The 72,089-nt window shown below is 42.8% G+C and overlaps 2 protein-coding genes and 1 pseudogene across 2 annotated transcripts; 1 reads left to right on the top strand and 2 right to left on the bottom strand.

The window, feature by feature from the left end:
* Positions 1–24,994: 24,994 nt before the first annotated feature.
* On the bottom strand, positions 24,995–31,960 carry LOC128063957 (zinc finger protein 546-like). Its single transcript, XM_052656785.1, has 7 exons — positions 31,952–31,960; positions 30,081–30,207; positions 28,380–28,475; positions 26,903–27,111; positions 26,555–26,665; positions 25,396–26,476; positions 24,995–25,221 (listed from the first exon to the last, which is right to left on the bottom strand). Exons 1-7 carry the CDS (start codon positions 31,958–31,960, stop codon positions 24,995–24,997), a joined length of 1,860 nt encoding a protein of 619 aa, XP_052512745.1.
* Positions 31,961–42,601: 10,641 nt separating this feature from the next.
* PSMC4 (proteasome 26S subunit, ATPase 4) lies at positions 42,602–53,068 on the bottom strand. Its single transcript, XM_052655609.1, has 11 exons — positions 52,935–53,068; positions 51,935–52,033; positions 51,107–51,293; positions 47,829–47,975; positions 47,638–47,747; positions 47,441–47,534; positions 43,759–43,926; positions 43,597–43,673; positions 43,286–43,454; positions 43,024–43,079; positions 42,602–42,836 (listed from the first exon to the last, which is right to left on the bottom strand). Exons 1-11 carry the CDS (start codon positions 52,968–52,970, stop codon positions 42,723–42,725), a joined length of 1,257 nt encoding a protein of 418 aa, XP_052511569.1. The 5' UTR covers positions 52,971–53,068; the 3' UTR covers positions 42,602–42,722.
* Positions 53,069–67,584: 14,516 nt separating this feature from the next.
* LOC128064135 (alpha- and gamma-adaptin-binding protein p34-like) lies at positions 67,585–68,545 on the top strand (annotated as a pseudogene).
* The last annotated feature ends 3,544 nt before the right edge of the window (positions 68,546–72,089 follow it).

The following is a 72,089-nucleotide window of genomic DNA, read 5'->3' as shown; positions in this document are numbered from 1 at the left end:
CACAGGTGTACATGTATGGCAAAACCAACACAGTATTGTAAAGCAAAATAAAGTAAAAATAAAAATAAAAAAAAGATTTTTTTAAAAATGTGGACCATTTCTAAAGTTTCTTTTGAATTTTGTTACAATATTGCCTCTGTTCCATGTTTTGCCTTCTGGCTGCGAAGCTTGTGGGATCCCAGCTCCCCAACCAAGGATTGAACCTGCACCCCTACATTGGAAGGTGTAGTGCTAACCACTGGACCACTAGGGAAGTCCCACTTGGATTTTGTTTTGAACTGTGGCAGCAGACTTTTGTTCTGGGGCAAAAATCTGAGTTTGCAGTCCATTTCTGAGTCAGATTGGCATATAACCCAAGGGAGAAAGTCACTGTGGTTCATCAGTGGCAATTTACCACGCTTGCAAGAACTTCCAGATCTTACCTGTTGTTCTCAAGGCCTTTCCCCCAGTAGGACTTTGTCTCCTATGTATTAAATATCTGGATACCATGGGAGTTGTAACTCTGGTTTTCTGAGATTTTGGTTTAGCTATTTAGTCTCCTACCCAGCCAAGTTTTGCCATTTAGCAAATGTCTTAAGTAAGAGGTCCGTTTCTTTTCTATTTTTGTATTTATTTATTTATTTGGCTGCAATGGGTCTTAGCTGCATCCTGCAGGATCTTTTGTTGCAGTGTGGGTATAGTTGCTCCACAGCATGAGGAATTTTAGTTCCCTGACCAGGGATGGAACCTGCATCCTCTGCATTGCAAGGTGGATTCTTAACCACTGGACCACCTGAGAAGTCCTCAGAAGTCAGTTTCTTGAAGCCCCTCAAATCTCTGGTTGATCCCTCCACCCTCAACACAACTTCTGAAAGTTCTGCTGGCTTCACTATGTCTCAGAAGTGGCCCCATGCCTGGAACAAGCCCAGATTCTTTGGACCATACCCAGGATTTGCAGAGGACTCTGGAGAGACACGAGGATCCTCAGCATTTGTTTGAAAATTCTTCCCTCTCTGGAATTTTATTTCCTTCAACCTTTTTGCTTTCACAGCTCTCTGATATCTTTAAGATAAGATTGTAGTAATTGATCTGGCTTTTCTACTTGTTCTGAGCAGAAGCACTGGGTTGCTTCATACTCAGTTCAGTTCAGTTCAGTCACTCAGTCATGTCTGACTCTTTGCAATCCCATGGACTGCAGTGCGCCAGACCTCCCTGTCCATCAGCAACTCCCAGAGTTTACTCAAACTCATGTCCATTGAGTCAGTGATGCCATCCAACCATCTCATCCTCTGTCGTCCCCTTCTCCTCCTGCCTTTAATCTTTCCCAGCATCAGGGTCTTTTCAAATGAGTCCTTCACATCAGGTGGCCAAAGTTTTGGAGTTTCAGCTTCAGCATCAGTCCTTCCAATGAATATTCAGGACTGATTTCCTTTAGGATGGACTGGTTGGATCTCCTTGCTGTCCAAGGGACTCTGAAGAGTCTTCTCCAACACCACAGATCAAAATCATCAATTCTTTGGCACTCAGCTTTCCTGATAGCTTCATACTACCCCATCCTATCCAAACATCAATGTCTTCTGTTTTTTCCCGTTTAAATCAAGTTTCTTGTGTGACTTCTCTGGTGGTCCAGTGGTTAAGACTCCCAACACAGGGGGCCCAGGTTCAGTCCCTGGTCAGGGAACTAGATTCCACATGCTGCAAAGAAGATTGAAGATCCCACGTGCCACAACCAAGACCCAGTGCAGCCAAATAAATAAATATTTTAAAAGCATCAACTTCACTGTGGTGTAATTTACATACACTAAAATGTACCACTAGAAGTGTACAGGTCAATGTGTTTTGACCAGTGTATGTCTGACCTATGCAACCATCATTACAATCAAGATATACATCTCCACCACCCCCAATATATTCTGTCAGGCTTTCCCAGTGGCTCAGAGACAAAGAATCCACCTGCACTGCAGGAGATGCAAGAGACTGGGGTTTGATCCTCAGGTCGGGGAGATCCTCGGGAGGAGAAAATGGCAAGCCACTCCAGTATTATTGGAAAATCCTATGGACAGAGGAGCCTGCCAGGCTACAGTCCACAGAGTCACAAAGGGTCGGACAGGACTGAGCTAATGAGCATAATATGTTTTGTAATGTTCCTTTGTAGTCAATTCCACCTCCTTCCCCAGTCACAGGCAATTAGGCAACCATCGACCTGTTTTGTGTCCCTACAGAGTGACTTTTCTAGAATTTCACATAAATGGAATCATACAGTATGTACCCTCTTGTGCCTGGCTTATTTACTCAGCAAAATGTTTTTTGAGATATATCTTTGGTATTGTATCAGTTGTCCATTCTTGAGCAGAATTCTGTTAAACTATGTCACTGTTCATTGCTGAGCAGTGTTCCATTCTGTGAATATACCATAATTGGCTTATCTATTCACTGGGTTGTTTCTGACTTTTATTATTAATAAATCTGCTATGAACATCATGTATAAGTCTTTGTGGGGATGTACATTTTCACTTCACTTGGATAAATACTTAGACGTGAAACTGTTGAGTTGTATGGTAAGTATAGGTTTAACATTATAAAAAATTGTTGAATTGTCTTCCAAAGGAGTTTTAACATTTGACATTCCTGCGAGCAATATATGAGAGGTTCAGTTGCTCTTCATCATCAGTCTCTTAAATTTTAACAATTTGAGTGATTATGTAGTGATATCTCACTGTGGTTTTGTGTTTCCCTAGTGACTAATCTTGTTGAACATTTTTTCAAGTGTTCACAGACCATTATTTTCTTTAAATTATTTATTCATTTATTTTTGGCTGTGTTAGGCCTTTGTTGCCGCATAGACTTTTTCTCTAGTTGTGGTGAATGGGGGCTAATCTCTAATTGTGGTGGGTGGGCTTCTCATTGCAGTGGCTTCTCTTATTATGGAGCTTCTGCTCTAGGCATGCAGGCTTCAGTATTTGTGGCACGTAGCTCAGTAGTTGTGGTGCTCAATAGGTGTGGGCTTAGTTGCTCCACGGTACGTGGGATCTTCCTGGACCAGAGATGGAACCCATGTCCCCTGCATTGGCAGGTGGATTCTTTACCTTTGGACCAGCCCCATCTAATTTATCGCACCTTTTGTAATAAGTTCTCTGTCAATATATGCTACCTCAGTTAGATGTCCCCACACTTTCTCCTTGAGAAAGGCTTCTTTCTTTCTTACCAAATCTTGAATAGGTGGAATTCATCAAGGTCTTAGCAATCTAAGACTTCTCTCCTAGGAAATATATTTTTCAGAGATTTTCAGAATATAGACAGCATCACAGTTTATTCTCTAAGGTCTCACTTTTTAGGACTCACAATTATCTGACCTCATCCCTGTAGGGAATGCAGAAAAAAATGTTTACATCCAGTCACTTCTGACAGCATCTTGGGATAGACTATTTAAACACTCATAATTAATTTGGATAATTAGTATGCCAAGAAAAAGATGTTTAGAGTGTTTCTTGGAGGCACTGTCATTGCTGCTAGAAATAACATAATAATTACAGCTCCAGAGAGATGAGGTCAGGAGAACCAAACCTATAATAAAGGGGTTCAGATTTTCCCTCCCATGACAAGTCTAGTGATCTTTGGATTCAGCATCCCAGAACAGAAGTTACTTAAGTGAGTGGAGTTTTTATTTTGGACTTAGAAACTGCCTGGAAAAAAAAAAAGTGAGTATTTGGAGATGAGAATCTACCCAAGATCTGGATTATAATACCTTTTCATGAGAACATGCAAGAGTCCCTGAGTCTGTGTGAAGAGCTGCTTTCTGATTATTGCAGAGAATATTCCTCTTATTCACTGCCTGCAAAGTCATCTCTCTTCTTTCCCTGCGTTCTGTCCAAATTTTTACCTCTGTCTGCATTAGTTCTGTCCTTTGATTAAAGTGTCTTAGTCTGAGGAAAGTTCCTGAGCATAGGAACAAGATGAATTAAATGTATAAAACATGAAAGTATTAAATTATTATAGTGCACAAACTATTTTATTTTGGTTTTGATATTTATTTATTTGGTTGCAGCATGTGAACTCTTAGCTGTGGCCTGCCGGCTTTATTTCCCTAACTACGGATTGAACCTAGGCCCCCTACACTGGGATCAGGTGGAGTCTTAGCCACTGGACCCCAGGGAAGTCCCCACACTATCTTAAATCAATGTTTAGGCCTTGTTTCCACTGGACCTTGTCTGGATGAGACTGAATTGGGGAAACTCATTTATACTGAAAAGTTCTTTGAGTGCCCTGTATGAAGATTTTAAGACCTTGTCTAAATCTTTACTACAACTGGTGCACTAGGAAATTACATTGTTGTAGATTTTGATCTTCAAATTGAAATAATACAGCTTGGAATTAATGCTGGATCCAATTACAGAAGGCATCTACCAGTGAATATCCTCAGAGTTGGGTCTTCATTCCTAAAAGCAAACTTGGATCCAAGACTTGATTTCTGAGATGTGATATTAGTCCTACCTGATGTGAACCCTGCCTTCAGCTCTGTGTTCCAGGAGAACATAAGAATATTGAAAGTGAATATGACAGATCAGGGCAGCGGCTAGCGCAGGGTTAGTGTTCACAAGAGCTTAATGATTTAATGAAGTCCCTCTGAACCACAGGGTAAATAAAACTGTAGGGAGGCATCTTCACGCTTTTTGCTCAAATACAGAGCCCATTCAGGAGTTATAAATAGGAAACTACAATACTCTACAGCTACAACACTAACCAGCTACAATACTCTCTTGGTCAGTGACACCTCTGGTGTGTGTGTGTGTCTGTTTCCTGGTCTTTCTGATTTTTTTTTTTGCCCTGAAATTTGTTTGCCTGTAAGATTGGGCTTCCCTGGTGGCTCAGTGGTAAAGAATCCACTTGCCAATGCAGGAGACAGGAGTTCAATCTATGCGTTGGAGAGATCCCCTGGAGAAGGCAATGACAACCCACTCCAGTATTCTTGCCTGGAGAACCCATGGACAGAGGAGCCTGGCAGGCTAAAGTCCATGGGGTGGAAAAAGAGTAGGACATGGTTAGTGAGCACACGCTGAACTTACCTTGCTTGTTGAATTTCCTATTTATAATTTTTTTCCTGAAACTTCTTTCTGAAGCATTGATATGTTTAACTATTCTTTATTTGTACCACACAATTTTTTAAAAAGCGCGGTATGAGATTTTAAATTTTTTATTTTTTTAAATTTCTCTCTTTTCTTTATTGTTTTATTTTATTTTTTTAAATATAAATTTATTTGTTTTAATTGGAGGTTAATTACTTTACAATATTGTATTGGTTTTGCCATACATCAACATGAATCCGCCACAGGTATACACGTGTTCCCCATCCTGAACCCCCCTCCCTCCTCCCTCCCGTTACCATCCCTCAGGGTCATCCCAGTGCACCAGCCCCAAGCATCCAGTATCATGCGTTGAACCTGGGCTGGCGACTCGTTTCATATATGATATTATACATGTTTCAATGCCATTCTCCCAAATCATCCCACCGTCTCCCTCTCCCACAGAGTCCAAAAGACTGTTCTATACATCTGTGTCTCTTTTGCTGTTTCGCATACAGGGTTATCATTACCATCTTTCTAAATTCCATATATATGCGTTAGTATACTGTATTGGTGTTTTTCTTTCTGACAAGCAACTCCTACAGCTCAATTCCAGAAAAATTTTTTTTATTTTTAAAGTATTTATTTATTTGACTACTCTGGGTCTTAGTTGAGGTGCATGGGATCTTTGGTCTTTTAGTTGTGGCAGGCAGGACCTAGTTCCCTGATCCGTGACCACTGATCGAACCTGGGCTCCCTGCATTAGGAGCATGGCATTTTAATCACTAGACTACCAGAAGTTCTCATACCGCACACTTTAATTCCTGTGTTAGATTTTAAGAAATTGGGTAGGTCAATCCACTTCATCATCGTTATTTTTCTTTTGTTATTTTTAAAGAATGACTTAGTTTTGTATGTTTGTTTGTTTGTATGTTTAGTTGATTGATGTTGAATTAAGTCTACACCTTTGAGGAAGTTTCAAATCTTGATGACATGTTATATCATCCCATCTAAGAACATGGAATTTAGTTCTGCTAATTCAAGATTTCTCTTATGCTATTTAATTTTCTTTACTTTTATATTTCCAGTACATTATCCTAAATTTTTAAAGTGCTTATTCAAAGTATATTTTAAAAATTTTGCACATTTGTATAATATTTGGATAAATTACTAGTGTATTTCTTCTAAAATATTTCAGTTTTATAGCAGCAGTTTCCTCTCTGTGATCTATTTAAAGTCAGCCTTTGACACAGGGGTTTGTAAAGAAAAGAGAAAGAGAGAGAAAAGATAAAATTTAAAAAAAGAAGAAAGAAATTAAGAAATTTCAGTTGAATGTAACACAGAAAGTAATCTGTCTTTTGAAGAGGAATAATTTTTTCCTGCAATTTTATTGAAAAAATTAGAAAAATATTGAATAGCTGTGTGCCTGGGGCTTCCTAGGTGGTGCAGTGGTAAAGAACCCATCTGCCAATGCAAAAGACACAGGTTCAGTCCCTGGGTCAAGAAGATCCTCTTGAGTAGGAAATGGTAACCCACTCCAATATTCTTGTCTGGAAAATTCCATGGACAGAGGAGCCTGATGGGCTAGTCTATGGGGTCACAAAGAGTCAGACACGACTGAGCACACACACGCTGTGTACCTGTGCTCATGTTATTCTTGTTTCCTAATGAAATGAGATTGCTTCCAGTGTTCATTATCATATGAATCAAATGTACTCTTGGAATACACCTTTGTTATGTTGCCTTAATATTATTAAGATATACTGCTTGGGAATTCCCTGGTGGTCAAGAGGTTAGGGGTCCATGCTTCCATTGAAAGGGGTATGAGTTTAACCCCTAGTTGGCAAACTAAGATCCCACAAGTCACAGGTGGGGCCCAAAAAAGAAAAAGATATATTGCTCAATTCAGCTTAGGTCCTTGATTCAAAAGTTTTCAAAAATTGAATTGTTATATAGAAAGATAATATTGGACAGAGAGTATTTGATCCAGTCGAGTGCAACATAAGACACCCAAACACCTGTTTCTTGAAAATGCTATACTTTTGCATAAACAAAACAAACAAAACCCCCCAAAATCAAGCAAGGATATGCAGTTTTGAATAATACAACTAGTGAGTTTAATGTACTTTTTTAAACTCTTAAGTAGAGAATGTGCATTTCACATTAAGAAATCTATTAAAGGCCATGTTAAAATAACTTTTGAGATGAAAATAATGACACTATTCATTTGTTTATTCATTTATTCATGTAATAGTTATTATGGACTGCCTACTAGTGACAGATTGTTCTAGACCCTAGATATGAGTGGAAAACAAGGGAGACAAATCGCTACTTTCATAGCTCTCATGTTTCTATTGGAGGAAATTGTCTTCCTTCGATAGAAATTAGATAATCCAATGAAATAATTTCAGGTGTTATAAGTATTATTAGGGTCATACTGGGTGATTAAGAGAAACAAAGTTTAGGGATGGATTTTTTTTTTCTTTTTTGGCCTCACGTGCTGCGAAGTTTGGGAGAACTTAGTCCCCTGACCGGTTTGAACCTGACCAGGGATTGAACCTGATCCCAAGCACTGGACTGCCAGGGAATTCCTCATGGATGGATTTTTATGCATGACATTAGAATAGGATTTCCAGAAAGGACATTTTAAAGAAATTCTGGTGGGAAATGTACTTCACTTGACTTGAAGAAATTCATACGTGTCTTCTGTTTCTCCCCAGGTTCCATGTATCTGAGCATAACCATCATACCCCAGCCAAGGAAGGAATGATTTCTGTTGATGGGGCAATAGGGACAGTGATCCTCGCTCAGGCTGGAATAGGGACTGCGGGGAATGTCTCACTCCTTTGTCATTATATCTGCTCTCTTTTTAAGAGGCATGGATTGAGACCAATTGAGCAAATAATCAACCATCTTGCTTTAGCCAATACTTTGACCTTAATCTGTGGAGCAATCCCTCCAACATTGGCAGCCTTTGAGATGAAGTATTTCCTAAGTGACATCGGATGTAAACTTGTCTTTTATTTTCACAGAGTGGCCTGGGGAACCTCTCTCAGCGTCACCTGCCTTTTGGGTGGCTTTCAGGCCTTAACTATTAACCCCCCAAACTCCAAGTGGGCAGAACTCAAGTTCAAATCCCAGAAGTATATTACTACTCCATGTATCCTGAGCTGGATGTTTCACTTGCTGGTCAATGTCATAGTTCCCATGAGAATAACTGGACAGAAGAATGGCAGAAATGTCAGTGTGAAATCAAATCTTGGCCATTGCTCTTGTCTGTCCATTAACGCAATTACAGAATCAATCTGTTCAGTGATTTTCTCCTCTGTCGATGTTGTTTGTTTGGGATTCATGATATGGGTCAGTGGATCCATGATACTTTTCCTTCACAGGCACAAACAGCAAGTCCAACACATTCACAGCACTAGGCAACCCTCCCCAACATCCCCTGAGACCAGAGCCACAAAATCTATCATGTTACTTGTGAGCGCTTTTGTCATATTTTATTTTCTCTCTTCTGCCTTTGAGATGTATGCTTATCTTTTTGACAATCCACAGTTGTGGCTTGTGAACACCAGTGTGGTCCTAGCATCTAGTTTTCCAACCCTCAGTCCCTTTTTGCTCTTAAAGAGTAACACCCATGTCTCTAGCCTCTGCTCTTCCTGCTGAGGAAGTTGTAGAACTTAACTCAGTTGCTGACAGCATTATACTGTTTTCATTCATCCATTCGTTGCCTCGTTCTATGAAGTACCTTCTCTGTATCATTCATGTTTTAGACACAGTAGTGGGCTGCTGCTGCTGCTGCTGGTGCTGCTGGTGCTGCTGCTGCTGCTGCTGCTGCTGCTGCTGCGTTGCTTCAGTTGTGTCCGAATCTGTACGACCCCACAGACGGCAGCCCACCAGGCTCCCCCATCCCTGGGATTCTCCAGGCAAGAATACTGGAGTGGGTTGCCATTTCCTTCTCCACAGTAGTGGGTAGCAAGGGTATATGCGCCAATAAAGTCTGTAGGCGAATCTTGACATCAAACAAGCAATTATATGAATACTTATGTAATTTCAGATGTACAGGTTTCTGCCATGAGGAGCTTGGGGTAGTATGTTTCAGGATTTTGGAAGCCTTCCCTTTGCATTGGCAGTTTAGGCTACTTCCTGAATATTCTGGAGGATGTTCTAGGCAAATGGAAAATTATGTTGGAACACCATTTGCAAGAAGGAACACAGGACAAAGAACAAAGAATTCCCTGATGGTCCAGTGGTTAAGAATCCACTTTCCAAAGCAAGAGATGCAGGCTGGATCCTGGTTAGGGAACTAAGATCCCATATGTTGTTGTTTGGTCACTAAGTCATGTCCCACTCTTTGCAACACCATGGGCAGCAGCACGCCAGGCTTCCCTGTCCTTCCCAGAGTTTGCTCAGATTCATGTCCATTGAGTCAGTGATACTATCTAACCATCTCATCCTCTACCATCCCCTTCTCCTTTTGCCTTCAATTTTTCCCAGCATCAGGGTCTTTTCCAGTGAGTCGGCTCTTCGCATCAGGTGGTCAGAGTATTGGAGCTTCGGCTTTGGCATCAGTCCTTCTGATGAATATTCAGGGTTTATTTCCTTTAGTGTTGACTGGTTTGATCTTGCAGTCCAAGGGACTCTCAAGAGTCTTCTCCAGGACTACAATTTAAAAGCATCCATTCTTCAGTGCTCAGCTTTCTTTATGGTCCAACTTTCACATCCATACATGACTACTGGAAAAACCATAGCTTTGACTATACAGACATATGTCCCATATGCTTCAGGGCGACTAAGCCCATGAGCCACAACTATAGAGAAGCCCACAAGCCACAATGAAGACCTTGCTCTCCACAACAAAAGATCCTGTGTGCTGCAACTAATACCTGATGCAGCCAAAAATAGATAAATAAATTTGTTGTTGTTTACTGGCTGAGTAGTTTCTGTCTCTGCGACCCCATGGACTGTGGCCCGCCAGGCTCCTCTGTCCATTGGATTCTCCAGGCAAGAATACTGGAGTGGGTTGCGTTTTACTTCTCCAGGGTATCTTTCTGATCCAGTGATCGAACCTGAGTCTCTTGTGTCTCCTGCATTGGCAGGCATTGGCAGGGGGTTTCTTTACTGCTGAGCCACCAGGGAAGCCCAAATAAATACATAAATATTTATTTATTTAAAAATTTTATTTTTACTTTATTATGCTTTACAATACTTTATTGGTTTTGCCATACATTGACATGAATCAGCCATGGGTGTTTAAAAGAACATACAAAGAACTGAAAGAAATTCCAAGTGCCTCATGTGCAAAGAACAAGAGAATTTGACATGAGCTGGAGTTATTGAGTCGGGGTCAGATAATAATTTGCCAGGCTTATAGATCATGTTAAGAACATGTACCATGGGTCTCAATAGTAGTTCTAGGCTTTAATCAAGAAGATAAGAAGATTAATTTTTTTTTCTTATCAAAGGGAATTCTCCAGTTTGCCTCACAATTATAAGCATAACTTACTGAATGGAGCAGGAGTAAATTTGGGAAAAAGAATGAGGAGACTTTTGAGATAAACCAGATGAGAGAGGATGATGATTCTGATAAAGCTGATGAAAATCAACATGCAGAGGAACAGGGACTTGAGAACGTTACCTTAAAAGGAATGGAATTTGGTGACTGTGTCATAAGGGGTGGTTTAGGGCTGATGTAGGCATTGAAGCTCAATTCTCTTAAGACTTGAGCAACCAGATTGGCTGTGGTGGTGTTCCTTGATATTGAGAAACCGGGGAATTTGTAGTCTGGGTGTAAAGATAGTGTGCAGTCTTTTTCGTACATAGAATGTGTTATGTCTCTAAGGTGTCTGTATTATCACATGTCTAGTCATAGATCACATACATGTGCATATGAATAGGGCTGCCAACAACATATGTTGGTGATAGAAGTTTTTGTTATTGTTATTTAGTCACTAGTGGTGTCTGACTCTTTGCAACCTCATGGACTGTAGCCCACCAGGCTCGTCTGTCCATGGGATTTCCCAGGCAAGAATACTGGAGTGGGTTGCCATTTCCTCCTCCAGGGGATTTTCCCAGATCGGGGTTGAACTCACATCTCCTGCATTAGCAGGTGGATTCTTACCACTGAGCCACCCAGGAAGCCCAATAGGAGCTTCGGTAGTGTTGAAATAAGAGAAAAGAAAAATTGAGGGTGGAGAGAACAGGCCTGAGACCTAGTAACAAGTGGGGCTTCCCTGGCAGCTCAGAATCTGCCTACAAAGTGGGAAATCTGGGTTTGATGCCTGGGTCAGGAGAAGGGAATGACTACCCACTCCAGTATTCTTGTCTGAGAATTTCTTGGACAGAGGAGCCTGGCAGGCTACAGTCCATGGGGTCGTGAAGAGGACAGGGCTGAGCAACTGACACACACACACATGCTAGTAACAAGTAAGCGTCATCTGAAGATCAGGCACTTTCCGGTGGCCCAGGAGTTAAGACTCTGCCCACCAATGCAGGGGCACAGATCCCATCCCTAGTCAGAGAACTGAGGTCCCAGAACTGAGGCCCCATGTGCTGCAGGGTGTAGCCAAAAATAAAGAAAAAAAAAGATCAGATAGAGAAGGTGGAGCTCCACTTTCAGTTCCTTCTTTCATTTATTCATTCATTTTATCCAGAATATTCAATGATTCCTTACTGTATGTCAGTCACTTTTATAGGTGATATTGGATATAGTAATACATATGACAAGAAAAAACAACAGTCCTTGTGGAATTTACATTCTACTGGAATTGACTGAAAATGTTAAATAAACAGATGACTGAAATACTGTAGTATTTCAGTTTGTGCTTAAGTGCTCTGTTGAAAAGTACTGGATAGGAGAGGGAGAAGGAAGGCCCTGAGTGATTCAGCTTTTAAAAAATATTTATTTGTTTACTTGCTGGGTCTTATTTCAGCACGAGGGATCTTCAGTCTTCATTACAGCATTCAGACTCTTAGTTGTGGCATGTGATCATAGTTCACTGTTGATCATAGAACTGCTACTGCTGCTGCTAATCGCTTCAGTCATGTCCGACTCTGTGCGACCCCATAGATGGCAGCCCACCAGGCTCCTCTGTCCCTGGGATTCTCCAGGCAAGAACACTGGAGTGGGTTGCCATTTCCTTCTCCAATGCAGGAAAGTGAAAAGTGAAAGTGAAGTCGCTCAGTCGTGTCCGACTCTTCGTGACCCCATGGACTGCAGCCTACCAGGCTCCTCTGCCCATGGGGTTTTCCAGGCAAGAGTACTGGAGTGGGTTGCCATTTCCTTCTCCATGATCATAGAACAATAGTTCTCTATTGTTGAGTTGCTCAGTTGTGTCCGACTCTTTTCACCAGGCTTTCCTGTCCTTCACTGTCTCCCAGAGTTTGCTCAGTTCATGTCCATTGAGTCAGTGATGCCATCCAACCATCTCATCCTCTGTCCCTTCCTTCTTCTCTTGCCCTCAATCATTCCAAACATCAGAGTCTTTTCCAATGAGTCGGCTCTTCACATCAGGTGGTCAAAGTATTGGAGTCTCAGCTTCAGCATCAGTCCTTCCAATGAATATTCAAGGATCAAACCCAGGCTCCCTGCACTGGGAGTGCAGAGTCTTAGTCAGTGGACTACCAGGGAAGTCCTGGGGATTCAGTTCTAAATACTCTGGTCAGGAGGTCCCTCCCTGAAACTGTGGTTTTGAAGAGTGTGGAATGACTTGAGGAAGGAAGTAATGTGTATAATCCATGGCAAGGATGTAAAGGGTGGAGGGAAGAGGTAGAGGGGAGAGTGAAGAAGGACCATTATTGGTGTGTTGAAGGGCTAGCAAGGTGACCAGGGTGGCTGCAGGGAGACAAGAATGAGCAAGTGGCAGGAGTTAAAGGGCCAGCTTATGTGTAATGCTGTAGGTAGTGTAACTGTTTTGACTTTTATCCTAAAAGAGAAAGGAAACCATCAGAGGGTTTTGAGTAGAGGAATGTGATGATCTGATTTTTAAACAAATGATGATGGTGTTTTTTCCCCCCTATTATTACAACTGCAGTTTTATTATAGTGAATGCAACTCTGGAACTGTCAAATGGAGATATATGTGGTGTAAAGTATGTGCCTGTGAGGCATACCCAGAGCTCCCATGCTTCCATTATTTTATTTATTTTATTTTTGGCTGCTTGCTTCTCATTGCAACGACTTCTCTTGTTGCAGAGCATGGGCTCAGTAGCTGCAGCTCCTGGGCTCTAGAGCATAGGCTCGATAGTTGTGGTGCCTGGGCATGTGGTGCACATGCTCCTGAGCATGTGTAATCTTCCCTGATCAGGGATTGAACACATATCTCCTGCATTGGCAGGCGAATTCTTTACCATTGAGCCACCAGGGAAGCCACTATTTTTATTTTACTATTATTTAAAAAATATATATATATAGTTAATGGCTGCACCAGGTCTTAGCTGCAGCACACAGGATCTTTGATAGTTGCGTTGCACAGGTGGGATCAATTTAGTTGCATTCAGACTCCTAGCTGTGGCATGTGGGATCTAATTCCCTGACCAGGGGTGGAACCCGGGGCCCCTGAATTGGGGGCTTGCAGTCTTAGCCACGGGACCACCAAGGGGAGTCCCAGTTGTGCTTGGTTTTATACCATATCAATTTAGCTAAGTTAGACCATGGTTCCAAGAGCTCTCTTCCTGAATGGTTTCCTGTTAGGCTTGGTCAGGGGCACGTTTGTACCATATTTACAAGTTGGAAGAGAAGCAGTGCCATATGTTCTGAAGGGCAGTGCTCTACGTTGCTGATCATCTGCTGGCTCGCCCTGCTGGCTCATGCCAGGTGCCCTCCTTCAGCTCCTGCTAGTGCTAGGCCAGCTGTATGCTGTCCACGGCAGGGTGCTGACTTCCTCAGGTCACTCACGTTGTAGAACTTGGAGGTTGTGAGACCCGAGCCAGGTTCCACTTTGTTTTCACCCCTTCCTACTTGACATCCAGCGTTCACAACCTGATGGCCGTCCACCCGCCCTCCACTCCCTCCCCACAGTAACCTCAGCCCACCGCTAGAGGCAGCAGCATTCTGTTCTCACCAGCACCAGCTCTTGCTACTTCAAAAGGTGTGATTCTTTAAAAAAAATTTTTTTTGTTACCATCTTTCTAAATTCCATATATATGCATTAGTATACTGTATTGGTGTTTTTCTTTCTGGCTTACTTCACTCTGTATAATCGGCTCTAGTTTCATCCACCTCATTAGAACTGATTCAAATATATTCTTTTTAATGGCTGAGTAATACTCCATTGTGTATATGTACCACAGCTTTCGTATCCATTCATCTGCTGATGGACATCTAGGTTGCTTCCATGTCCTGGTTATTATAAACAGTGCTGTGATGAACATTGGTGGATTCATGTTGATGTGTGGCAAAACCAATACAATATTGTAAAGTAAAAAAAAAAAAGAATAAATTTTTTTTTTTTTTTGCAGGAGGGCACCCTGAGGGGCATGTGGAATCTCACTTCCCTGGCCAGGGATCAAACCTGCACCTGCTTGCTATGGAGGCACAGATTCCTAATTACCAGACCTCCTTCTTTTAAAAATTAATTAATTAAATTGGAGGATAGTTGCTTTACAATGTTGTGTTAGTTTCTGCTGTAAAACAAAATCAGTCAGCTCTAAGTATACATATATCCCCTCCCTTTTGAGTCTCCCTCCCACATCTCCTGTGCTTCACAGCCCTCTCAGTCATCACAGAGCAACAAGCTGAGCTTTGTGCTATACAGCAGCTAACCGCTAGCTATCTGTTTTACACATGATCGTGTGTATGTGTCAAAGCTATTCTCTCAGTTCATCACACCTTCCTCTTTGCCCGCCGTGCCCACAAGTCTGTTCTCTACATTCGTGTCTCTATTCCTGCCCTGCAAATAGGTTCATCTGTACCATTTCTTCTGAATTCTGCATATATGCGTTAATATATGATATTTGTGTTTCTCTTTCTGACTTCTCTCTGTATGACAGACTTGAGGTTCATCCACATTTCTACAAATTACCCAGTTTCGTTCCCTTTTATGGCTGAGTAATATTCCATAGTGTATACAGCTGCACCACAGTTTCCTTGTCCATTCATCTGTCATTGGACGTTTACGTTGTTTCCATGCCTTGGCCACTGTAAACCGTTCTGAAATGAATATTGTGGTACACGTGCCCTTTTGGGTTTCCCAGGGTATGTGCCCAGAAGTGGGATTGCTGGGTCATATGGTAGTTCTATTTTTAGTTTTTTAAGGAACATCCACACTGTTCTCCACAGTAGCTGTATCAGTTTACATTCCCACCAACAGTGCAAGAGGGTTCCCTTTTCTCCATACCCTCTCCAGCATTTATTGTTTGTAGCTTTTTTTGATGATGGCCATTCCAATTGGTATGAGGTGATACCTCATTGTAGTTTTGATTTGCATTTATCTAATAATTTGTGATGCTGAGCATCTTTTCATGTGCCTTTTGGAGATCTGTATGCCTTCTTTGGAGAAATGTCTATTTAGGTCTCCCACCCATTTTTTGATTGGGTTGTTTGTTTTTTTGATATTGAATTCCATGATCTGCCTGTACATTTTGGAGATTAATCCTTCATCTGTTGCTTTGTTTGAAAATATTTTCTATCATTTTGAGGGTTGTCTTTTCATCTTGTTTATGGTTGCCTTTGCTGTGCAAAAGCTTTTAATTAGGTCCTGTTTATGTTTTCATTTTCATTATCCTAGGAGGTGGATCAGAAAAGATCTTGCTCTTGTTTACGTCAAAGAGTGTTTTCCCCTAAGAGTTTTATAGTGTCCAGTCTTACATTTAGGTTTTTGACCCATTCTGAGTTTTTGTATATGATGTTAGATGGTATTCTAATTTCATTCTTTTACACATAGCCATCCAGTTTTCCCAATACCACTTACTGAAGAGGCTTTTCTCCATTATATTAATATATTCCAATACATTCTTACCTCCTTTGTCATTTAGGTGACCATAGATGCATGGGTTTATCTCTGGGGCTTTCTCTCCCATTCCATTGATTGATGTTTCTATTTTTGTGCCAGTATCATACTCTTAATTACTGTAGCTTTGTAGTATAGTCTGAAGTCAGATAACCTGATTCCCCCAGCTCTGTTTTTTTGTTTCAAGATTGCTTTGACTAATCAAGGTTTTTTGTGTTTCCATACAAATTAAAAAATTTTTTTGTTCCAGTTCTGTGAAAAAAGCCATTGGTAATTTGATTGGGATTACATTGAATGTGTAGATTATCTTGGGTAGTATAGTCAATTTTAACAATATTGATTCTTTCAATCCAAGAACATGGGATATCTTTCTATCTATTTTTGTCATCTTCCTAACCTGTGCAATAAGGCAAGTGAAGGACATAAAGGGAAATGAAAATGAAAAATGAACTTCATATATGTCTCGACTATGTTTATAGAAAACTCTAAGTAACTTATCCATCAGAGGGCAGACAGAATGAAAACCACAATCATGAAAACTAACCAAACGGATCACATGGACCACAACCTTGTCTAGGTCAATGAAACTATGAGCTATGCTGTGTAGGGCCACCCGAGATAGACAGGTCATGGCAGAGAGTTCTGACAAAATGTGGTCCACTGGAGAAGGGAATGGCAAACCACTTCAGTATTCTTGCCTTGAGAGCCCCATGAACAGTATGAAAAGGCAGAAAGGTATGATACTGAAAGATGAACTCCCCAGCTCAGTAGGTGCCCTATTGGGAAAAGAGTAGAGAAATAACTCCAGAAAGAATGAAGGAAGAGATGGAGCCAAAGCAAAAACAACACCTAGTTGTGGATGTGACAGGTGATAGAAGTAAAGTCCAATGCTGTAAAGGGCAGTATTACATAGGAACCTGGAATGTTAGGTCCATGGATCAAGGCAGATTGGAAGTGGTCAAACAGGAGATGGTAAGAGTGAACATCGACATTTTAGAAATCAGTGAACTAAAATGGACTGGAATGGGTGAATTTAACTCAGATGACCATTATATATACTACTGTGGGCAAGAATCCCTTAGAATAAATGGTGTAGCCATCATAGTCAATGAAAGATTCCAAAATGCAGTACTTGGATACAATCGCAAAAATGACAGAATGATCTCTGTTTGTTTCCAAGGGAAACCATTCGATATCACAGTAATCCATGTCTATGCCCCAAACAGTAATGCTGAAGAAGCTGAAGTTGAACAGTTCTATGAAGACCTACAAGACCTTTAGGACTAATGCCCAAAAAAGATGTCCTCTTCATTATAGGGGACTGGAATGCAAAAGAAGGAAGTCAAGAGATACTTGGAGTTACAGGTAAATTTGGCCTTGAAGCACAAAATGAAGCAGGTCAAAGGCTAACAGAGTTTTGCCAAGAGAACACACTGGTCATAGCAAATACCCTCTTTCAACTTCACAAGAGAAGACTCTACACATGGACATCACCAGATGGTCAATACTGAAATCAGATTGATTATATTCTTTGCAGCCAAAGATGGAGAAGCTCTGTACAGTCAGCAAAAACAAGACCGGGAGCTGACTGTGGCTCAGATATGAACTCCTTATTGCCAAATTCAGACTTAAATTGAAGGAAATAGGGAAAACCACTAGACCATTCAGGTATGACCTAAATCAAATCCCTTATGATTATTCAGTGGAAGTGACAAATAGATTCAAGGGATTAGATCTGATAGACAGAGTGCCTGAAGAACTATGGATGGAGGTTCGTGACATTGTACAGGAGGCACTTGCCGGGGTCCAGCCCCAGTGGATCCAGGGTGATTCGAAGGTGGGGACGGAGTCGGCGTCTTTGGAAAAATACATATTTAATCACAGATATAGAGAGATTAGAAATGGATAGTGTAGTAGGAAGATTAGTGGAGAAAAAGAGGCTGAATAACTAGGATTACATGGAATAGCATCCATGCTCCAGATGGGAGTTCAGCCAGTAAAACGGGAACAAGAAAGAAGCGACATGGGGGAATCAGTCTTTCCGGAAACTGATCCGATTTCTTTATTTTGGGGTTTGCTTATATACCTTTTGTTATACATAGGGATGAATACAGAGTCATGCGGGGGTCAGCAGTCCTGACCTTTATCAAAATCAGGTGCTTCACATAAATGTATAAAAAAGGTCTTACGGATTTTATGATCCTTTCTTTCTGATAACCAAAAAACTTATTTTTTCCAAGGGTGTTTTTTCTTAAACCAGGCACCACCCTCCAAATAAAGTTACATTCCTATAGGGTGAGGGTGTAGTGAGTTACAATCAAGAAAGGAATTTATTTAACCCAAGGTTAACATGATTAGTCTTAAAGGTTAATACTTATTTCTCCTATATGCTTAAAGGTTAATACTTATTTCTCCTATATGCTTAAAGGTTAATACTTATTTCTCCTATATGCTTAAAGGTTAATACTTATTTCTCCTATATGTTAGTTATATTCATTATAAGGGTAGGGAATATGGAGATTTAGCAGCAAACATCAGCCCAACAAATGAAAATCCTTTCACCAATGTTCCCCTTAAGATCTATTTGGTCTTAAGATAGTGATAAAGTTACATTTTTACATAACAAGGACACAGTGACTTATAACAACACACAGCGATCTATTACAAAAGAGAAAATCCATTAACTCAAAAAGTCTAGTATTGCTAACATCAAAAACTACTGTATTTCCTTTTCTATATTCCAAATACATTGATTAATATATTCCCAGGTGCCTAAGGATATGGAGGCCTGGCAGCAATCATTGACTCAACAAGAAGAAAAAGCCCTGTGCTAATTAAGACTCTCAAAATACTCCAAAACTCTCTGTGCTGTTTATGGTTAAGAGGTAGTAAACAATCATGTGGCAGGAGTATGGATAATCCTGTCACACAAGCTAGTCTGTCAGCAGAGAGGTTTGACCTAAGACATCCTTGTCCCACCCAGAGCAGGGAATTAGCAGCAATTATTGGCACAACAAATGAAAAACCCTTCACCAATATAATTCCTAACCAACCCACTATACTAATAATTTCTAACTCCCCAAAATAATTTGCCTTTAGTAAGTCTAAAACATCTCGTGCCTCTCAGATTGGGAGGCTGTAAACAATCACATGTGGCCGGACGAACCTATACAGGTGGGCTAGATAACCTTCAGAGGAGTCTGTAAGCTGAAACACTCTTGTCATGCCCAAGAATTTTTATTGCCTTGGAGCTGCACATTTACTCCTTCTCCAAGAAAAACGGTTATGGAGGAGAGCATAAAACAGACTCTGGTTTTGGGGTTAGATGCTTGGGAACAGGGGGTTTCCTGAGGCTTGATCACGCCTTTGCGTATGCCAAGCCTCCTTCTTCATGACCTTTGCCATGGGCGGAGTTCCTCACGCTGGCTCCCGGCAGGCAGTGATCAAGATCATCCCCAAGAAAAAGAAATGCAAAAAGGCAAAATGGTTGTCTGATGAAGCCTTACAGATAGGTGAGAAAAGAAGAGAAGCAAAAGGCAAAGGAGAAAAGGAAAGATATACCCATTTGAACGCAGAGTTCCAAAGAATAGCAAGGAGAGATAAGAAAGCCTTCTTCAGTGATCAGTGCAAAGAAATAGAGGAAAATAATAGAATGGGAAAGACTAGAGATCTCTTCAAGAAAATTAGAGATACCAAGGGAACATTTCATGCAAAGATGAGCACAATAAAGGACAGATATGGTATGGACCTAACAAAAGCAGAAGGTATTAAGAAGAGGTGGCAAGAATACACAGAACTATACGAAATATATCTTCATGATCCAGATAACCACAATGGTGTGATCACTCATCTAGAGCCAGACTTCCTGGAATGTGAAGCCAAGTGGGCCTTAGGAAGCATACTATGAACAAAGCTAGTGGAGGTGATGGAATTCCAGTTGAACTATTTCAAATCCTAAAAGATGATGCTGTGAAAGTGCTGCACTCAAAATGCCAGTAGAAAACTCAGCAGTGGCCACAGGACTGGAAAAGGTCCATTTTCATTCCAATCCCAAAGAAAGGCAATGCCAAAGAATGTTCAAAGTACCACACAATTGCATTCATCTCACACGCCAGCAAAGTAATGCTCAAAATTCTCCAAGCCAAGCTTCAACAGTATGTGAACTGTGAAATTCCAGATGTTCAAGCTGGATTTAGGAAAGGCAGAGGAACCAGAGATCAAATTGCTAACATCCAGTGGATCATCAAAAAAGCCAGAGAGTTCCAGAAAAACATCTGCTTTTGCTTTATTGACTATGGCAAAGCCTTTGACTGTGTGGATGACAATAAACTGTGGAAAATTATGAAAGAGATGGGAATACCAGACCACCTTAGCTGCCTCCTGAGAAATCTGATGCAGGTCAAGAAGCAACAGTTAGAACTGGACATGGAACAACAGACTGGTTCCAAATCAGGAAAGGAGTACATCAAGGCTATATATTGTCACCCTACTTATTTAACTTATATGCAGAGGACATCATGAGAAATGCCGGGCTGGATGAAGCACAAGCTGAAATCAAGATTGCCAGGAGAAATATCAATAACCTCAGATATGCAGATGACAATACCCTTATGGCAGAAATCGAAGAACTAAAGAGCCTCTTGATGAAAGTGAAAGAGGAGAGTGAGAAAGTTGGCTTAAAGCTCAACATTCAGAAAACTAAGATCATGGCATCCAGTCCCATCACTTCATGGCAAATAGATGGGGAAACAATGGAAACAGTGACAGACTTTATTTTTTGGGCTCCAAAATCACTGCAGATGGTGACTGCAGCAATGAAAGTAAAAGACTCTTGCTCCTTGGAAGAAAAGCTATGACCAACCTAGAAAGCATATTAAAAAGCAGAGACATTACTTTACCAATAAAAGTCCATCTATTCAAGTCTATGGTTTTTCCAGTAGTCATGTATGGATGTGAGAGTTGGACTATAAAGAAAGCTGAGGGCCAAAGAATTGATGCTTTAGAACTGTGGTGGTGAAGAAGACTCTTGAGAGTCCCTTAGACTGCAAGGAGATACAACTAGTCAATCCTAACGGAAATCAGTCCTGAATGTTCATTGGAAGGACTGATGCTGAAGCTGAAACTCCAATAGTTTGGTCACCTGAAGAAAGAAAGAAATCAGGAAAAGACCCTGAGTCACTGGAAAAGACTCTGATGCTGGGAAAGATTGAAGGTGGGAGGAGAGGGGGACGACAGGGGATGAGATGGTTGGATGGCATCACTGACACGACAGACATGAGTTTGAGTAGGCTCTGGGAGTTCATGATGGACAGGGAGGCCTGGTGTGCTGCAGTCCATGGGGTCATGAAGAGTTAGACATGACTGAGCGACTGAATGAACTGAACTGAATTTATTAAAAAAAAAACAAACCTTCTAGATCTAACTTAATTTATGGCAAGGATATCAAAGATGTAGTCAATATATAAAAGTTCATTATATTTTATAGGCAGATTGTTTATAGTTTTTAAAGAAGAGTTAATTACAAATCTAAAATCTTATCAAAGAAAAAGAAAACTATAATACTGCCTCACATATGATTATAGATGGAAAAATTCTAAATCATATTACCAAATGAACTTCAGCAGTATGAAAAAAATCACAGTATATTACAAGAATTGTTTAAAATTTACTTTTAAATAAAAACAAATCAAGGCACCAATAAACTTACATCAATAAACAAACAGAAACAAATCAATACATCAATAAATTTAAGGTGAAAAATATAAGATTTCATCAATAGATAATAAAATGGTCTTGGACAAAATTCAGCAGTCACTAGCAAACAAAGTATGTATTCTCTGGTCCGCTACAAATATTGAAGGAAATTATTTAGAGGCAACAAGGAGAATTTATCTCCAAATACAGTGAACATTATAGTAAATGATTAAGTACTGGGACATTTCTAAATTCAGAGAAATTGATGACTGCAGTCCATCCTAAAGGAGATCAGTCCTGGGTGTTCATTGAAAGGACTGATGCTAAATCTGAAACTCCAATACTTTGGCCCTGTCATGTGAAGAGTTGACTCATTGGAAAAGACTCTGATGCTGGGAGGGATTGGGGGAAGGAGGAGAAGGGGACAACAGAGGATGAGATGGCTGGATGGCATCACTGACTCAATGGACGGGAGTCTGAGTGAACTCCGGGAGTTGGTGATGGACAGGAAGGCCTGGCGTGCTGCGATTCATGGGGTCGAAAAGAGTCGGACATGACTGAGCAACTGAACTGAACTGAACATAACTGAAAGAATATATAATGTATGAACAGTTCTACTTTTCCATGTGTACAATTAAATAAATTCCAGTTAACACAAACCAGTGGTCACAGACAAGGATATATCTGAAACTGAAAAACTGTTAAACCTGAACACTAAAAAATAAGAGGTTTAAATACATCATGGTATGTTCTTAGAAAAAAACTAGATCAAATAAGTGTTTAATTTTGTAGAAAGTATCATTTAAAGCACAAGCAGTTGACTGCAGAGGAAGGTATGAGCAACAGAGAAACACACCATGCATTTCCTTTCTCAACATAGGTCAGCACTTGCCATGGTTATCTGGACTGTCCATCTTGAGGGTCACTCTTCTTCAGTTATGGCAGCATTTTCAGTGGGTTCACATCCTGAAGATATTAGGTGTTGTGAATGAGGCTTCCTTAATAAAGGTTAAGCAACAATAGGATAGACAAAGCTAAGCAAATTTTCCTTATTGTAGGCCTCTCAAGTCCTTGTATGATACTGAGCATTTTTTTCTTAGAAGGGATTTATTATTTAGACGTTCATAAGTGACCACAGAACATTTTCCCAGTACCATTAAATCTACTCTTCCCAGAGACATTCTTTTAGATAAGTTGGGTTAAGGCACTGGTTATCTATCTGTAATATTACAGATATGGTACTATTGTTAATCTCCTTCAGTGTGAACTTACATAGTGATTGAGTAGGAGGCAGTCTTTTTCTTAGGAGTTGCATGATATACAGAGAGGTGAAATGTTATGATGGCTATGCATGCATGCTTATTCACTCAGTCACGTTCAACTCTTTATGACCACGTGGACTGTGACCCCCCCCAGGCTCCTCTGTCCATGGATTCTCCTGGCAAGAATACTGGAGTGGATTGCAATTCCCTTCTCCAAGGGATCTTCCCAACCCAGAGAATGAATCTGGACGTCCTGCATTGCAGGAAGGTTCTTTACTGTCTGAGCCACCAGGGAAGCCCCATGATGTCTAATGTCTATATTTATGCTCAGATACTACAGTAAAAAATGTCAAAAATTATACAAAGCAAATAAGAGAACATATTAACAGTCATTGATTCTAGAGAGGCCATTATATTATTCATTGAATTTTTATTTTTCCAAATAGACAGTGGTCTTTTCATTGTTAGTTTCTAATTTATCATGAATTTGGAGCAGAAAAAGCAGACAGTAACATGTCTGCTTTATGGATTATAAAAGAAAAAGCATTACAGTGCTCCCAGATTCTTCAAAAGCTTTCTCTCATGATCTCCACATTTATCAACTCTAGAGATTTCTTTCTCACATTAGTTTTTGGAAATGACTGCTTAATTTTAGAAGTGAAAGTTTATTTTATAGGCTTTATCCATAATTAATTAAGTAAACAAAATGAAAGATAGTGGACAGTTTTTAAAAATTCCTTATATTCACAGGGTCTTCCTCTCACATGAATTTACTAATATCACTGAAAGTAATATTATTGAACACATTCTCTTCTAAAGGTCTTTTAAAATTAAAATTTCATCCTTAGAAAAGTATTATTAGGTAGGTACTATAATCACCACTTTAAAACTGAGGCACAGAGGGGAAGAGTGTCTTGCCAATATCACACAGGCAGTGGTGGAATTATGAGAACTCTAGTAAAAATTTTGCCATGGCTAAAGTCTTCTCCCACATCTGTCACATTAGCAGAATTATTTTCTGTTGTAATGCTGTATAAAGTGTGGTCCATGTACTGATGCTGGTCCACAGATTGTTTGCTTCTGGTCTGCAATGAGTTACGGTACAGACACTAAGAGCAAATGTTTATAGAGTTATTCACAGAAAGATGACAGGGCCAATTTATGTCTGTTAAATCCAATAACAAAAAATTGGGGGAACTTCCCTGGCGGTCTAGCAGTTAAGAATCCATAAGGCAATGCAGGGTACATGGGTTCAGTCCTGGTCCAGGAAGATTCCACATGCTGTGGGATAACTAAGCCTATGTGTCCCAACTACTGAGCCTGTGCTTTAGAGCCCATGCTCTGTAAGAAGAGAAGTCACTGCAATGAGAAGCCCAGGCACCAAAACTAGAAAGAGTAGCCCCCTCTTGCTGCAACTAGAGAAAGCCCTCATGCAACAATGAAGACCCAGCACAACCAAAAATAAATATTTTTTTTAAAGTAGTAAAATAAATTGGGGGCTTTCGTTTTGTATGTTTGTTTGTCTTTCAGTTTTATTTATCTGGTAATCCAATTTCATTGTGCCTTTTCAAAGTACTGGTCAACAACAATTTTTGTGGGGAGGTGGTATCTTTCATCTTGGTTTGAGATGCACTGCAGCAGTATCATCCTCTAAAGTTAACCAAGACTGGGTGATGCTTTAATGTTTTCAGCTCTTTAAATCAATATATGTAGTACAAAACTATTTCTGTTAACTTTTAAGCATGAAGCACAGGGGATTACCACATGTTCCCTAACAAGTAAAATTTTTCTTAATTATGAATGCTCTGTTATAAAAAGCATTTTCTAAAGGCCACTTTATCCTCTGTAGGGGCTTCCCCGGTAGCTCAGATGGTGAAGAATCCACTTGCAATGCAGGAGTTGTGGGTCAGGAAGATCCCCTGGAAAGCAAATGGTAACCCACTCCATTATTTTTCCCTGGGAAATCCCATGGATAGAGGAGCCTGGCAGGCTAGTCCATGGGGTCACAGAAGAGTCAGACACAACTTACCAACCAATCAATATCCTCTTTACATTATGCATAGCGATTCCTCACTAATGTGATTTCTCTGATGTAAAGTGAGTTGATCACTACGAATAAAAGCCTTCCCACATTCTTTACATTTATAGGGTTTCTCACCAGTATGAATTCTGTGATGTCGTGTAAGTTCTGATTTAACACTAAAGGCTTTCCCACATTCTTTACATTTATAGGGTTTTTCACCGGTATGAATTGTGTGATGTCGAGTAAGTTCTGCTTGAAGACGGAAGGCACCCCCACATTCTTTACACCCGTAAGGTTTCTCACCAGTATGAAGTCTAAAATGTTGAGTAAGATGATACCGGCGACTAAAGGTCTTTCCACATTCCTTACATTCATATGGAATCTCACCAGTGTGAATTCTTTGATGTAAGGTAAGTTGATAACTACAAATAAAAGCATTCCCACATTTGTCACATATGTAGGGTTTCTCCCCAGTGTGGATTCTGTGATGTTGAGTAAGATGATAGTGCCGACTAAAGGTCTTCCCACATTCATTACATTCATAAGGTTTCTCACCAGTATGAATTCTCTGATGTTGAATAAGATGATTGCTACGGATAAAGGCTTTCCCACATTCCTGACATTTATAGGGCTTTTCACCACTATGAATTCTGTGATGCTGAGTGAGTTCTGTTTGAAAGCGAAAGGCCTTTCCACATTCTTTACATACATAGGGTTTTTCACCGGTATGAATTTTATAATGTTGAGTAAGATTGTAGCGACGACTGAAAATCTTTCCACATTCTTTGCACTCATAGGTGTTGTCATTGGTGTGAATTCGATGGTGTGAAATAAGTTGACTGCTACGAATAAAGGCCTTCCCACATTCCTTGCATTCATAGGGTTTTTCACAAGTATGAATTCTGTGATGTCTGGTAAGTTCTGCTTGAAGGCGAAAGGCCTTCCCACATTCTTTACATCCATAGGGTTTCTCACCAGTATGAATTCTGTAATGTTGAGTAAGATGATAGCGACTACTGAAGGTTTTCTCACATTCCTTACATTCATAGGGAATCTCACCAGTATGAACCCTCAGATGTAAAGTTAGCTGATAGCCACAAATAAAGGCCTTCCCACAGTCCTTACATTCATAGGGCTTCTCTCCAGTATGAATTCTACAATGCCGAGTCAGTTCTGTTTGGAGACGAAAGGTTTTTCCACATTCTTTACATTCGTAGGGTTTCTCACCAGTATGAATTCTATGATGTCGAGTAAGTTCTGCATGGAAACTAAAGGACTTATCACAATCTTTACATTCATAGGGTTTGTCACCAGTATGAATTTTCTGATGTTGAACAAGGTATGAGCCATGACTGAAGGCCTTCCCACAGTCATTACATTTATAAGGCTTTACACCAGTATGAATTTTCTGATGTTGACTAATACGTCGTTGTACCCTAAAGGTCTTTCCACAAATTTTACATTCATAAGGCCTCTCACCAGTATGAATTCTTTGATGTTCAGTAAGCTGATAATGAAGTCTAAAGGCCTTCCCACATTCCTTACATTCATAAGGTCTCTTCCCAGCATGAATTGTCTGATGTACTCTAAGGTCTCGAACACGACTAAAGGTCTTCCCACATTCTTTGCACTCATAGGGTTTCACACCAGAATGTATTCTCTGATGTTCAGTAAGGTGATAATGAAGCCTAAAGGTCTTCCCACAATTGTTACATTCATGGGGTCTCTCCCCAGCATGAATTGTCTGATGTACTCTAAGGTCCCCCACACGACAAAAGGCCTTCCCACATTCCTTGCATTTATAGGGTCTCTCAGCAGTATGAATTCTTATATGTTGAATAAGGTATGACTGTTGTCTAAAAGCCTTCCTACATTCCTTACATTCATATGACTTCTCTATAGCATAAATTTTCTCATGTAGAGGAAGAGCTACACGTTTTTGGATTATCATTTGACTAGCACATCTCATCTGATGTCCTTCTTGTCTCTCAAACTCATGTTTACGCTGCAAATCATTTCTGAAAATGGTGTCTTCATGGATAGAAGCTTGACTTTCGTCCACTGTCTGCAACTGAAACAAATATATTCCACAAATATCCTTTTCTGGAAATAACTTCTTGGTGAAATACTTAGATTCCAAATCTGGAGGAAAAAAAAGGAAACAAATGCTGTGATGTGATTTCTCTATGTTGGGGGTAGAATAAGGGATTGCATCTTATAGTCAAAATAAAAGACAAACTAAGAATAACACAGATTAGAAGTTGAGTTTTAGAGCAGAGGTCGGCAAACTTTTTCTGTAAAGAGCCAGGTAGTAAAAATTTTAGCCTTTATAGGACATATGGTCTTTGTGACAATTACCCAGCTCAGCTGTTATAAGCTCAAAGGGAGCCTTAGACAGTATATAACTGAATAAGTGTAGCTATGTTGTAACTCCACATATGGTATATGGACACAGAAATTTGAATTTGGTAAAATTTTTGTTTCACAAAATATTCTTATTTGGATTTTTTTTCAACCACTAAAAATGTAAAAACCAGTTTTAGCCTGTGAGCCATTCAAAAGTAGATGATAAGCTGTTTGTCTTCTGGATCCTGATTTAGAGAACTCTAAATTGTAATGCAATCTGAAAGAAGGCAAAAGGCTTCAGAAAATGATGTGATGCTAAAAGAGGGTAAAATAAGTGATTGGATGAACAAGTTGAGTCAGTGGTCCCCCTACTTAGGAAGAATGTAGGGGAGTTCCTTACGTATACTGCTTTTTGGGCAACAACCCAAACAAAGGAATGAAAATCTATAGGAACAACTTCTGAATGTCTTTATTTTTAATCTTTTTCATCAGATGATTCTGATGCAGATCACTTTGAGAATCTGTACATAATTTTTTCCCCAAAGGTTCCTCTTTAATCTCTTAGAATAAAATTCAGACAAATTACCACAGATAAAAACATATCACCACCATATTGCCTTGCTTCTCTGTACAGGTCATCTTCTTTACTACAACATGTAGGACTCTATATCAATAGTACTTAAACTTGGGCACAGTCTTGCTTTCAAGTAACTTGGAAATGTGTATAAAATGATTTTATGGAATGGAGAAAAGAATAGAAGTGTAAATATAGACGAGGACTTGGAAACATAGATAAAATTGTTGTCAATGGGGAAAAGAGAAGGCAGTTCCCTCTTTGAAATGGGAGGGAAATAGAAGAGAAGTGAAATAAGCAGCATGACAAACTAGGGTAAAGATGAAGTGCTTTTGGGGGCTCATGTTGGGGGATTTTAATGTTTTCCCAGAAATCAGGCCTTTTCCCCTGGGTCTTGGGCCTTTGAAAGGAGCCTTTATCTCAGGGCCATGTGTCTCCCTGACCCAGAGGGTGTGATGGGATCCCCCTTGGCTGATCTGCCTTCACTCACCTGTGAACCAACTTCCTGTTCCTTCTCTCATTATCATCCAGGGCTCTTTCTCTTGCTCCAATAAAGTAATCATGTCTGGCTTAGGAGTGGAACATCCTGCTCACAAGAAAGAAATGCCACATGACTTACAACAAACAAAAACCGTAAGTTCAAAATGACTTAATTTAGACTTGGTTACATTTATATTAAACTCTAGGTCAAAGTGTGTGTGTGTGTGTGTGTGTGTGTGTGTGTGTGTGTGAATCTCCCAGGCAAGAATGCCAGAGTGGGTGGCCATTTCCTACTCCAAGGGGTCTTCCCGACCCACGGGTCAAATCTACATCTCTTATGCCTCCTGCACCAGCAGGCGGATTCTTTAGCACTGCGCCACCTGGAAAGTCCTATATAGGTCAAAATAGCTTTTGATAAAATTGAAAAGCCATTGAAGAATATTCACATTTAGATGGATTCATGGTCATAGGACTAAAGAGGCCAAATAGGGGAGGGAGAAGGTCTATTCTGCTTTTAAAGGCAGTACAGAAAGGCATTGAGGACACAGACTCTGAAGCCCTATGGTCTGGGTTCAAATACTCTGTCACTCACCAGCTGTTATTCCTTTCATGTGTTATGCTTTTATCAGTGTAAATGGGGCTTTTATTACCTTAGAGGACTCTTGTAAGAATGAAATGAATTAATATATATAAGAGCTTGCAAGGATGCCTAGCATGCAGTATTATTTTTGTTGTTGTTCTTATTTTAGTAAAAAAAAATTTCTTGTTATTGTTTAGTCATTAAGTCATGTCTGACTCTTTTTTGACACCATGGACTGTAGCCCGCCAGGCTCCTCTGTCCATAGGATTTTCCAGTCAAGAATATTAGAGTGGGTTGCCATTTCTTTCTCCAGGGGATCTGCCCCATTAGGGATCAAACCCATGTCTCCTGAAACAGCAGAAGGATTCTCTACCACTGAGTCACCTGGGAAGCCCAAAAGAAAAATATTGTCTTCAAAAATACTTCCAAGTTCTACCTCAGAATTCTTTCAATAGAAAATGTAAGATTCACAGACTAGAATTTTCAACCACAAAGTAGGTTAGAGAGAATATGTCTCTTCTAGGATGGGATGTGTTTACTTCAATTTTGAATGAATACTACTGGGGACTTCCCTGACGATCCAGTGGTTAGGACTCCGTGCTTTCACTGCAGGGTGGGGGGTGTGTTTGATCCCTGGATGGGGAACTAAGATCCTGCATGCCAAGTGGCACAACTGAAAAAAAAAAAAAAGTAAATGAATATTGTTAATCCATCCAACACTATATAAACTGTAGAAGCTCCTCTGATGATCACGAAAACACAAAACCCTGAGACTACCTAATCTCTCTGCAGGTAGGCCAGACCTGAACACAGAACAGCTCTAGGAATTCTGAGCATGCACATTATTTGACACCTGGCTTCTCTGAATACATTACAGGACTCAAACCTAGAAATAATGTAGAATAACAGGCAACTGTAGGAAGGGCCAGAGGAAAGAGTGAAGGTCACTGAAGGATGGAGAAGATGGCACTCAACCAAGTGCCCATTTCCAACCCAATAATACCCAAACCATTCTTTCAAAATAGGGGAAAGCCATTCAGCTGGTGTCTTAAAACAGCTCTGAAATTCAACAGTGGAGAAAACTGGTATTCCAGAAGGCAGATTGTCAATTATTTGTGCAGATATCCTTACCCAAGGAGACCAGGTTGCTGTAGTTCTCCAACATCACATCCCTGTACAAGGCCCTCTGAACAGGGTCCAGGCACTCCCACTCTTCCTGGGAGAGGTCTATGGCCACATCCCTGAATGACAAGGACATCTGAAATGACAGACCCATGTATTATAAACAGTGTTTTAACTGTCTTTTCAAAAGGGGAAGCCTGCTTTGTAGGAAAGAGGCAATATAACAAGCAGTTAACCTGGCATCAAGCCCGTAACAGGTATGGAAGAAAAAGAAAATCAATAATTTGTAAAATGGAGTGCCTACATACTTTTGAAGAATACAGTTGTTACAAATAGAATGTCCTGTATATCATGTAATGAATCAATAAAGTTTTCCAGTGAAATAAAATCATATAAACAAGCACATTGCCTATCATGAGAACAGTTTAAGCTGTGAATAAATGTGAGTTATGTTCTGTTTTCCTTTCAAAAAATTAAAAGAAAAAATAAGTATGAATTGTTTTTCCCCCAAATACTCCAAAATCTCTAAGAAAATAGGACTTTACCGACATTTGATTTGGCGCAGTTGGTAATGAATCCGCATGTCAGTGCAGGAGACACAAGAGACACGAGTTTGATCCCTGGGTCAAGAAGAGCCTCTGGAGGAGGAAATGGCAACCTACTTGCAATATTCTTCCCTGGAAAATCCCATGGACAGAGGAACCTGGCACGCTACAGTCCATGGGGTTGCAAAGAGTCAGTCATGACTGAGCACAGCACAGCGGCAGACATTTGATTTAATCAATACTCAGGTTCATTATTATGTAAGATAATGTCATAAGCATTTTCCCTTGTCATAATAGATGACAAATTCTTTTATTTACTGGCTGGCTATTCATCCATCTTGTGGATATATCATACTAATCCTTCTGTCACTTTTAGGCATTTAGGTTGGACAAAATGTCTAAGGTCTCCCCCAGTCCCTTTAAAAGTGAAAAGTGAAAGTTGCTCAGTCGAGTCTGACTCTTTGTGACCCCATGGACTATACAGTCTATGGAATTCTCCAGGCCAAAATACTGGAATGGGTAGCCTTTCCCTTTTCCAGGGGACCTTTCCAACCCAGGAATCGAACCTAGGTCTCCCACATTACAGGCGGATTCTTTACCAGCTGAGCCACAAGGGAAGCCCTAGTGTTTCTTTCTAAAGCTCAGTCCCTTTAGCCTTTCTTCATTCCTTATTAGGGATCTGGGAGGGTCTTCCCACCTGCTACCACCACCATCCATCAGGAACACTTATTTGGATCCTAAGCTGAAGGATGGTGATGTAGGATGATCCACAATGACACTGATGTCACTAGAGACCCGCACACCCTCCTCAAGCACAAAACTGACTTCTGTCCTGTTATCTATCCCTCTGGGGGGATAGACCCTTGGACAGACCCTTGAGATTCTGACATGCAGGCCTCAATCACACTCCAACCTAGTCCTATAAACCTCTTACAATATGAGATCTCATCATGTGCAAAAAAATCAACACTAAATTCCATCTTATCAACCGGAAACACTCAGGTCTGTGGAGTCTTAACGGACCATCATCTCTGTGTCATGGAATCATGACTCTAACAAGAGAAGTTCAAGGATTTCCCTCAAGCAACTTCACCCAATGGTCCTGAGAGAGACTCAGTCCTTGGAGAGGTGATGAAATAGGTGAACACCAGAGAGAGAAACGAGGGGCAAAGAAGAAGGCCACTAGGTTGTGTGGCTCCATCCTTCACTGAGATCAGAGTGATTGAGGGCAAATTGAGCAATAGTGCTGTCTCAGGAAGGAAGTTTCAGGATAATAAACATGATCACATGAATTCAAAAATCACAACATCTCAAGGAGGAGAAACGTGAACTTACATGGGCCATGGTTGTAGAACTGCAAGAACTTGGTAGTCCTCTTTGGGCTTCCTCCACTCGAAAAGCACAGAATCCAGAGAAGCCAGGACTGGGGGAGGAATAAGAGACTCTGAGACCAGCCATGTCTCAAAGGAATCCCAAAATGACTTAGTTAATACGATCCTGTTTTGCCTGCTTTGTATTTCTATCCCCATAATATCCCACATACAAATCAGAAGAGAAAAGAGGGAGCCTAAATGAAGCCAAACCTTCACTATACCACAGGGAACAAGCTGCACAAGTCTGGATACAAAGCAGGGGCTTCCTGCATGAAGCCAGACCAGGCACTCCAGCAGAAGGGTCTCCAGGGACTTCCCTGGTGGTCCAGTGGCTAAGATGCCGAGCTCCCAATGCAGGGGGCCAGGGTTCAATCTCTGGTCATTGAACTAGATTCCACATACTGCAAAGATCCCACAAGCCACAACAAAGATGGAAGATCCCATCTTTGTAGGACTAAGACCCAGCGCAGCTAAGGAAAGAAAGAAAAAAAGGGTCTTCAGTCTACCCAAATTTCTGATGATACTGATCTATATCTGTTCCATTAGTCTCACTTTGAATCTAACATCATTAGAAGCAAAACTGTAAGATATGAAGTTGTGCTATCCAATACAAGAGCCACATATGGCTATTTAAATCAAATCAATTTTAAGTAAAATTAAAAGTTCATTGCCTCAGCTGCACCAGCCACATTTTGAGTGCTTGAGAGCCTCATGTGGCTAGTAGCTACCATACTGGAGAATGTAAATATAGAACATATCCATCTTTGCAGAAAGTTCTACTGGACAGAGCTGGTATGAATCATACAACCTAAATTTCATTTTTCACCACAGAGTTCCCCTAAACTCAGAATAAACTGGTCAAAGCTGACAGAGGTTGCTAGAGAAATACTATCTCCTCTCTATGAACTCCCAAGAAATGTGACCTCTAGTGGCTTTATTACCTCGTTGTTGTTGTCTAGGTGCTCAGTCGTGTCCAACTCTTTTTCAACCCCATGGACTGTAGCCCACCAGGCTCCTCTGTTCATGGGATTTCCCAGGCAAGAATACTGGAATGAGTTGCCATTTCCTTCTCCTGGGGATCTTCTGCCTTGCAGGCAGATTCCTTACCACTGAACCACCAGGGAAGCCCTTATTACCCCTTATTACCTCCTATCTCATGCTTATTCTGTCTATTTTGACTTTATATTATTTGCCATATTATAAGAAACTTAAGGATAGTGACTATGTTTCAATGCTTGTATTCCTCTAACTACTATCATAAGATTCAGCATACTGTGAGCCCTAATGTCTGTTATTCAACCACAATTCCATTTTTAGGCAGTTTTTCTTAGCACACTAGATACATGTACAAGATGTTTATCATATAACAACTTAGAATAACCAACTGTTAGGAAAATAAATAGCTACAGGAGGCAACAGGTTGAATAAATTATGGTCAGTTTTTTAACCCCCTTTGAACTTTTTATTTTGTTTTGGGGTATAGCTGATTAACAATGTTATAATAGTTTCAGGTGAACAGTGAGGGGACTCAGCCATACATATACATATATCCCTTCTATCCCAAACCCCCTCCCATCCAGGCTGCCACATAACATTGAGTAGAGCTCTATGTGCTATACAGTGGGTCCTTGTTTGTTACCCATTTTAAATACAAAATTATGGTCAGTTTTGATGGCACACTAAGGCCCGTATTAATACCGATTATACTGGTCCATATTTAATGTTGGAGAAGGATATTCCTGATGAATTACTGACTGATACGGGCAAATTAAACAAGTATGGGGAATTCTCTGAGTGTCCAGTGGTTAGGGCTCTGTGCTTTCACTGCTTAGGGCCTAGGTTCGATACCTGGTGGGGGAACTAAGATCTTGCAAACCGAGTGGTGCAGTCGGAAAAAAAAGTATGTAAAATTAAGGGAAAGATTATAATATCATTCATAACACAAACTCTGTTGTTGACTTTCAGAATGTAAGTCCTAATCTGACAGCTGCCAACTTCTCAGTTAGTTTATTGATAAACTAGGGATAAGAACAGTACCAATCTCCTACAGTTGTCACGAAGACTGGGATATTACATAGCATTTAGTGACAGGTAATTGCTAAATAAAAGTTAGATGGCATTGTTATGAACTTATATTGTACTTTCTATTTTTATAGTAAAATTTGCGTCTCATGCCCACTTTTTTTTATAATGGTATTTTACATATTTTAGAGGCAAGGCTTGAAAGTGCTAAGTAGATCTCTCCTCATCCTTGCTGCTACAAAAGAAGAGACACCATTGTTCAACATAAAGCTGACAAAGAGAACCTAATAAGGCATTAAATGGAGAATGTTAATAAGAGGTTCAATCTTACTCTCCTGCCCTATGTAAAGATTTACATTAATATTTATAGTTATTACCATTTTATTCTGCTTTCTACTATTATAAACCTGTCTTCCAATATGTTGTTTGCATTTAAAGATGCTTGGACTAGACAGGTTATCACTGTGTTCTGTTAAAGCAACTTAATTTTTTTAATATTTATTTATTTAGGCTGTGCTGGGTCTTAGTTGTGGCATGTGGGATCTAGTTCCCTGACCAGAGATCGAACCTGGGCTCCCTGCATTGAGAGCATGGAGTCTTAGCCACTGGACCACCAGCAAAGTCCCAAGAGCAACCTAAAAAAGTTTAATCCTGAAGGGCTATCTTATTTGATAAATTGTGCCAATAATTATTCATAGTTGATTTATATAATACAAATTTGGAGGTATAAATACTTGGAAGGTTTATGAAGCATCACTGACATGTTCCCCTTCTTTCTATATTCATGGAGATATAAGAAACCTCTGCTTTGGTAGAATTACTTTTTCCAAATAAGAGTTGTGGAATCTGTGTCCTTTGAATGTTCAAGTAGAACAGTTTCTATTCTGCACACACATGCATACACACACACATATACAGGTTCACAGAAAAAATTTTTGCTAAAATAAACCTCCCCAAAATATTAATCATAATGCCAGGGCTATTTTAACTTTCTTTTTTACAAGTCCTTCATGTAATATAACTGAATAACTTCTTTAAAAAAAATTAGCATCAATTCCATAATATTAAGTATACAACAAATCTATATCCAATTAAAAATATTTGAAAATCTTGGAAGCAAATCTGTTTGACATGTGTGGGAATAGTAAGGGAATCAGTATGACCATTATAAATAAAGACTAACAACTCTTGAACATTCTTCTTCAATATAATAAGACCTTTCCACAGATAAAATTCTCCTCTGAATGAACATATCAGGTGAGGGGCATTGCAGACTAAATAAGAAAATGTGGGCAAAGCAGACAGACAGTGTTTGATTCATTTCCCCTCTCTCCACTGAATAATCAATTGAAACATCACTTTGGATATAACCCTTGTAAAATATCTCTGAATCCCAATAATAGTAAATGAAATTCATATAACATTTAAAATTTGAGTATTATTGTTCATCACAATGAATCTTACTTTACTCATATGCACATTTTTTTTCTTTTGACAAACTCTTTATAAGCAAATCTCAACCCATCAATTCCCTAGAAAAAATCTTACACATGATGACACAGATTTCCATGATTTCCAATCACACTCCTGCTCTAAACACCTTAAAAAGCAGATGCCCATGTTACTGACACCAATCAGACCACCTCTGATCTTGCCTCACTTTTAAACTGAGGTTCTGCAGGACAGCAATGATGTGATTCCACTTAAATATTCATCTCATTTGCTTTATTAAGCAAAGTTGTAACTTTAGACTTCAGGATATATATTTACTATTACAAAAAGTGAATGAGAGGGTGACCCATCTGTATGGCCGCTCATTTATTGGGAAAGAATAGGGCTAGAATAGGCCACTGACATTTCAGAAAAAGAAAAGCAAATGTTTCTAGGTACTAAAAATAAAAATGCATTTACAAACAAAGAGAAAGTAGAAGCTCACCTGATCTGCACTTTTAGATGGGGAAAATTTTTTCCTTTCTCTTCAGGATCCTTCTTGTGAAGACTGGCAGGACTGGGGAAGAAGGAAACCGTGAGACAACAAGCCTTTCTTAGAGCACAGCCAGATCGGTAATGTCCTCTCCAGGGCCACATCAGCTCTGCCTCACGCCTGTGACCAGATGGGAGCCTGTCTTTGACATGACAGCCGACTCCTATCCTAACCACCTCAGAGGTAAGGGGATGCTGTGGTTCTGAAAAATGCAGCAGCACCCACATTGCCTCCAAGTAAGGACCCCTCTCACCATTTCCTCCCAGGAGTCTGTTTCGGAGACACTTTTAGCTCTAAAAGCCCCATCCCAAGGCCAGGATTGTGCTTTCTTGCCGGGAACTTTCATCCTGGGGTTCAGTCTTGGACTTTTCTCTTGGGGACATAGCTCTGTGCAGACACCAGGGCTGAGGGGAGGGAGGGGAAGGCAGCAAGAGCGTGGGTCAGTCACACTCATCACTGAACCAAGTACCAGTATCAGACTGACAACCGCACCTACCGACAGGAGGCTTGACTTGGTCCTGCACACACACACACACACACACACACAGAGTTACACAATCCACAGGAGGCTTGACTTGGTCCTGCACACACACACACACACACACACAGAGTTACACAATCCACAGGAGGCTTGACTTGGTCCTGCACACACACACACACACACACACACACACACACAGTTACACAGTCCATTTCCTCCTCTCCTCCTGCCCGCACAGGCCTGAGGCTGCAGGCAGAAAAGGCTCCCTGGGGTCCTCACTTTGGGCGGCATCTCCATCCCCACTCCGGACAAATCCTGCTCCTCCTCACCTAGCACCAACTTCTCCCCCGGCTTCTACAAGCTCACCTGCGGTGGCTGGGCAACCCAAAAAGCACGGCGGGGAGCCCTCGGGGTGGAAGTGTACACCCTCCCCCTGGGGCTTCTGGGAAATGTAGTCCACGGCCGGTAGCCGGTGGGCTTGGGCTCTGAGTGCGCAGGCGCAGGCGCAGGCACGCTCGGACAGGGCGGCTCTGGTGCCGGGCTCTGGTACCCGCGTACTCGCGCGGTGAGCTGGCAGAACTCAGCCGGGAGCAGTCCCGGCTATGCGATCCTCGACGCACCTCCAGACAATGGAGTCCAGAGTCTTGACAGCCGAGTGCGTCCGTAGTGCCGCCCTGAGGCCGAGCGCATGTGAGGCGGATTCTGTCAGATTCTTCCCTCGAGGTAGTCCCGGCGCGTGGTTCACAGGCGTGTGTCCCTATGTACCCGGCCTCGTGAGCGTGTGTACGTGTGTGTGTGTGTTTGCCGCTGTGAGGGTTGCGGGACCGACTGCGCCTTCGGCTGAGAATGAGTTGTGTTTCTGCGTGTGTGTAATTCTTTGGGTGCCAGACGGCGTGTGCTGAAGCAGCACCTAACTGGAAGGAGTCCACGGCCTGGAGTGTGATTCGTGACTGAGCTGTGAGGTGAGAGGCGCGGTGGAGACCGTGGCTGTGCTGGAGTGTGACTGGGGTGATGTGTGTGTGATGGGGTGGGTATGCGGGTTGCTGTGTGACGGGGGTGGTTGAGCGGCGGGTGCAAGTCAGGCTGTGTGGAGATAGGTCTGTGAATCTGAGTGTCTGCGTGTGGTACTTCACGGGTGCCAGTGGCCTTGTGACTGGTACACGTGTGTGATCATATGAGCCGCAGATCTGTTATAAAAAGAATACGTTGCATCTTCTTGCAGCATCAGCTGTTTCACGACTTGAGCTGAAGATTTGTCATTTATCTGTCAAACAATTTTGCCTGTTTGTATAGAATGAATGGACTTCCCTAGTAGTTCAGAAGGTAAAGCATCCGCCTGCAATGCAGGAGACCCGGGTAGGATCCCTGGGTCAGGAAGATCCCCTGGAGAAGGGCATGGCAACCCACTCCAATATTCTTGCCAGGAGAACTCCATGGACAGAGGAGCCTGGCTGGCTACAGTCCATGGGGTCGCAAAGAGTCGGACCCAACTGAGTGACTAACACACACATAGAATTGAATGAATTTTTTCATGGAGAAAAATGGAAATCATAGTAATTTTTTTTTTAGTATGAAGGAATTCTTTCCACTCTTCTGTGATGTATGGGTCTGTGGCGGATACTTTTGAGAATCTTGGACTGAAAAAATATTTCACTTTATGCTCGAGAAGGCAGTGTGCCATAGAATAGTGAGCCCACAATTAGTCAGATGATAACACATTCTGTACTTCCCTCCCCTTTCTGAGCAATTCAGTCCTAAAGCTGTAAGATGGGCTTAGAGCCTGAGCAGGATGAGGAGGGTGATCATGCAGGGAGTGGCTTGAGGCACTGGGGCTGGGATTCTGATCAAATATAAGTAAATATATCAAGTGCAATGGGAGCAGCCAGGCTTCTCCCTATCAGTGGGGAACCTCAGACATGGAAAAGGAGATGACTAGAATGAACCCTGGGATGGTAGGTTGAAACTGGATGTAATGGTTTGAACTCACAATTATCTATATGGTTCTTGGCCTTCCCCAATCAATAGAAACTGCCTAAAGGCCAGACAAGAAATTCACACAAGGCTTTACCGGGGCTCCTGTGGGCTGCAGTAGGGAGCATAACAGGTTCCCTCTTTTGCTCCCCAAGGGGTGGGTGTGAGCTCGTTCCTTATATGGGGTGAGGGTCGGGGTGTGTCCAGGGGTCAGGCTGGAGGGGTAGCTTAGGTGGTTTGCCCACCCTCTGGTAGTGTTGAGTGCAGGGGGTGGGGGCATGTGCAGTAACCCTGCTTTTGCTTCCAGCTCTTCAGAAAAGGCATTTGGGGTTTTGGGGGCATTTTTTTGTGTGTGTGTCTTTTTGTATCTTTGGGTCCAGAATTTGCCTGTGTATGCACACAGTTATTTGTAGTCCCATATAGTTTCTTGTATTTTATAGCTCAAGGAGAGGTGTGTCCAAGTACAAGCATCGCAGTACTGAAGCAGAGGGTCCCAGGTCTGTCTCAGATTGATATAAAAATTAATAGGTGCTGGACCACTGAGGGCACCAGGCTTACTTCTGGAGAGAACCCTGCTGTCCCTTGCAGGACTCTGGGGTCACCATCTGCCTGGCCTGTTATATCCTCGCTTCAGCAGGAGTCACTGTGCTGAGCGTTCTGCTGGAGCCTTCTATCCTATGACATGACAGTACATATACCTTAAGAGGCAAGATGTCCAAGTCATGTTTTGGGATACTTTGTGAGGATAAGTAAAGGAAAAAAAGGTGCAGTCTTTAGGATGCTGAGCACCATCTATTTCAGGCTCTTTCTTCTTATACATCCTCCTCCTTCTCTTCTCCCCATGAGGCTGACATGGAAGACTGTTTAAGTCACCTAGGATGGCTGTGGTGTGATCTGTGGCATCATGACATGGCTTCTGGTCTGTGCAGGCAGTGGTGATGTTTGTCATGTTGCTGCATTGGTACAGAGTCATTTTTGATCAATCAAGTCCTTTTTAACAACTTAGCAGTATATACACTGTAGTCTCACCTGAGGTATGCTTACTGATCCTGGTTGTACTCAAAGGAAATGTTACTAAAGAATACATGAGGGACTTCCCTGGTGGCCCAGTGATTAAGAATCCATCTTGCAATGTGGGATGTGGGTTCAATCCCTGGTCGGGGAACTTGGAGCCTTAGTCCTTGGAGCCTTTGTCCTGTGGAGCAACTAAGCCTGTGTGCCGCAACTAGAGTCCATGTACCAAAACGAAAGATCCCACATGAGGCAGCAAAGATCTCGAGTGCTGCAGCTAAGACCCGATGCAGCCAAATAATTAAAAAAAAAAAAAAGAACAGGTATATATGAAACCTGGGGAAATGATCAACATTTGTCTGAGCTGTTGTTCTTTCAAGCCAGGGTACACTCTCCATTGTAGGAATTGCAGAGGTATTCACAAAATGGATAATTACTGCTCCTGGGAAGAGTTTTATAGGAATTTTTCAGTGGAAACCTACCACCTGGTCCTTGGATGATGGTTACACAAGTGTTCTATTTATGATGTTGTTACATTATACATTTATATTTTGGGCTCCTTTATGTGTATTATTATAATTAAAACAATTAAAAAGGTTTACATATATTTGTTTTTTTCTTTCTTTTGTCTTTGCAGAGAGAGAAAAGGGATGTTTCCCTTAGTAGGAAAACATTTGCTTTCAAGACTCCACTTCCAATGTGTTCACGTGTTGGGCTGTTCAGCAAACTGGCCTTACTTTTTCCTTCTTAATGCAGTAGCATGTAGCTGAGAACAGAAAAAAGCAGTCCCCGACATCCAGGAACTGGCCTGACACTTACAGGTAGGCCTCAGTGGTATTGAAAGATAGCCTAGTGCTCACAGCTGAGCCATATTATCCTATTGGACATAAGCAGTCTCATGGAACATCAGCATTAGGGTCACTCAGACCATAATGAAGGGAGGCCACTTTATAATTTTGTCTAAGCATAGACAACAAGGTTGCTGGGCAACCCTCAAAATATACCAAATATCCCCTCTTCCAGCTAATGTGAGTGGCTACTACTTTTTTATCAATTAGAGCGTCACACTAGTCTGCTGTCATTTCTGGGGTACATGGCTTTGTTTTTTTCCCAGTCTCTCTGCCCTTTATCACTGATGTTTACAATGTGTTTTGTCCCTTTGTGGCAGGACCCAGGGGTCACGCCTGGATTTAAATTAGGGCTTAACAATAACAAAGCCATGCAAAAAAAAGAAAAAAGGATTTTACAAGTCCTCTTGCAGGAGGGAGAGTAAAGGAAGGAAACTGCTGAAGTGCAGTTGGATCCCTGGGTAGGGAAGATCCCTTGGAGGAGGAAATGGCAACCCACTCCAGTATTCTTGCCTGGGAAATCCTTTGGACAGAAGAGCCTGGCGGGCTGCACTCCATGGGGTCCTAAGAGTTGGACACGACTTAGCAACTAAACAACAACAAACCTAATTCAAGTATAGGACTTCCCTGGTGGTCCAGTGGTTAACACACATTTCCAATGCAGGGGCAGGGGTTCAATCCCTGATTGGGGAACTAAGATCCTACATACTGTATGGCACACCTGAAAAGAAAAGGTCAAGTATATATTGAATACAAAGTGTATTAGAAAAAAAAGCATTCTCATGGCACACTTGCCCTCTATTTCCCTGTCTACTTCCAAGAGGCAAGGACCTCTCATCCTTTTGTTTCTTTTGAAATTTACTTCCATTATTTCTAAACTATATGCTTTTGTAAACTCGATCAGTTCTGATATTAGCTGCTACTGAATATGAACGGTGAAGACTTCAGGTGTCTTAACCATCCACTTTCCTCTTGATCATGCTGCTTGGTTTCCTCAGAAGGAATCCTTCAGTTGCCTGCCCAGGGCACTTAGTTAATCTCATCTTCAGCATGGCCCCTTGTCTCATCCTTGCCCCAGGTACACCAGCCCAGAAACTGCTGGCCCAGCCTTTGCAGAGTAAATCTGAGGTCTTCAGCCAGGCTGGGGAAGGGTCACAGGGCCTGGAGTAACAACAGCTCATTTGTTTCCAGCACACTCTGTGTATCAGTTCTGGTTTTTATGTAGCCTTTTAGGCGATCCTCCTGTTTCCTGCCCTCACCTTGAGAACCTGGCCCCTCTGGTTTCTGCAAATGGGAGTCTGTTTCTGGACTTCCCTTTAGTTCAGGTTCACGTTTCCTCAGATCTGCTACATCAACAAGCAGATCTCTGCCTCTTTTCAAAATCGTTTCATTGCCATCTCCTCCCTCCTTCTGTGTCCATGAGAATTTATAACCTACTTTTGTTTTCCTGAGGTGCCAGGAGGGAGGAAGAGTTAATTAACTTCTCTGCTCAACCTGCCATGCTTATCTACAGAGGAATCACCTATCTCTTCAAGGACCTGATTCGACTGTTTTTCCTTATATCTTCTTACCATCTCACTCCCAGCTCTACGGTGACATTCACACATTTGTCCAAGGAACATGAACTGAATGTCTGCCATGTGTGGGTGCTGAGACTTGAATTGTGATCAAGCTACAATCCCTGACTACGAGGGAGTCCAGTCTGGAGGAGGCAAATGTAAGAAGTCCCAAGCAGAGCACATGCATGGTGCAAGGGCAGCATAGGGAAAGGGTTACTTCCCTTTGGGGTATCGGGGAAGACTCCCCAGAGGGAGAGGGGTCTAAACAGAGACGTCAAGATAAAGTGGAAACTGATCCTACCAAACACATCTGTGCCCCAGTGAGATGGTAGGAAGAGCCAGAGACACTGACAGAACTCAGGCATCCAACTTCCCCCGTGCCCCCTCATCCCTGCTCCAGGGGACTCCACTGGGTGGTTCCTCTGCCCTTGATACATACTCTTGAGTGTAAAGAAGGTAGGAATTGCCCAAAACTTGAATGGTCTTCTACCTGTAGGAAATGTGGATAGGGAGATTATAGAGGCTTTATTTTGTGGTCATGGGCTGTTCATTTTCCATCCTTTTCCCCAAAATTCTGAAGCCATTTAGTGTGAATTCTTTACTTCTCCCTCAAGCTGTAACCCAGGCCACGTACCTCAACTGCATATCTGTCAGGAGAGCAGGAGGGGCACAGAGGATCCTATTCAAGGACCAGCTTCTCCAAAGGAGTTAAACTTATAATGAGAAATTAAACAGATTCAGTCATATTTGTTTAATGAATAAATCAATCCTGGGTAAAGAGGAAAGAGAACTGGGTTTGGGGAAAGAGGCTGGGGAGGTGAGAGAAGCCCCCGGCCCCTCTGGTTTGGGTAGAGGGGTCATTTGTAAAATTCATGCTCCTGTTCGTCCTTCTTGATGACTGTCTTATATGCTTTCTCGAAGTCCTTGGCCAAAACAATGTACCGATTCTCTCGGACAGCCAACATCCCGCTCTGTCAAGGGATAAGAGTTAAAACCTACTCCTTGCACTCCCCACCTCCAGTGATGGTGCAGGAAGACACAGACGCAGCCCAAGACCCAGGGTGGCAATGAGGGACAGAAGGACCGTGGCAGAGTGGTTTCAAGAGGAAGGGTCTCCACACATACCCCTGACCAATCTAGACAGAAACCATCACTCACCTCCTGACAGATGGAGTTGATATCAGCACCTGAAATCTTATCTGGTCTAGCCACATCTGTGGCAGATGTGTTAAGGAAACTATTCCCTGCATGACAGGGTTAACGCCCAGAGCCAGAAGTTGTTCGTGGGCTATCTCTGTTATCAGCCCCCTCCCCAAACCTTGGTCTCCCACCTGCTCAATCTGGGTGGCGGTGAGGGCAGAGGTGGAGATACAACCCCCATTCCCAACGGTGACCTCCCCTTGCTTCTAGAGGAGGATACAATCTTCCAAGTCAACCTCCTCAGAGAGATTCATCTTGCTGGTGATAGTAGAGAAAATCAGTCTCTTCTGGCGGCGGTCAGGGAGTGGAAATTCAATTTTACGGTCAAGGCGTCCCGGCCGCAGCAGGGCAGGATCCAGGGTGTCTGCTCTGTTTGTGGCCATGATCACCTGGCATTGGGGACAGGCCAGCTCAGACCTCTGTCCCTTCTATACTCTCCCTCCCACTGCAATAGCTGTCCCCTCACAGGCCAGCCTCCATCTTTCCCTGCTTCCCACACCACACCTCCCCTGCCCATCCTGAATCCCAAACCTTCACGTTGACGTTCTGGTCGAATCCATCCATTTGATTCAGTAGCTCCAGCAGGATCCTCTGAACCTCCCTGTCAGCTGGAGAGTATGTAACACGGTCAGCCCAGGGCATCCCGTAGGCAAGGCTGCCCAAGACCGCAGGCCCTGTGTGGGCATCACTCACCCCCTGTCTGGGCATCAAATCTCTTGGTGGCGATGGCATCAATCTCATCTATGAAGATGATGGCAGGTGCATTCTCCTTGGCCAGGCGGAACACGTCCCGGACCATGCGAGGGCCCTCGCCCAGGTACTTCTGTACGAACTCTGAGCCCACGACGCGGATGAATGCAGCTGATGGCAGGATGACAGGGGTCAGATGGGAATGGGACTCCTGCCTGTAGGGCCCCATTCTACTTTAACTGAAACTGAGCATTCCTTGAGGACATCCTTTTCTTTGGATGCCCACTCCAAGTGGCCAGGTCATTCACTCATGACCTGGGCAGGGTCCTAGATCCAGTCAGGAGGACCAGCTACTCCCTCGTACCCCTCAGAGACCCAGCAGCCCAAATCATGAATCCTGCCTATGGATGTGCCATTTTTTGGCCCAACATTTAAAAATCAGGATATTTTTAAAAATGTGTCTGTACTCCAACATGCCTATAAAATAGAGCTAGAAACATTCATGGAATCCAATGTATATTTAAAAAAAAGTGGATTTTCAGAGTGCTTAAAAAACCAGCAAGAAAACAAGCTTTTCATACACTAAGGCATCATGTTACCTCACCAAGAGCTCAGTTCCATTTGCTCAAAGGACCCACCTTTGAATATCATGCAAGAGTCAGGAACCAGGAGCATATATTCTGACATAACAAGTGGCAGTGGGGTTGACAACAGGTTTGTTCTGGGCCTGCCTCTCCTTTCTATCTTTTCTTAGAACTTAACTTGTTTCTTAGTGTCTAGATGTGGCGTTGTGTTGCATGGAGCAACCTTCAGGACATTCCTTCTAGGTACCACAGAGAAAGGAGACACAGAATCCACTATGTAGACCTGGTCATAAACTAGGAGTTGTGCAGCTTGTAGCCCGGTCCTTCTCTAATACGGTGGCTACTGGCCACAGTGGCTACTGAGCAAATGAAATGTGGTTGGTCCAAACAAAATGAGATACACTCTAAGTGTGAAATACATACCAGACTTCAAAAGACAGCACCGAAAAAAGTAAAACATCTCAATAAATGGCCACCAACAAATGAACGAACAGATAAAATATGCTTTATACATACAGTGGAATATGATTTGGCCTTTAAAAGGAATTAAGTTCTGACACATTCCAACATGGGCAAGCCCTGAAGACATGATGCTAAGTGAAAGCAGGCAGTCACAAAAAGATAAATACCGTGTGACTCACCCACATATATGAGGTGCCCAGAACAGGCAAATTCAGAGACTGAAAGTAGAATAGAGGGTTCTCAGGGATGGTGGGAAGGGAGAAATAGGGAATTATTGTTTAATGAGTACAGAGTTACAGTTTGGGATGATGAACAAGTTCTGGAAATGGATAGTGGTGGTCACTGCACAGGACTGTGAATGCACTTGATGTCACTTGTAAACTGTACACTCACAAAGTGGCTAAAGTAATAAATTTTACATTACATATATTTTACTACAATGAAAAAATGATAGAAAAAACTCAAATTTCATATCTGTTACATGTTAAAATAACATTTTGAATATACCAATTAAATAAGAGATATATTTTAGACTAAGTTCACCTGTTTAACATGTTTAAAATGATGAGTACTTAAAATTTTAAATTATATATATAGCTTGCATTCTACAGCTAACCCTTGAACAACACAGGGTTTAGGGGCGCCGATCCTCTGTGTAGTAGAAAATCTGTGTATAACTCTACAGTTGGCCCTCCGTATCTACAGTTTTGCATCTGTGGATTCATCCAACCATGCATTGTGTGAAAAAATCTGGGTACAAGTGAACCCTCAGAGTTCAAGCTCTTGTTCCAGGGCCGTATTTCTATTGAACTCAGCCTGTCTACAACCACCGTGCTCTCAGGACAACAGCCAAACTCTCTTATATTAGCACTAAGATGATTTATATTCATGCCCTTTCTGACTTCTTCTGGTCCCACAGCCCCTCCTTCAGTCAGCCTTCATCAGTTATTTTCTGAGCACCTACCACAATTCAGCTACTGGGCGGGCACTGGAAACACAAAAGGACAAAATCACCAGTTCCCTGCCCCCACAGAGTTTACTCACGGTCTACTCACCACTACTCATGACTCCCTAGATAAGTTCTTTCCCACCCCCTCGTCTTTGCAAATGCTATTCCCTCTCCTTACTGAGTGCCTGGCAGACTGCTCACAGCTCTCTTCTGGGACCCCTGAGAGGCCTATGCAGAATGGATTGACAACCCTCCTGGAGGGCTATCCCACTACCTTCCTTGCTTTTCTGAGGCATTTGCTACTCTGTAGACTGTCCCCACCCAGGCTCACTTCTGACCATGACCCCTTGCTCACGCGGCTTCAACTATAGGGGCCTCCTCACTGTTCTGGGACATTAAGCACATACCTGCCTCAAGGCCTTTGCACCAGCGAAGTCCCTCAGTCTGACACACTCCGTCCCTCCAGACGTTCACGTGACTCACTCTCTCAAAAGCATATTCTAGGTCTTTACATAAATGTCTCCTCAGAAAAGTCTTCTCTGACCACCTCCAGTCCTGGCACATAAAGCTACAGCCCCTTTTCCCCTATCTCCCTGCCTCTTAATTATTTTCTTCAGGCATTTAGCACCATATGACATATGACCTATTCATCTGTTCAAGTACTTCCTCAACTAAGACATCACATCTATGAGGTATGGAGACTTGTCTTCCGCACCTAGGACACAGCTTGCTATGTATCAGGTGCTCAATAAATATTGAATGACTAAGTGTTTATTTTCCTTTTTCCCTCAGTCAAACTGGGAAATTCTCCAATGCAGGGACATGTCTGGCTCATCACTCTATCCCAGCACCGGGGACGGCAGAAGTTCAATGAGCTGCTAAACCAATGAATGATCACGACAATGGCTAATATTTACTATTCTTACTATGTGCCAAGGTACAGTTTTAGAAGCTTTATATTGGTTTAATCCTCTGAATAATCCAGAAAATTAGGAAATGGAGTCACATAGAGGCTAACTTGCCAAAAAGGTACATAAACTAACTTACATCAGTAGTACAACCTTACGTAAGAGGTTGTGAGAGGTCCATATTTCAAAACCCAGGCGGCCGGGCCCAGGGCCTACTCACTACTCTCTACTGCTCCCTGGCTTAGTATGTGAAGATTTTAGGAGTCCTGTTTTTAGGCTTTACAAACAGTAATACAGTGACTTTCAGACATCTTTGAAACTTACAAGAAGTACATTTGTACAACCATAGCAGATATGTGTATGCATATTTGTGTGCATTAATTTGCACAAACAATATGAGCTCTTAGTATGTGGGGTGAACTCTGATGTTTTCTGTTCTATTTTACTTTTTAAAATGCTGGTTAGAACCCATGAATTTGAATTCGTAATTACTAACAGGTCATGACCCACCAAAGGAAAACTATGTCATTATTTCATTAATTCTCTCCACAATCACGCTATGAAATGAATGTTTTATTAGATGAGGAAGTTGAGGCACGAGAGTAAAGTCACCTCCCCAGGATGGCATGGCCACCCAGTAAGACACACACTGGGGCTTTGACCCCAGAGCCTACCTTCTTAATCGCCATGCCACACTACTTCCTGAGGAGGATGAGAGAGCTGAGGGCAAGGTCAGAAAAGCCCAGAAGACCAGAGCTTGGGGGAGGGGCCAAGCGGCTCACCTGTCGTGTGATGAGCCACAGCCTTTGCCAGCATGGTCTTCCCGCAGCCAGGTGGGCCGTACATGAGGACGCCTCGGGGTGGGTCGATGCCGATCTGAAGCCCAGAGGTGGAGAGGAGGATGAGCCAGGGAGTGCATCACCAGCTGGAGACCCGGCGCACCCGGCCTCTCCCTCCCCTGCCAGATCTGGCTCCTTACCTGCTTGTAGAGCTCGAAGTGTGTGAGTGGGAGCTCCACGGCCTCCCGCACCTCCTGCTTCTGGATGTCCATGCCCCCAATGTCCGCATACATCACGTCTGGCTTCTGATCTGGTGGGAGAGCAGAGCTGGGGCTCCCAGCCTGGCCCGCAGGGTCCCTTCAGGCCTCCCTGGCCCAGGGCTCCCCCTCACCTGAGGTGAGCATCATGATGCTGCTGTCGGCCTCAGGAGGCAGCACGTCCACCAGGGCGTTGCTGTGCTTGTGGAGCGCCACTGAGGCGTTGGGCTTGAGCAGCTCCCGGTCAATGGTGCTCAGGATGCGCACGTAGTAGTTGGAGCCTTTGTGAAGGACAAGAAGGGAAAGGGGAAAATGAGAAGCCCCAGATTCTACCCCTAACTCTTGAGCTCTGGACCAGGTGACCAGCAGCCCCCTGGAATGCCTGCCCCTGGATGTCCCCCAGCAGGGCTCACTCACTGTGTCTCAGTGTGCTCTCAGTATCTTTCCCCCCATCTGTGCTCCTCCTCCTGGGTCTCTGTCTCAGGGAGGCCTGTGGTCCCGAGCCACTAAAGAGAGACCTAAGCCTCTTCCTGGGCTTTTCTCTGTTTCCCTCCACAGCTTGTCAGTCACCATGGCCTTCTACTGGCTTCCTAAAATGTCTTTCCAACCAATCCCTCCCCTCTTCCCCAGGGACCCTGCCCCGACTCAGCACCAACCTCTCCCATCTAATTTATTTATGTATTTGTTTAGGGCTGCACTGACTCTTTGTTGCTTTCTCTACAAGAGGGCTTTCTCTAGTTGCGGTGAGCAGGGGCTGTTCTCTAGTGCAGAGAATGGACTCTAGGGCACACAGGCTTCAGTAGTTGTGGTGCATGGGCTAGTTGCCCTGCAGCATGTGGAATATTCCTGGACCAGGGCTTCAACTTGTGTCCCCTGCATTGGCGGGTAGACTCTTTACCACTAGACCAGCAGGGAATTCCTTTTTTCCCATTGAGGTCTCCGCCACAGACTCTTGCTTGCCCAGACTCCTCTATCTCACCTCCTCAGTTCACCTTCTACATTTATGGTAGTGACACATACATCTCCTTCCAGCCTCAGTCTTTCTCCTGACCTCCAGACTTGGCTGTCCTGTAGCCTCCCAGACACTTCCCTGTGATGTCCCAGGCTGCCCTCACTCTCTCGACAAGGCTGCTTTTCTGCCCATGTCGCCATCTCAGGGACAGCCACTGTCCCCGAGTCCAACAGATCAAAGACACACTCACTTTGGATCTCTCCCTCCCTTCACTACCAACTCCAGGGTCCAGTCACACACCTTTCCCCACAAGCTTTACAATCATATGGCTTGATCTAGAGGAGCAGAGGCCAGAAGCAAGAAAAGACAAGTAAGACGCAGAAACAATGACCATCATGAAGGCAGCACCTAGACCCATGTTAATAACGGCAGCTCTCACATAATAACTGAGTCCTAACCAGAGCCCAATCTCACTTCTGTTTTCAAATTGCACATCCCAACTCAGTCCCAAAGAAAGGCAATGCCAAAGAATACTCAACTACCACACAATTGCACTCATCTCACACGCTAGTAGAGAAGGCAATGGCAACCCACTCCAGTACTCTTGCCTGGAAAATCCCATGGGTGGAGGAGCCTGGTAGGCTGCAGTCCATGGGGTCGCACAGAGTCAGACACGACTGAGAGACTTCACTTTCACTTTTCACTTTCAAGCATTGGAGAAGGCAATGGCAACCCACTCCAGTGTTCTTGCCTGAAGAATCCCAGGGACAGGGGAGTTGCCTGTCTATGGGGTTGCACAGAGTCGGACACGACTGAAGTGACTTAGCAGCAGCAGCAGCAGCACACACTAGTAAAATAATGTAAAAAAATTCTCCAAGCCAGGCTTCAGCAATACGTGGACTGTGAACTTCCAGATGTTCAAGCTGGTTTTAGAAAAGACAGAGGAACCAGAGATCAAATTGCCAACATCTGCTGGATCATCGAAAAAGCAAGAGAGTTCCAGAAAAACATCTATTTCTGCTTGACTGACTATGCCAAAGCCTTTGACTGTGTGGATCACAATGAACTGTGGAAAATTCTTCAAGAGATGGGAATACCAGACCACCTGACCTGCCTCTTGAGAAACCTATATGCAGGTGAGGAAGCAACAGTTAGAACTGGACATGGAACAACAGACTGGTTCCAAATAGGAAAAGGAGTATGTTAAGGCTGTATACTGTCACCCTGCTTATTTAACTTATATACAGAGTACATCATGAGAAACGCTGGGCTGGAAGAAGCACAAGCTGGAATCAAGACTGCCGGGAGAAATATCAATAACCTCAGATATGCAGATGACACCACCCTTATGGCAGAAAGTGAAGAGGAACTAAAAAGCCTCTTGATGAAAGTGAAAGAGGAGAGTGAAAAAGTTGGCTTAAAGCTCAACATTCAGAAAATGAAGATCACAGCATCTGGTCCCATCACTTCATGGCAAATAGATGGGGAAACAGTGAGAGACTTTATTTTTGGGGTTCCAAAATCACTGCAGATGGTGATTGGAGCCATGAAATTAAAAGACGCTTACTCCTTGGAAGGAAAGTTAGGACCAACCTAGACAGCATATTCAAAAGCAGAGACATTACTTTGCCAACAAAGGTCCGTCTATTCAAGGCTACGGTTTTTCCAGTAGTCATGTACGGATGTGAAAGTTGGACTATAAAGAAAGCTGAGCGCCGAAGAATTGAATCTTTAGAACTGTCGTGCTGGAGAAGGCTCTTGAGAGTCCCTTGGACTGCAAGGAGATCCAACCAGTCCATCCTAAAGGAGATCAGTCCTGGGTGTTCATTCGAAGGACTGCAACTCCAATACTTTGGCCATCTGATGCGAAGAGCTGACTCATTTGAAAAGACCCTGATGCTGGGAAAGATTGAGGGCAGGAGGAAAAGGGGATGACAGAGGATGAGATGGTTGGATGGCATCACTGACTCAATGGACATGAGTTTAGGTAGACTCCGGGAGTTGGTGATGGACAGGGAGGCCTGGCGTGCTGCGGTTCTTGGGGTCCCAAAGAGTCGGACATGACTGAGTGACTGAACTGAACTCAACTCAACTCAGTAGTAGTTGTGAAATCATTTTAGATAGTCATGACCAGAATGCTGTTTAGAACAAAACAGACTGGAACAGAATGGAAAACTAATTAGAGTATCACACCACAGTGAAGCTAAGTATCCTTTGATCAAACTTTTACTGTATGAGTTATATATACATACTTATAGAGGAGAAAGGGAGAGAATGTAAAATATGTAAAATATATTTCTACTTTTTCATCAGACTGAAAATGCTCTGAAAAACACTATTACACCATCTTCCCTTGTTTGCCCTTGTAAGTTCCTGGCACATGGCAGGAAATAGTTAACAGCTGTTGAATGGATAGATGGGTAAACAACACCCCCTCTCACACCCACCCCCGCCACGCACCTGTGGTAGAGCCCACGATGGCTGTATTCTGATCCACAGCCTCCAGAAACTGCCCGATAACCAATGGGATGCTCTGGATTCGTTTTACCTCCTCCTGGGCATGGAGGAACTCCTTCTTCAGGTTCTTTTGCTCATCCTTGATATACTCCTCCTGCACCTCCAGGAACTCCAGCTCTTGCTGCAGCTTCTGTGAGCAGACAGTGGAGAAGCAGGGATGGTTCCAGGCCTTGCTGAGCCAAGGAATGAAGGTAGGGGAAGTATGGGATGCTGGGCCCTGTGCAGGGTCCAGACTGGTTTTGTTAATTTTTTTTTTATTGGCATATAGTTGATTTACAATGTTGTGTTAGTTTCAGGTATACACCAAAGTGAATCAGTTATACATATACTCACTCTTTTTTCTTAGTTTCTTTTCCCATTTAGGCCATTACAGAGTATAGAGTAGAGTTCCCTGCACTATACAACAGGTTCTTATTCCCTGGTAAAGATCCCCTGGAAAAGGAAATGGTAACCTTCTCCAGTATTCTTTTTTATTTTTTAATTGAAGGATAATTGCTTTACATAATTTTGTTGTTTTCTGCCAAATATCAACATGAATCAGCCATAAGTACACATATGTCCCCTCCCTCTTGAACCTCCCTCCCATCTCCCTCCCCATATCACTCCTTTAGGTTATTACTGAGCCCTTGTTTTGTACTCCAGTATTCTTGCCTGGGAAATCCCATGGACACAGGAATCTGGTGGGCTCCAGTCCATGGGGTCACAGTCAGACAGGACTTAATGACGAAACAACAACAACGTTGATATTTTGCAGACTGGCTTTGAATGTACCTTGTAGCGGCTGTAGAGGTCCTCCAGGTCCTCTGGCTCAGGCCCCAGGAAGGACAGGCCAGTCTGGGGCCGTGACACAGACAGGGCCGGGATCTCATCCTAGACCATGGAAGGAAACTCAGGTTGGAAGGTCCCTTTATGAAAGAATCTAAAGCCCCCCTCGCCACTTCACCATGAAGTCACTTGGCCCCTAATAGGTTCCTGACATCATTCAGCACCCTAAATAGATCCTGGGAACTTCTCAGCCCCCTAAAGAGGTTCCTGAAGTCACCCAGCTCCTAACAAACTCCTCGGTCACACAGCCTTCCAAACAGATCTGGTATCAGATGCCACTTGTAACATGTCCTCAATGTCCTAACTCTCATCTAGGGCCTAAATGTCTGATCAACTCCTTACCAGACCCCAATGCCCTCCAGCCCCCCTCAACAGGTTTGAAATACTACAGGGATGCCTCAATTGATGGTGAAAGTCCATGCCTTCATACAGTCCTGGTATTACTCAGTTACCCCCCAAATATCCCTCATGAACTCCAACTCACATTAGGCCCTTATGTCACCCAGCTCCCAGGCAGGCCCCAAAAATCACTCGGCCAGATTACAGATATTACTTGGCGCTCCAACACCAACTAAGCCCCAAATATCAGTCAGCTCTCCAGCTCAACCTCATATATCATTCGGCCCCATGGCCGAATCCCATACATCACTCACCACCCGACCCACCCCTAATGCCACTGGGCCTAGCTATGTCACAGCATTCCACCTAAACCTCGAAATCATTCAGCCCCAAAGAACCTCTAGCGTCACCGTTTCCCCAGCCCCGCTTCCCAAGCCCTACTACCATCACTCAGCCACCCAGACACCCAGCCCAGGCCTCGGATCGGCACGAAGCTCTCCACTGAGGCCTCCGAAATCACTCAGACCTACGCCTGGATCCGCAAAGTCACTCAGAATCCCAACCAGGTCGGCTTCGCCCTCTCCCCGCGACCCAGGCCCCACCGGACCTGAGCTTTCTCCACCAGGATACCTATCTCCTCCATAGTGACCAAGCCGGCCTCTGTGTGGCCCGGCCTAATCCAGTCACCGCTTCCGCTGACGCCACCGGAAAGCAATGCCTGGATGGGTTCTGGGAAGCGTAGTTTAAGACATCGCTGAGAGAAGGTTGAATGGGCGCGGTAGGTAAAGTGCAGGGCGGCTTCGTCCTGAGCTCCGCCCCCAGGACTTGCTCCTGCGCACTTTGTACCTCGCGGGCGCGCGGGCGCGCGGGCGGGCCCGGGGAGGTGCGCGTCGGCAATAGCGCGCGGGCCCGCAGTCTCGCGCGGCTTTTTCTGGCGCTGGTTTTCGTGACAGCAGGCGGCGCTGCCCGCATTGGTTTTCAAACTGAGTAATTTCTCAGATATCTATCAGATCTGGCCAAGTGCTCTTCTTTCTTGTTTAGAGGCTTGGGCAGGGTTCCGCAGAGGCGGGGGGTGGGGGGCGGGGGGTGGGGGGTGGGGTGGGGTGGGGTGTCTTTAACGGGGTTTCCACGTGGGCTGCAGCCGAGGATTGCCCTCCGCGCGGAGCCAGGAAGACCAAGGCTACTCGTAAAGGGTGACACCCTTTACCCGGCTCCAGACCCGGGGTGAGGAGCTGCAAGCCCGCCATTACCGGTAGCCGCGAATCGAGTAGAACCTGCGCATTACGGATGGAGAAAGTGAGGCAGCGGTGCCAGGAGTTGGGTCATGCAGGCCCTGTTGCTTAAGTTTTACGTGCTCAACCCATTGAATCTTGACAGACATTATGTTCCCTCTTTCACTCTGATTGAAACTGGAGCGCGGGGGCCCAAAGCCTGTGCTTCCGGCCGCGGGAAAACACTGCCGCTTATCACACCAGCTACAGTTTTGTTAAGTAAACTTTGTATTCAAGTACAGAGACATACATATCATTAAAAGTGAAGTCGCTCAGTCATGTCCAACTCTTTGCGACCCTATGGACTGTAGCCTACCAGGCTCCTCTGTCCATGGGATTTTCCAGGCAAGAGTACTGGAGTGGGTTGCCATTTCCTTCTCCAGATAAATATCATTAGTGTACCGTTCAACAGATTTGCACAAAGGGAACACACCCATGGCTTTCAGGTGGCACTAGTGGTAAAGAATCTGCCTGCCAGTGCCGGATATGCAAGAGACACGGGTTCGAACCCTGGGGTTGGGGAAGATGCCCTTGAGAAGGAAATGACAACCTACTCCAGTAGTCTTGGGCTTCCCTGGTATCTCAGCTGGTAAAGAATCCGCCTGCAATGCAGGAGACCCGGATTCAATCCCTGGGTCAGGAAGATCCCCTGGAGAAGGAAATGACAACCCACTCCAATATTCTTACCTGGAGAATCCCATGGACAGAGGAGCCTGGTGAGCTCTGGTCCATAAGGTAACACAGAGTTGGACATGACTGAAGTGACTTAGCAGCAGCAGCAGTAGCATACATGGGAGAACCCAGAAAAACTGAGTAATCCCTTAAATATCTTAATTATCTCGCCTCTTCTACCTGTATCATTTCTAGATTTCTGTCTTCGAACTGTCTTCCCATGTGTTCTAATGGTTCTTCATCTCATCTGTTGAGTCCTTCAGGTCCAGTTCTGTTTGCTTATTATTATTATTTTGAGTTTCAATTTCCTTGGTAAAGTATTCTTTCTGTTCATTATTTTTATTCCTAAGTTTACCAAACTGCTTTTCTGAGTTTTCTTGCAGCTCACTGAGTTTCTTCATGACAAGTATTTTGAATTCTCTATTAATTAGATACCAATAGTCTGTGAATTCCAGTTGAGCTATTTCAAATCCTGAAAGATGATGCTGTGAAAGTGCTGCACTCAATATACCAGCAAATTTGGAAAACTCAGCAGTGGCCACAGGACTGGAAAAGGTCAGTTTTCATTCCAATCCCAAAGAAAGGCAATGCCAAAGAATGCTCAAACTACCGCACAATTGCACTCATCTTACACGCTAGTGAAGTAATGCTCAAAATTCTCCAAGCCAGGCTTCAGCAATACGTGAACTGTGAACTTCCTGATGTTCAAGCTGGTTTTAGAAAAGACAGAGGAACCAGAGATCAAATTGCCAACATCCGCTGGATCATCGAAAAAGCAAGAGAGTTCCAGAAAAACATCTATTTTTGCTTTATTGACTATGCCAAAGCCTTTGACTGTGTGGATCACAATAAACTGTGGAAAATTCTGAAAGAGATGGGAATACCAGACCACCCGACCTGCCTCTTAAGAAACCTATATGCAGGTGAGGAAGCAACAGTTAGAACTGGACATGGAACAACAGACTGGTTCCAAATAGGAAAAGGAGTATGTCAAGGCTGTATATTGTCACCCTGCTTATTTAACTTCTATGCAGAGTACATCATGAGAAATGCTGGGCTGGAGGAAGCACAAGCTGGAACCAACATTGCAGGGAGAAATATTAATAACCTCAGATATGCAGATGACACCACCCTTATGGCAGAAAGTGAAAAGGAACTAAAAAGCCTCTAGATGAAAGTAAAAGAGGAGAGTGAAAAAGTTGGCTTAAAGCTCAGCATTCAGAAGACGAAGATCATGACATCTGGTCCCACCACTTCATGGCAGATAGATGAGGAAACAATGGAAACAGTGTCAGACTTTGTTTTTTTGGGCTCCAAAATCACTGCAGGTGGTGACTGCAGCCATGAAATTAAAAGACGCTTACTCCTTGGAAGAAAAGTTATGACCAACCTAGACAGCATATTCAAAAGCAGAGACATTACTTTGCCAACAAAGGTCTGCTTAGTCAAGGCTATGGTTTTTCCAGTGGTCATGTATGGATGTGAGAGTTGGACTGTGAAGAAAGCTGAGCACCAAAGAATTGATGCTTTTGAACTGTGGTGTTGGAGAAGACTCTTGAGAGTCCCTTGGACTGCAAGGAGATCCAACCAGTCCTTTCTAAAGGAGATCAGCCCTGGGTGTTCTTTGGAGGGAATGATGCTGAAGCTGAAACTCCAGTACTTTGGCCACCTCATGAGAAGAGTTGACTCATTGGAAAAGATGCTGATGCTGGGAGGGATTGAGGGCAGGAGGAGAAGAGGCCATCAGAGGATAAGATGGCTGGTTGTCATCACTGAATCAATGGACATGAACTTGGGCAATTTTGGGGAAATGGTGATTAACAGGGAGGCCTGGCCTGCAGTCCATGGGTCAGAAAGAGTCAGATGCAACTGTGCAACTGAACAACAACTTGTGTCTACCAGTAGGTGGTGCAATAGCACAAGCTTTGGAGTTCTCTTACGCGCGCTACCTCTGGTTATGAAAGTGAAAGTATTAGTCACTTAGTCCTTTCTCTTTGCGACCCCATGGACCCCATGGACTGTAGCCCACTAGGCTCCTCTGTCCATGAAATTCTCCAGGCAGGAATACTGGAGTGGGTAGCTGTTCCCTTGATTGAACCCGAGTCTCCTGCACTGCAGGCAGATTCTTTACATCAGAGCCACCAGGGACCCCCCAATTCTGGGTGCTTATTCTCAAATATTCAATTATACATATTGTATAATTGAGCACTTTCCATTCTTAGAGGCAGGTTCGATTCCTAGCTCAGGAAGATCCCTTGGAGGCAGGATGGCAACCCACTCCAGTATTGTTGCCTGAAGAATCCCCTGGATAGAGGAGGAGCCTGGCGGGTGAAGCCAGGCGGGCTACATTCCATGGGGTGGCAGAAGAGTCAGACATGACTTACCGATGAAACAACAACTTTCAATTCTCCACTACCTCTGTTCGTGGTGTCCCTTGTGCCCTCATTGTTGCTGTTTTTGGGTGCCTTGCTGCTGCCAACGTTGCTGGCATTACCACCTGGGGTACTGGGAGGATACATGCCTCCACCATGTCTGGCGTCTCCTGGCTCTGCCACAGGGGGGATCCAGGGTGGCAGGCATTTCTGCCATGACCAGAGTGGTCAGGTTGGTGGGCTCTGCTGCTGCAGACAGGGCAGGCACTGGCGTTGTGGGTCCCTTTGTAGCTGAATGGACAGGGTCAGAGGCCCTGCTGCTGCTGCTGTGTGATTCCCTGTGGCTGCGAGCATTGCTGCAGCTGGGAGGCTGGTGTCACGGGCACTGTCTCCCCTGAAGCCACTGGTTTCTCAGCGAGATCAGCCACCATGGCCAGGTTCCAGGGATCAGGTCAGGAACCACCTCGGCTGTCCCCCTTCTTTTGCCTCCTCTGTGTGTTCCAATCTACCCACCTTCAGATGCACACTTCTGAGGAATTCTCTGGCATCCTGCTGTGTTGCAAGAGGCACTTTTGCTGAGTTATGGATGTTTTACTGGTTGTAGATTGAAGGGGAGTGACAAAGGGAGTGTCTCAAGCTGGCATGATGCTGAAGTCACTCCTAAAATCAGAGAGCATAGTTTTTTGTTTGGTTTTTTAAATTGTATTTATTTACCTTTGACTGCACTGGGTCTTCTTTGCTGTGCAAGGGCGTTTTCTAGTTGCAGGGAGCGGGGGCTGCCCTCTAGATCCAGTGCACAGGCTGCTCACTGTGGTGGCTTCTTTTGTTGTGGAGCATGGGCTCTGGGGCGCGGCTTCAGTAGTTGTGTTGCGTCAGTTTAGTTGCCCCTTGGCATGCAGGATCTTCTGGGACCAGGGATCAAACCCATGTCCTGTGCATTGGCAGGCAGATTCCTAACCACTGGACCACCAAGAAAGTCCAGACAGCATACAATTTTAATCTAACCCGACAACCTCTGCCTTTATTTGGTATGTTTCATTCATTTATGTGCAATGCAATTATTCATAAATTGGACTTAGATTTATCATTTTATTATTTGTTTTCTGTTTGCTCCCCTGTGTTTTGTTCTTATCTTTTCCCCTTTCTGCCTTCTTTTGAGTTGGAGTTGTTTCATTTAATTACTCTATTGGTTTCCCCAACACCTCCTCCCCTCTCCCCCATTCACTTGCTGCTAATAGATGATCCTTCCCTGTCCTCTGACTGAAAAGAGAGTTTCTTAAAATTTTTATGCCTTCGTTTGCTGCCCCGATCTGGGATTTGGATCACCATCTGGTTAAAGGTGGGCTTCCTTGGTGGTCAGACGGTAAAGAATCTGCCTGCAATTCAAAACACGTGGGTTTGATCCCAGGGTTGGAAAGATTCCCTGGAGAAGTGAACGGCTACCCACTCCAGTATTCTTGCCTGGATAATTCCATGGACTGAGGAGCTGGGTGGGCTACACTCCATTGGTTTGCAGAGAGTCAGATACAACTGAGCAACTAACAGTTTCACTTTTTCATTGGTTAAACTAGGAAGATACAGGAAGGTAAAAAAAACCCATAAAACTTTACCACCATATCAGTAATTTTTTGGATTTTGACTTCCCTTCCCAACCTGCCTTCTCTCAATTACTTTCCAGGGTTCTTGGGAAGTTGCTTTCTGTTTTCTGGCTAGAACTTTTAGTTGTAATCAGTGAGAGCTTACTTACAGTAGGCTTGACCAATCTTAATGAGAACCATAAGGAAACACACACACAAAATCAGCCGAGAAGAGTGACATTATTTTGAGTTTTTCAAGTATCTTTTATGTCCTGCTTAATTGAAAACAGTTGAATTCTGGTATCTGTTTCTGCATTCAGTGTATTGTGAAGCATTGTTTTTGGTGAAGTATATTAGGAAAATCTGGCTTCACATGTATAAGCAGTTACAGAGGTATATTTAAAAGATTTACTACAAAAAATATAAATTATACAAATATTATAAATATAATTATATAAATATTTAAAATATTATAAAAATATTATGTGGCACAGGGCTTAGTTGGGCTTCCCAGGTGGTGCTAGTGGTAAAGAACCCACCTGCCAAAGCAGGAGACATAAGAGATGAGGGTTCGATCCCTGGGTGGGGAAGATCCCCCGGAGAAGGGAACAGCAACCCACTCCTGTATTCTTGCCTGGAGAATCCCATGGACAGAGGAGCCTGATGGGCTACAGACCGTCCATGGGGTCGCAGAGTTGGACACCACTGAAGCCGCTTAGCAGCAGCAGCAGGGGCTCAGTTGCCCTGCAGCAAGTGGGATCTTCCCCGATCAGGGATCAAACATGCACCTCCTGCATTGGCAGGCAGATTTTTTACCACTGAGCCACCAGGGAAGCCCTTGAGTACATCTTTTACCTGTTCACTGTTTTATACCATTATGCATCAGATAACTGGAAAATATTGCTTTAGTAAGTTATTCAAATTTTCAAAAATGTTGAAACATTTCACTATATACTATCGAAAAAATCATAATCATGAGTATCCACATTGATCTTATCAGAAAATCTGTAAATATTTAGAAAGTTGCTAGACACAAGGTGGCAGATATGTGTTTCTCCTCGAAGGTTCAGATTTTATCATCTGTCACAATTTCAGTCCGTTATTCTCCTTAAAGGGGAGTCTCACTTTGTTCTTTTTCAGAAAATATCTGCCAGATAATCAAGTCTATGGTTTTAAAATTGTTCTTTCAATGTAAAAAAAAAGTTACGCTATGACAAAAGCTGGCAGTACAGTTCATAACTCAAGTAATCAAACAAATGCTTTTTCTTGAGAGTCATCATATATCATTATGTAACTTTATATTGACCTTGCCTTTTGTCATGCAGTATATTAAAATGACATGTACTCAAGGGTAGAGACTTAGTGGAATTTATAATTTAAAAACTGGATATTATTGTTTGTTTTTTGCTGTGAGTCCTTTGTAGAATACAATAATTTCTGGGATGTTGGGTGCCGCTGCCTTGATTTGCAACAAGAGCCAGGAGTTTTTCTTAGCTGCAGTACATGGGATCTTCATTAAGTCACATGTATCTTTTGTCATGGCACATAGACTCTGCAGTTTTGGCACCCAGGCTTCAGTAACTGTGGCACACGGACTCTCTAGTTGTGACGTGCAAGCTCTGGAGCTCACAGGCTCAGTAGATGCAGCGTGAGAGTTTAGTTGCTCCTCAGCATATGAGATCTTAGTTCCCTGACCAGGGATGAAACCCACGTCCCCTGCATACAAGGTGGATTCTTAAGCACCGGACCATCAAGGAACTCCCAAGAGACAGGATTTTTACCTGCCATTGTTTTTGCAGATTTTAACATAATGTAAAATCTGAATAACGTCTTAGTTTTGCTATGAAAATAAGCTTGATCCAGGGGACCCCCTGAAAGGGTTGAGGAGATGCAGGGGTCGCCAGATCCACTTTGAAAAGCACTCTACTAAGAGAAAAGATAAGGGAAGCATTTGTGGGTCTCCTACAGGACTAACAAGAATAAAAATGGATGGCACTTAACCCAGCCAGGAGGTTAGAGCCAAAGAGACCTGAAGAATAAGAAGGAATTAGATCAGTGAGGGAGGCATTCCAGACTAACAGAAGAAGCAGGGCAAGTGAGAGTATGTGTAGGAGACATAAGGGGACCAGGGGTGATGAGTTGAAATAGGAAAGAAGAGCTGGAGGCATAATTTGCAGTCTTGAATATTATCTAAGAAGTTTAAAATCTATCCTAAATGTAAAGGACAAGCACTGAAGGGTTTTAAGCTGGGAGATGACTTGACAAGATTTTACTTGTTTAGGATGATCACTCTTATTGCAGTGTAGATATGGATGCAAAGGGGAAAAGACTTTGAGCAATGGCTATGTGAATCCATTAGTAAAATGGCAGTTGAGAAGAAGAAAGAAATGAAAGTGTTAGTAGCTCAGTCTTGTCCAACTCTTTGTGACTGCGTGGACTGTAGCCCACCAGATCTCTGTCCATGGAATTCTCCAGGCAAGAAGACTGGAGTGGGTAAATGTTCCCTTCTCCAGGGAATCTTCCCAACCCCGGGATCAAACATGGGTCTCCTGCATTGCAGGCAGTTTCTTTACTGTCTGAGCCACCAGGGACTTGGAAGTAAATAGATGAATTTGAGGCAACCTACTCCAGTATTCTTGCTTGGAAAATTTCATGGACAGAGGAGCTGGGCAAGCTACAGTCCACGGGGTCACAAAGACAGACACAGTTGAGTTGCTAACACTAACACACACTGTATATTAACTTAAAAAAATTAAACAGGCATTTTACTCTTGCTTTTCTGGAGAACTGATGCCAATGGTGGCATCATTCACTGAGATTAAGAATAAGAAAAGAACCTAGGTAGGTGGAGCGAGACTGAGGTTTGGGATATACTAAGTTTGAAGTGACTTTGAGATATCCAGTAGGTATCCAGTAGACAGACACACCATCTGGAACTCAAAGGAGAGCTATTCTTAAAATTTTCAAAATCCTCTCTTGGTGTAGAATCATTGATTTTTCTCCTGAACTTGTACCCCTGTTATCAAGAATTACTGTGTCATGTTCCTTATCTCTGTACTTCTATTGGCCTAGCCCCAGTGACTTAGTTTTTACATCTCAGCCATTATATGGTGGTAAATAGTGAATATTGATAACTTCTGGATGGGATCTTATTTACAATAATAAATATAACAAAAGCAGGAGGTCATTTAGAATCATTACAAGGTATGAGTCACCTTATGGTGGTATCCGAAACCAGGAAAAGGTTTGAGAAGGCGTAGAAAGAGTGCAGGATGTAAGAAGAGAAAACAGTGATAGAGGCTTGAAGATGAGTGGTGGCAGAGGATAAGGAGCTTGAAAGTTGCAGCCCGAGGGGTTAGATGGAAACTTAGGTGCGTGCACACATGCATGCACTTAAGTATGTGCTGTCTGAGAAACGAGTGGAGGGAGAAAATTTAAAAAACAGGTTGTGAGAGATCACACCAGAGCAGGAAGATATCCTCTGGATTTAATTACAGTGGTTGTTGGCGACCTTGGCTGGTGTAAACTCAGCGAAGTGGTGGGGTGAAAACTAGACTGTAAGGGCTGAAGAAAGTAGAAAGAATACATGTAGAAGAATATAGGAAGTTGGGTTAGTGAGTGTACACTGCTCTTTCAAGAAGCGACTCTGTGGGAAGGAAAGTTAGAGGGTTTCATTTAGGGCAAAATGCATTGCTAGAAAAGTATGTGTGTGTGTGTGCGTGTACGTATGTATTTTAAAGAAACTGAACATGATTATACAATGATGTGTAGGAGCAGAGATTTCGAGAGGGGGGTTATTTGGTGAAGCCTGTCTCCTGACACAAGGAGAGGGGGATAGTATTTTGATTAGGTTGCCCTCTATCTTCAGTTCCTTCAACTTTATGCCTCTAATTAAGGAGCATGAGAACTGGAAACTACCTCTATTTGATGATAATATGATTATAAGAGGATCAGTGAAGGGACTTTCCTGGAGGTCAAGTGTTTAAGACACTGCACTCCCAATGCAGAGGGCATGGGTTTGATCCCTGGTCAGGAAACCAAGATCTTACCTGCTGCATGGTGGGGCCAAAGTAAAAAATAAATAAATAAAAAGAATTGGTGCACAGCAACCACGGACAGGAGAATTTAGTGAAGTAGCATGACACACGATTAATATACAGAAGTCAACAGCCCTCAGCAGTATCCAGTCAGAAGAGGTCACAAAAGAGCACAGCCTATACACAAGAGCAAACAGTAATGATAATAAAATACCCAGGCAGAAACTTAGCAAGAAACCTGTAAAACTTATATGAGGAAAATTATAAATACTCATAAAAGATGGAAAAGTAAACATGAATGAATGGAAGGCCAATTTATTTGAATAGAAGTCTCACATAATATAGTAATTCTTTCCAAGTTGATTTATAAATGCAATGGAGCTCCCTCAAAACTATCATCAGGTTTTTATCTAGAATTAGAAAAGTTGAGTATAAAAATATATTTGAAAGAGTAAACAAGCACAGCTAGGAAAGCTCTTAGAAAAAGGACCATGACAGGTAGGTAACGACCAGAGAGTTAAACATAGTATAAAACTTCTGTAATTACAATGATGAGGAATTAGCACATGAATGAATAGACCAAAAAAATAGTAGGAAATTCAGAAAGCAGACCCAAGTGCATATAGAAATTTAGTATACAATAAAGGTTGCATTTCAAACCACTGGAGGGAAGAAGGATTTTTTTAATAAGTACTGGGGTAAGTGGATACTCATATGGAAAGAGATCAAATTGAATCTACTCCTTACACCATACATCAGAATAAATTTTAAAAGACTCAGAGATCTGAATTTTAAAAGATGAAACTATGAAAATCCTAAAAGAAAACAATGACTTGATTTATAATCTTCAAGTGGGCAAAGTTGCTAACGGTGATTCAGAATGTAGCAGCAGTAAAAGAAAAGATACAGTTGACTACATAATGATCAATTTTTGCATAGCAAAAAATACAATGAGAAAAAAAGACAAAAGAACAGAATTCACAGAAAACACAAGTCCGTAAACAAATGAGCAGATGCTTGACCTCTTATGATACTTAAAATGCAAAATAAAACTACACTGAGATGTAATTTATTTATCTGATTGACAACATACTTTGTTGTTCTAATGTTGTGGGGAAATTGGCACGCTCATATTGCTGGTGGGAATGAAAAATAGTACAAAACTTAAAGAGTCCCCCTACATGCAGGAGACCTGGGTTGGATCCCTGGGTCAGCAAGATCCCTTGGAGGAGGGCATGGCAACCCACTCCAGTATTCTTGCCTGGAGGATCCCATGGACAGAGGAGCCTGATGGGCTACAGTTCATGGGGTCACAGTCAGAAAGAACTTAATGACTTTCACTCATATAGAGGAGGATCTGGTAATCTCCAGCAAAGTCACATACATGTAGCTTTTTACATATCAATCTCACTTCTAAAGAACTTATATATTCCCTTTGATCCAGAAATTCTCATTTTACTCTCATTTCCAGGGTTCTATCACAAGGATACAGTGACAAAAATACAAAATAATGAAAGTACAAGGGTGTTAATGGTAGTATTTTTTGTAACAGAAAAATGCTTGAAACCAAAATATCCATCAGTAGTGGAATGACTGAATAAACTTAAGGTATATTTACACAGTAGAGTACTATGCAACTCTAAAGAAGAATGGAGATCTTTACATGTTGTTATGGTATGACTGCCATGATAAAGTGTTAAACAAAATAGTAAAGTGTAGGATGGTGTATGCAACATGCTACCTTTCGTGTAAGAAAGAAAGGAAATGCAAATACACACATACATACGTTTGTGTATTTTCAAAGAGAAACACTGGAAATGAATAAATATCCCATAAATATAGTTATTTATAGGTGAAAATAAGAACTCTTTTTTTCCAGCAGTTCTTTTTCTTTTAATTTTTGGCTGTCCTGGGCATTCGTTGCTGTGCAGGTGTTTCTCTAGTTGTGGCTAGCGGGGGCTGTTCTCAAGTTGCGGAGGGCAGGTTTCTCATTGGGGTGGCTCTCTTGTTGCAGAGCACAGGCTCTAGGGTGCGCAGACTTGAGTAGCTGCAGTGTGGGCTCAGTAGCTGTGGTTCTCCAAGCTCAATAGTTGCTGGCTCAGGGGCTTAGCTGTCCTGTGGCGTGTGGGATCTTCCCGAATCAGGGGTGGAACCCGTGTCTCCTGCATTGGCAGGCGGATTCTTGACCACCCGGGAGACCGGGAGAAGAAATGCGATAGAGGGCACAGAGACTGCAGCTAGACCTCTGGGAATATACCTCATTATAAAACCTGGGCTTTGGAATCGTGCAAATGTTTTATACATTTCTCTCTTTTTTTTTTCCAACGAGATCAAAGGGCCGCGACCGGCCCCTGTGCCCCCGCGCCCCAGGGGTGGCAGAGGACCCGCGGCGCGGATGCTTATAGCCTCACGTTTCGTCGGCCCTCGGCTCTGCCCGCAGCAGTCCCTTTCCGCGTCCCAGCGCCTGGGCGTGGCCCCGGCCAGGAGGGGGGGGGGCGAGGCGCTGAGGCCCAGAGGTCCCGCGAGGGCCGCCCCCTCCCCCTCGCCCCTCCTCCAGCGGGGTCGCGCCGCTGGACCCGAGGCCCCGGCTTAGGCTGGACGGACGCCTCCCTAGACCTACGGGCGCGGGCGAGTCCGGGGACGTGCGCGCGAGCCCTGCCATCGCTCCTGTCGCGCGGACCAGGGCAGCCTCCGAGGGTGGGCTGAGGACGCCGCTGGGTAGGGGTAGGGGGGCGCCCGTCGGGAGAGGTAGAAACGAACAGCCTCCAGAGTCCAGCCGCCTAGTGCAGCTACAAACCCTTGTGGGGAGGGCTGGCTTTCGGTAGATCGGTAAACTAGTAGGAATCAAAGCTCTTTGAGAAATGACTGATTTCTGGGTTTGGTGAGGAAGTGTACAGTGATGAGCCTGACTGTACTGTCAGGCTGTACTGTCCTGTCATACTGTACAGTATGACAAGAGTATGGCATCTTGTCATACTATAAATCAAGGAGGCTCCTACTAGTCAAAGGTGGAAATTGAAAGAGCAAATATGTTTAAAACCTATATATTCGTAATAGTATTAAACACAGACACACACACCCAATGTTTGTTTGCCTTCAGAAAGAGCTAAGTCTGAAAACTGAAGCATTTGAGTTGTTTTTTCTGTATTACCTGCAACTCAGGGCAACCAAGGAATTAATGAGGAATGTTTCTCTGCATAGTACTGTATGTGTATATTAGTATACAGATGTTTCTGTATATAGTATCTAGTAAATGAAGAAAGAATGATAAATTAGCAACCCCCATTTTGCAAAGTCCCTAATGAAATAATAAATCTAGGAAGGTTGCCAGATTCGGCCTATAAATTTCATGGGAACTACTTATAAAATTATAGTGGAGTTATATTGAACATGTATGAGTTTTAGTTGCTCAGTCATGTCCAACTCTTTTTGATCCCATGGACTCTAGCCCTCCAGGCTCCTCTGTCTATGGATTTCTCCAGGCAAGAATACTGGAGAGGGTAGCCATTCTCTTCTCGGAGGGATCTTCCCATCCCAGGGATCGAACCTGGGTCTCCTGCCACCAGGGAAGCCCTATATTGAACATATTTATCCTGAAAATTAATTTTGTTTATTTGAAGTTCAAGTTTAACTGAATGTCCTGTATTTTACCTGGCAGCCCTAGATCTAGATAATGATCAACAGCTGATGTTAACATAACTGAGACAGATGCAGAAGTATCATTTAATAAAATTAAACATTCATTTATATGTAAAAAAAACTAAAAAATAGAAGGAAATTGTTTAATAGAATAATGTGTACTCACAGAAACACTATGCAAGCATTATATTTAGTAGCAAAATGTTGAAAGCTTTTGCTTTCTGATCAGGAGGAAGACTAGAATGCCCTCATCATGACTTTTATTCTACTATGTATTAGAGAGGCTAAAGAAAAGATATAAAGATGAGAAAGAGAGTAATTAAACTCATTCATAAGCCCATGTGGCTCAGTGTGTAAAGAATTTGCTTGCAATGTAGGAGATGTAGGAGTCGCAGGTTTGGTGCCCAGGTCAGGGAGATCCCCTGGAGGAAGGCCTGGCAACCCACTCCAGTATTGTTGCCTGGAGAACCCCATGGACAAAGGAGCCTGGTGGGCTACAGTCCATAGGGTTGTAGAGTCAAAAATGACTGAGGCAACTGAGTGCATTCATAAGCAATAGGATTGGGTACATAAGAAATTTTTTAAAACCCTACCAATAAATTATTAGAATAATAAATGGTGACTTCTGGTTCCAGACAAGTTGGCAGAGGTTCATTTCTCCCTACCTCTCTCTGATATGGCCAACAAAAATTCTAGAAATAATACAACAGACATTTGTAAGAAGTCTGTGAAAGGTATAAAGTAGAAGCCTAAGTGACTTGGGACCTTAGGACTTGAGGAACAACAGTGAACCAGCATTTCTCAACTGACCCAATGGCAGGAGGTGGCCCACACCCACTGGCTCTCTAGCCTTCATTCAGCAGTAGAAGACACTCAAGTAGGTGCTTTTCTCTCCCATGGGCGTTATCAGCAGTGATCAAGCAGAAGCCCCGCTGGCACTGGGCAGTCCAGGAAGAAAGTGCCCTCCACCCCTTCATGCCAGTATCTCCTACCCATAATCTAGCAGCATCATGCAGGCACTAGGAAATTCTTTCAATTTCCACTGTTGGTGCCAAAACAAATTGGATGCAAGTGCAACCATAACTAGGGAAAGTAAAAAGACCAGAATAACACTACAAGTCTTCTGAAAATTAAATTGTCACTGGAACCACAGCACACAAAACTAGGCCAGGACCTGCATGCTAAACCTAGACATGGCAGCTGCCTGCTAAAATGGAAGAGTTAAATAAGATCCAGAGTGTTTTTTTTTTTTAATCATAATATCTAAAATGTTCAGGATATAATAAAATAATCACACATCATAACAAAAACCAGGAAGGTCACACCTTGAATGAGAAGACAATCAACAGATGCCCACACTGAGCTGAATTAGATGTTGGAATTATCTGATGAAGATGTAAAGTATCCATCATAAAAATGCTTCATCAAGCAGTTACAAATACTCTTGAGACTAATGAAAAAGTAGAAAACTTCACCAAAGGTATAGAAAATATAAAACAATGGAAATGATGAAACTGAGAACGATAATAACTGATATTTAAAGACTCACTGGAAAGACTCAAGAGGAGGAGGAATATGACAGAAGAAAGCATAAGTGACTCTGAAGATAAAACAATAGAAATTGCCCAATTGGAAAAAAGAAAAAAAATCAGAGTGGCTCTGGGAAGGAACTGGTTCGCGGGCACAGTGATGGCTGTGGGCATCCCCTGCATGCTCATTACTAGATGCTCGTCCACCTTCTCCGCAGACCGGCTGGTGCAACAAATTCTTGGAACAGAAGATGCTGTTGTGGAAGTGACTGCCAACGATGCTGTGAGATTTGATCCCTGGACCATCAATAATAAATACTACTCAGCAGATATCAATCTGTGTGTGGTGCCAAACAAATTTCTCGTCACTGCAGAGACTGCAGAGTCTATCCAAGCATTTGTGGTTTACTTTGACAGCACACAAAAATCTGGTCTTGATAGTGTTTCTTCCTGGCTTCTTCTGGCAGAGTCATGGTTACCTGAGGTGATGATCTTGGTTTGCAATAGAGTGTCTGAAAATGGTGTAAACCGACAGAAAGCTCAAGAGTGGTGTATCAAACATGGCTTTGAATTGGTAGAACTTAGTCTGGAAGAGTTGCCTGAGGAAGATGATGACTTCCCAGAATCTACAGGAGTAAAGCCAATTGTTCAAACCTTGAATGCCAATGTCTGGTCCAATGTAGTGATGAAGAATGAGAGGAACTGAGGCCTTAACCATCTCAGCTCATTGACTGGAGCAAACCATAGCATTGGATCAGCAGAGACCTGCCACAGAGACCTGCCACTCAAAGCAGCCCTGTGTTCCAGCAGCAGAGAGGACCGAATGCCTCTTGGATCATCGAGGGGCTGCCTCTAACACAGTAGACAGGCAGGTCGATAGCATTGTGGATCCCATATTAGACCTCAATATTCAAGAACTTTCCAGTCTTACTACAGGTGGTGGAGATTTGGAGAATTTTCAAAGACTGTTTTCAAAGTTAAAAGAAATGAAAGACAAGCCTGCGACGCTTCCTCATGAGCAAAGAAAGATGCATGCAGAAAAGGTGGCCAAAGCCTTCTGGATGGCAATTGGGGGAGACAGAGATGAAATTGAAGGCCTTTCATCTGAGAAAGAGCACTAAACTATTCATGCTAGGGCTTGCCTGACTCAGACCCGAGCACTCTCTCCTTGAGATTCTTCTCTCCTCAACCCAGTCATCTTTTGCTGAAATTACCAGCATCATGTTGGCTGCCTGACTTGTTTATAGGGTCCCATTAATTTTAGTTTTTAGTAGAGGGTAAACCAGAAATCTCTTTTCCCTCAGTGTTGGGGTCCTTTAATGGACCAGGACCTCGTGGTCCGGAGTCGATGATAAGAAAGTGAAAGAGAGAGTCGGAGGGAGGGAGAGAGAGAGAAAGAAAAAAAGAAAGAAAGACACGGGGACCCAAGCTCTTATGGAGCAAAGGTACTTTAATGATTTTTCTGTGAGTATATATAGGCTGTAATACAAGAAATTTCTTTCAACAATGATAAAGATCAGAAAACCAAATGTACAGTAACCGTTACCAAGGGAACAGGGATAATAATGGTCACAAGTTCAGGAGATAATCCATATCTCAAAAACGGGGGCGAGACTAAGCAGTTTTGTAAAGAGAATGCTTACTAAAGGAGACCCAAGTCTGTCTCACACAATGACCTCAGTTCCTGGGAGCAGCCTGCTGTTCCGCTTAAAAAGAAACAAAGGACTTGTGAGAAACAGCAGGTAGGAATCCTCCCGTTAAATACTCCCTGACAATTCCCCCTTATTTATTTATAATATTTGTAAAAAGAGTTCTGACCATTAGAGTTTGTTAGTTTTAATAATCTTTGCATGAAAGCAATGGTAGATGACAAAGTAATTGTCAAGACAATCACTAAAATTACAGTTCCAGACCCGATGCTGTGAGTAATGCTCTGAAACCATCCACGTGGGTCTAGCCCAGATAATTGATCAGCTAGTTGTTCAACTAAAGTTTTCAAATTAGTGGAAGAGGACAGACTTTTAGAAAAGGTTTCAAATTTCTTTTTGTAATAATTGCACATTCAGAGAGGCATTATCATGTATGTTTTGTAAATGAAATTTGATTTGTTCCCAGTTGTAGGCACTATTATTGAAATGAACAGGAGTAACACAAAATTGAGTAGAATTCCAATCACATTTTAGCATCACCTGTTTTTGTACATCTGTTAATTGATCTCCAACCCATTTGATGGCTGTTTTAGTTCCTGTATTTCCTCTTGAATATCCTCATCTATCTGAGCCTGAGTGGCCCATATAGTATAGGCATCTTTAGTCCAATTTTGAATAAAATTATATGTTTGAATTGAGGTTTGTAAAGCAATACCAGTGACACCAGCATTGGTGCAAATAACTATTAATCTCAAAATGCCAAAAATCAGCCATCCAATGAATCATTTAGAGCATTGGAGCAATTTAGTAAGTAACCGGGAAGCAAGTCCAGCCATGGGACCTTCTTCCCAGGGTCAGTGGAGATTTATTGGTAACCACAGATTATGTCAAGATCGAACAGTCAAAAGGGAGTCATTTCTCAAGGAAATAAAGTTAAGACAAGTATATAATTTACAATTTATGCAAGTTACAGAACATAAAGTCTTATTGAATTGTAAATTTCCTGTAGCTATAACAAAAGGAAGTGGGACATAGGCTTGTATAAAATATGATTGATTATAATGAAAGAAAATAGTTTCTATGACTACGATTGGTCCCTGTGAAATGTCCAGTCCAAGTCCCAAGTTCCTCGGTGCTTGCAGCAGTTTCCAGATGTCTCATAGTTTAGGAGTTTAGGCCCAATCTGTTTATCAAGGACGATTCGAGGACGAGGAGGGGCCATTATACCGTCAAGTCACCCAAGAGTCCTCTGTTATGGTAATGTTCCATTGTAGTATTAGTAACCTTCAATGCTACTTGAGTAATACAATCACATACAGTGCTGTTAATATCATCTGAGCAGTTAGATAACCTTATACCATGGGGTCCCCAACTGACAATTGTATGATTAGCCACAAACATTAATTTTCCTGACTTGGTCTGACATTTGTCCCAATGAACAGGAATATATTTAAAGTTCTTATTAGTAAACCCTTTGCATATTTGTAAACCCTTTGTAAAGAACATTCTTTGTTCTTTCTTTAATTCTTTCCCTAAAGTTTCAATAGTATAAATATGGTTCATGGACAAACAAAGGGCAATAAATAATCCAAGCAGCATGTGGAAGTTCCTTTTTGGAGGCAGGACAAAAGCCAATGTTTGTTGATTAACATTAATATATAATTTTCTTTGGCCCATGCATAAGGGAAGGATTTCACAGCCTAGAGAAATGTTAGTCTTCCTTTTTTCTCAGAATGTGAGGGCCCCTCCAAGCTCCAAGGAGGGGGTATATGTGTTGAGCCATTAGTGGATATGATTGGTCCTATATCTGTCCATTCTATGAAGTGAAGTGAAGTCATTCAGTCGTGTCCGACTCTTTGCGACCCCATGGACTGTAGCCCGCTCAGGCTCCTCTGTCCATGGGATTCTCCAGGCAAGAATACTGGAGTGGGTTGCCATTTCCTTCCCCAGGGGATCTTCCCAACCCAGGGACCAAACCTGGGTCTCCTTCATTGCAGGCAGACGCTTTATCCTCTGAGCCACCAGGGAAGCCTGCGGCGAGCTATAACCTACAATAAAAAAGGGGGGTTAGGTATACAAGCCCGATAAGTGTGATCAATCAAGTCAGCCTGAGTGAGGGAAGCAAAAGCAAGCAAAGCAAGCATCAGTTCAGTTCAGTTCAGTCGCTCAGTTGTGTCCGACTCTGAGACCCCATGTTTTGCAGCACACCAGGCTTCCCTGTCCATCACCAACTCCCGGAGTTCACTCAAACTCATGTCTATCGAGTCGGTGATGCCATCCTGCCATCTCATCCTCTGTCGTCCCCTTCTCCTCCTGCCCCCAATCCCTCCCAGCATCAGAGTCTTTTCAATGAGTCAACTCTTCACATGAGGTGTCCAAAGTATTGGAGTTTCAGCGTTAGCATCAGTCCTTCCAATGATCACCCAGGACTGATCTCCTTTAGGATGGACTGGTTGGATCTCCTTGCAGTCCAAGGGACTCTCAAGAGTCTTCTCCAACACCACAGTTCAAAAGCATCAATTCTTCGGTGCTCAGCTTTCTTCACAGTCCAACTCTCACATCCATACATGACCACTGGAAAAACCATAGCCTTGACTAGACGGACCTTTGTTGGCAAGGTAATATCTCCACTTTTCAATATACTATCTAGGTTGGTCATAACTTTCCTTCCAAGGAGTAAGCGTCTTTTAATTTCATGGCTGCAGTCACCATCTGCAGTGATTTTGGAGCCCCCAAAAATAAAGTCTGACACTGTTTCCATTGTTTCCTCATCTATCTGCCATGAAGTGATGGGACCAGATGCCATGATCTTCGTTTTCTGAATGTTGAGCTTTAAGCCAACTTTTTCACTCTCCTCTTTCACTTTCATCAAGAGGCTTTTTAGTTCCTCTTCACTTTTTGCCATAAGGGTGGTGTCATCTGCATATCTGAAGTTATTGATATTTCTCCTGGCAGTGTTGATTCCAGCTTGTGCTTCCTCCAGCCCAGCGTTTCTCATGATGTACTCTGCATAGAA

The sequence above is a fragment of the Budorcas taxicolor genome, chromosome 18, assembly GCF_023091745.1.
Source record: "Budorcas taxicolor isolate Tak-1 chromosome 18, Takin1.1, whole genome shotgun sequence".
Taxonomy (NCBI): Eukaryota; Metazoa; Chordata; class Mammalia; order Artiodactyla; family Bovidae; genus Budorcas; species Budorcas taxicolor.
This window is presented reverse-complemented; position numbering and strand designations above follow the sequence as displayed.

Bases quoted from the DNA above. Each gene is read 5' to 3' on its own strand.
- LOC128063957 (XM_052656785.1), bottom strand. The intron at 26,666-26,902 runs GTAGCTCTTCCT...AATTGTGGGAAG, and splicing joins AAATGATAATCCAAAAACGT to ACCTTTAGGCTTCATTATCA. The intron at 26,477-26,554 runs GTACATCAGACA...CTTCATTATCAG, and splicing joins GTCGTGTTCGAGACCTTAGA to CTTACTGAACATCAAAGAAT.
- PSMC4 (XM_052655609.1), bottom strand. From the start codon at position 52,970: ATGGAGGAGATAGGTATCCTGGTGGAGAAAGCTCAG. The intron at 47,976-51,106 runs GTGCGTGGCGGG...TCCTTCACAAAG, and splicing joins CATCGTGGGCTCTACCACAG to GCTCCAACTACTACGTGCGC. The intron at 43,080-43,285 runs GTATCCTCCTCT...CATCTGCCACAG, and splicing joins GGAGGTTGACTTGGAAGATT to ATGTGGCTAGACCAGATAAG.